Genomic DNA, 69900 nt, shown 5'->3' with positions numbered 1-69900 from the left:
CAGTTGCTTTTGGTCTTCAATAATCTCCCAGGTGTTGGCAATCTTGGCTGGTGGATTTCAAGAACTGAACTTCAGAACAGGCTTAACTATTCACAGTTAAAGTTCATGATTTATGCCTTAGCAGGTTTATAGTTTCTATGTCATTCTTGAAAGTTGGACATTGAGAGTGATTAAGTCTGGAGTGCAGATATATTGAAGTAGTGACTGGTTTAATCTTAAATGTGCTAGATCAGGTGTCAGCAACCCGCGTGCTGAGTGCGGAGCCGCATGTAGCTCTTTTGTCCCCCTGCTGTGGCTCGCTGTCAGCTGAACCCACCACTAGTTGGCCCCGCCCCTCGCCTTCCCCTTCCAGTCATTGTTCGCCTGGCCTGAGAGAGAGAGAGAGATAGATGGAGAAAGAGATAGAGAGAAAGAGACAGAGAGAGACACACAGAGAGATACTTAGTTCTCACAGAAAAGAAAAAACACTGGGAGTCACAAAACCTGGGTAGGCATAGCTGAGGGGGTCATGTGACTGGGTGGGAGTGAGTGACATTGAGTTGGCCACACCCAGGTTTTGTGGCTCCCGGTGTTTTCTTTTCTGTGGGAAATGGGTCCAAATGGCTTTTTGAGTGTTTAGGGTTGGAGACCCCTGTGCTAGATGGAAAACTCAGCTCAAGAATAATTAGGTGGATTAAGATGCTCCATAAAGGGAGGATAAGAGCTTGTTAAAGATTCATTTTGTAGGTATCTAAGACCACAAGATACATTAAATCGGAATACTGTTCTTCTTTATTTAGCAAGAATTCCAGGACCAGCTGTCATTTTTGAAGACAAACAGAGAAAAACTTGTTAAAATTCAGTCAGTGAATACAGCGAGGAACAAAGGAGCCCTGGTAGGTTCTTCAATTTATCTACTGGCAAACTGGAATTTGTCCTCAATCTGTCTTTTAGAGCAGTAACCATATTTCCCTGCTGGAATTTATTGCAGAATACAATCGATGCTGGGATTCAGAAAATATCATTGGCCTTTAAGCAGATTAATCAATCCCTTAAGGAACAGAAGCAGCAGCTGCTGGCCCAGTGGAACTCACTCAAGGCAGCACTTAAGAAACAAGAAATTCATAATGCCACAATTTCAGAGGAAATTTCTTGCCTGGATAGCTTCATCACTGTGGCAGAAGAAAGATGGCCAATACTAGACCTTGAGTTTTTACAGGTTAGAAAGTGGACATTATTTTCTTCTGGGGTAAATAAGGGTTATCCAGTGGTGAAATCCTCCAAAGTCTGCTACCGGTTAGGTGAGTCTGCTACTGAGCGTGTGCTATGCACGCATGCACCCCTGAGGTGCGCCCGCGCAGTGGAAAAAAGGAACATTTTGAAGCCTTCAGAGTCTGCAAAGGTTAGTAGAACAGCGGGAGGGGGGTGGAGGATCTGCTGTGCCATGTGATTTAGATTAGCTAGAAAGCAGGAAATCCAACAATTCTAACTAATATAAATCGCACGTCACAGCTGATCATCGGAAATACCAGTTCGCCCGAACCAATAGCATTTTTTTTACTACCGGTTTGGGCGAACCAGTAGCATTTCACCCCTGGGGTTATTTTACCAAAGATATGGTGGGAGTATAGCTCTAATATAGTTCTTGAAATCTAGGGAACAAGAAACAAATAGTCCTCAGTTTATGGTAGATCTCTCTTTCCCAAACTAGTCCCATTAGACGTATTGGTTTTGCATATTCCTAGTAACATGACCAGGAAGGTGGCTTGGGAGTGGGGGGAGGCAAAATTAGATAAAAGTAGCTTAACAAAATCATTGCTTCCCATATGGGATACCTGTGAGAGAGGCTCATAAAGTGATATATGTCAGGAACAACTCAAAGAAATAGTGCAATATTGAAAGATGTGGAGAGACCAGGCCCATAGAATAGTTAAAAGTCAGATGTGACTAAATAGATAACATCATCATATGGTAGAAAAAATTGGCTTCCTCTCCCATATTTCTGATACAAGGCTGGATTCACACATTGTTTTGACTAATGATTGTGGTTTTTAGATTATGATTGACAGTGTTATGGCTTGTTCTATAAACCACAGTTAAAACCAGGCAGTTTATGTGCTATGTGCTAATGAAAATAGACACTGGTCCTTGAAATGGCATCATCCACATAAAAGAAAGGGTATCAGAAAGGCTTATGGCAGTGTTTCTCAGCCTTGGCAATTTTAAGATGGGTGGACTTCAACTCTTAGAATTCCCAAGCAAGCATTGAAGAGTTGAGGTCCATCCATCTTAAAGCTGCCAAATTTGAAAGCACTGGCTTAGGGGAAGGTGAGAACAAAATCAAAGGAGGCTTTACAGCAGTGGTGTATTCTGCCCGTTCTTACCGGTTCAGGCAAACCAGTAGTGGCGTCTGCTTGGAGGCTCCGCCCATCTGCCCCAACGTAATGTGCAGCCTTCTGCGCATGCGCGCTCACATTTGCGAACCAGTAGCGAAGGTAAGTGAATCCCACCACTGCTTTACAGGTTCAATAGCCACCACATGCTGAAGGTCTGTTAAAAGATAAATGAGAAGGCAACATCCTGGGGAAAAATGAAATATCTTGGAAGACAGCTAGAGGCTCCAAATCACATGGCAATATTTTGTTGTAGACTTTGTATAACGTAATGCTAAAATACTTCTTATCTTTCCTTACCAGGAGATGCAGAATGCATCAATGAGGTATTTGACTTTTTTGTCTTCTGATTTGTGCTGGATTATCTAAGAAAGGCATAAAATGGAAACTAAAATGAAAGCCGATGAGCAAAACAATGGGGCCATCAGCTCATTATAAGCTCTGTCCCTTCTTAAGTATAATAAGATGTAAGCTGCTCTCCTATTGTTGAAACTAATCAAGGAGAGAACCAACCTAGAACTAAGGAAAAATTTCCTGTCAGAACAATTAACTAGTGGAATGGCTTGCCTCCAGAGGTTTTGGGTGTTACAAAACTGGAGGTTTTTAAGAAGGGATTGAACAACCACTTGTCTGAAATGGTATAAGTTGGCCTGTTTGAGCAAGGGGATGGATTAGAAGACCTTCATGGTCCCTTCCAGCTCGATTGATTGATTGAATTCTTGGCTTTAGGGTACGGTTTATGCTGGATCTGCCAACCAGGAAACTAGATCAGAAATATATAATTTATATACTTGCCTTCTGTTGTGGTTGACACAAGCAGCTGATCCATTGCAGTCTACAACTCTCCTTTCCACAGTTCACAAAGGCCCTGTAATTAGGAGTTCACAACATTGATGGCTACCATTTTGAGATGGGGAAATCAAGTACAAACTAGAGTGTAAATCCATGGGCAAAAACTGTGTAACCCAATAAACTTTCCCTAAAACCCAACTCCTCATCTTTATTTGGCCTGACCTAGTATTCAGCCCTCTCCAAGTACTCCAAATACTCCATAATATCTTTGATCAAGCAGCAAGTTTGATGTTTTATGATTTCCTGATATATTTCAGGGCAAAAATGATACAGTCTGTATAGGCCCCTTTCACCTTAAAATCTTCCACCTAGTCTGCCTATACAAATGTTTCCTTTGTATTTTAGGTTAAAGCAAAAGAAGGTTTTGGGATTCGATGAACTTCTTCCTGAAATGGAAAACCGGCTTGCTTATCAAAATGAGGTTGTCACAAGTACCTTGCGGAAATTGGAAGGTATGAGCTTAGCAGATATTTAAATTTACATTTAGGACCAAGTTTTTAAACAGAGAGGTACATTCCATGCAGTTGAAACAGAAAGGAACCTTACATGCATGTTCCTAAAAGTATTGATTTGTTTGGCTATACTCTAGTTCCCTGATGACCTATGGCATGCAGAACCATCTCTCTGGGCACACCAGCCGTCTCCCGTTGCTCTTCCAGCTGGTCTTTGTGCACACAGGAGTGCCTGAAACCAGAAGAGCAGCTCTCTGGTGGCCATGCGCCTCCTGGGAAGCTTCACACATGCATGCTTGCCAGAAATTGGAAGACTAGGTGACCAGCGCGCATCTGCACTCCTGTAACCGGAAGCTCAGCTTCCCAGTGCGTGCATGTGTGCCGGAGAACTGCTCTTCCGGTTTCTGGCACTCTCGCTCGTCCACGCCAGGGAGCTGCTCGTCTGGTTTCTGGTGCTCCCCCCATGCACGCTCCTGTGTTGACACTCGGTTCTGAAAAAGGTTCACCAACACTGCTCTAATTCCTGTTTCTGAAGATAGCATATATGTTTTGAAAGAGGAGAGTCCTGTCTTCCTATTAAGAGAACCTTTAAAGCAGCCTGAAGCACTAGGGCAAGAGAGAGACTGGGAAACAGAAGGTGAATAACAGCAGTCCGAGCAATACAGCAAGTTTCTATTGAGGCTGTTCTCAATCAGAGGAGAAAATATTGACAAGATGCATGAGTGATTGAGATGAAGCTTGGGTCTATACATTGCTTTGAGCCACAATGTAGTTTAATATGTGAGAACCCAGCCAATTATGATGGTTAAGGTGTAATGGTTAAGGCACCAGGCTAGAAACCAGGAGACAGAGTTCTATTCACACCTTGGCTATGAAAGCCAACTGTATGACTTTGGGCCAGTCTCCCTTCTGCACAGGATTTTTGTGGAGGAGAAAATAGGAGGACAAAAGAGTATTAGGTATGTTTGCCATCTTTAGTTATTTATACAAATGATAAAGGGGGAATATAAACAAATTCAGTAAAAATATGTATTTGTATACGGTCCATTATAGACACCAGCAAGCAAGCCAAATGTACACACCAAAACAATGAATACTATTCTCCTTTATCAGATGCATGAACAGCAGCAATGTGTGAAAAAGATGGAATCAGGATTAAAGGAGAAAAGGAAGTCACATTTATGTAGTTAGATTTGACCTGGATCAATGGAAGGGTTAAGGAATGGCAGCGGACAGAGATGTGAGGTGTAGAAAAAGAGAGAGTTATACATATCTGAGATATGTATGTATGTATGTATGTATGTATGTATGTATGTATGTATGTATGTATGTATGTACGGACAGACAGATGATAGCCATGGTGGTGCAGTGGTTAGAGAGCAGTACTGCAGGCTACTGCTGATCACCAGCTGCCAGCATTTTGGCAGATTGAATCTCACCAGGCTCAAGGTTGACTCAGCCTTCCAACCCTCCGAGGTGGGTAAAATGAGGACCCAGATTGTTGGGGGAAATATGCTGCCTCTGTAAACCGCTTAAAGAGGGCTGTAAAGCACTATGAAGCGGTACATAAGTCTAAGTGCTATTGCTATATATATTACATCAGTGCTAGAAGAGAGTAGGGTTTACTGTCTACTTATATAGCTTGTCTTGTCAATGTTGGTGGGAGTGTTCTTGGTAGTTCCCTGATTAGGCTGTTGTTTGCTGTGTGAAAAAAAAGAAAATATAGCTGATTGATCTATTAGAATAGATAAGGCCTATATAAATGTAATAGGGCTAAAGAAAACAGGATTTTTTTTGTTTCCACCAGATGCTCTAATATCTGCTAAGAAGGAAAAGTCAAACTCTCCTATTGCAAAAAAGAGGAAATCAGAATCCCATAGCCGAGAGAGCAGAATGCATTCCTCATCATCTCATCAGCCTGATAAAAGGGCACCAGTAGGAGATAGTAAGTGCATGACAATGGTTTCTCTCTGTATTTTGTCCAATGTTCTCAATTTCCATTTAAAAACAAATCACACAAATGTACCTTTGATAAAAACAATGGGTACAAAGGCTAAGTTCCCCATTTTTGTTATGCTCCCCTCCAGCTTAATGTAATTGTGTATGGTAATTATATCTGCAGACATTATCAACTGATACTATTATTGAAAACTGGTATAAAGGAAATATTTTTATCTCCTTAAATATTGGAACCAGTGTCTATAGGGAAAAAAGTTATAATAATCAGCTTTCAGCAGGGCTTCAGGTGCTACAAAATAAATCCGTATGTTTCTGCCTTTCTAATGCTCTTTTGTCTCTTTTTTGACTAATTTAACATGAAGAAACGTCAAAAATAATCTGTGTCCACTATCCTGGGTGGAATGATGTACAAATTATTATAGCGATATTTCAGCACAAGCAACACATCCCCTGTACTAGCTCCTATAATCAGAAGGTGTCCAAAAAGCCCAGTGATCAGTTGATATTGCTGATAGTTCTCTTTGATGTATCCTTGCAAAGTGTCTATGGAGATTCTCGGTCATCCTGTTCTTGGTTATTCCAAAGACAACTGGACTTTCTGGTTTTTCTTTGAAGATGTTTTGCTTCTTATCCAAGAAGCTTCTTCAGCTCTGACTGGATGGTGGGGAATGGATGGATTTATACTCCTTGCAGACACTTGGTCATTTGCATTCTTCTAGCCTTTGTTCATTGAGGAGTTGGAGCTCTGCTTTCTGCAGGATGTTTTCCGCTGAGTCCCTTCACTGTTGAGCACAGGTGCAGCCTGTTGGGGATGAGTCTGTCCTGTCTGCATCTCAAACTGAAGTGCAAATGGTTCCTGTAATCTGCAATTTTTCTGGAAATCCATTCATACCCCCTCACCATTGGAAGGGTGTTCATCCCAAAGTGTATCACTAAATGTCTATGGAAATTCTCAGTCATCCAGGTCATGGCAGGTGGGGACCCAAAGAAACATCTTCAAAGGAAAAACAGAAAGTCTAATTGCCACTTGAAAAAGTACTTTTGGGATATCCGTGCAAAGCCAAACAACGTGTTTGGGCTAAATTCAGCAATTGTTAAAACTCACCTGTTGTCCTAAGTCACCTTACCTTAAGAAAAGTGAGTCTGGTCATGTGGTGATCTGCTTTACAACCATCATCGCAACTTACAACGATAATGGGCAAGCTTTAGAGGTGGGTGGCTCCCGGTTCGGGCAAACCGGTAGAGAGCAGCAGGAGGCTCCACCCACCCGCCCGGATGCTTCTGTGCATGTGCAGAAGCATCGTGCATGAGCGCGCGCACAAGCATGAGCAAAATGGTAGTAAACCGGTTAGGAACCCACCACTGGCAGGCTTCATTACAATTGTAAGTCAATTATACTACCTGTACATCAGAAAACAGGCTAGTTTGGCTTTTATGAGCAGCTTAATAAGAACTATGAATTCCAGTAAAAATATTTATTTGTTTACAATACATTATAGACACAGAGATACACTAGCAAGCAAACCAAATGTACACAACAAAACAATAATACTATTCTCCTTTATCAGATTCATAAACAGCAGCAATGTGTGAAAAGGATGGAATCAGAATTAAAGGCAAAAAGGAAGTCATGTTTATATAGTTAGATTTGATGTGGATTAATGGAAGGGGTAAAGAATTGCAGTGGACAGAAATGTGAGGTGTAGAAAAAGGGAGAGTTATACATATATGAGATATGAATGGAAGGATGGATGATGTATGTATGTATGTACAGTATGTATGTATATTATATCAGTACTAGAAGAGAGTAGACTTTACTGTCTACTTATATAGCTTGCTTTGTCTTTGGTAGTGGAAGTGTTCTTGGTAGTTCCTTGATTAGGCTGTTGTTCATTGTTAGTTTGTCTGAGTTCTTCCTTGATTAGGGTATTGTTTATTTCTTGATTTTTGGTAGAGTGTTAATATTGGTGTTAATCTCTGGTCATCTGATGTTGGTTGCTAACAGGGTGGTGTTTTGTTCTTTTTGTTTCCTTTTTGTTTTGTTTTTTATTGTCTCTTTTGAATGGTATGTAAATGTTGTCCATCTCTATGTGCCTATTGATAGCTGATTTGTTTGAGTGCCAGGCTTTGCGGAATTCTCTAGCCTTTTGAGACTTGGCTTGGTGTATTATATATATTATACAGATATATTAACCCACTACCCTGTTTATTCTTGGATTCTTTTTTGTTTCCACCAGATGGTCTAACTTCTGTTAAGAAGAAGGAAGATTCAAACTCTCCTATTGAAAAAAAGAGGAGATTGGAAGACCAAGCTTTTGATTATAGCCCAGAGAGCAGAAAATCAATTCCGTGTCCACTATGCTAGGTGGAATTATGTACAAATTATTGTAGCGATACTTCAGCACTGTACTAACTTCTATAATATATAAAAAATGCTTCACATCTGTGTCAAATTGCCTGCTTTCCCCTTCCAAACAACTTCGCTATTAAGCATCAATAAGAGAGTGAAAGGAAGATCAATATATAAAATCTTTAGGTTTGTCTTGTGCTTTTGGAGTTTTTTTCCCCCAGCAATCTCTTTTTTCAGCCACATGTTTATAATATTCTATTCATCTGATACCCAAGCAGCTTAAAGTTGTCCTGAGCTTCTAATATTAAAATAGCTTTTTGTTCTTTAAGCACAACAGGAGCTGTGGCACTTTTGCTGTGGTTGCAATCTGATCTATTTCATCAGCCCCTCATTTGGTGTTACAGCCAGGATTAGAAGTTGATGTAGCAAAGCAGCACATACAAGTAGGCCTCGACATATGGCCATTTATTTTGTGACTGTTCAAAGTTGCAGTGACACTTAAAAAACAGACATATGAGTTTGCATTTACTACTATTAGTGTCCCCACAGCCACATGACCAAATGCAAGCACTTGTATTTACAATATCTACAATGTCCCAGGATCCTTTAATTGCCATTTGGGACCTTTCCAGCTTACTTCTCAAAAGCAAAGTCAGTCGGAGAACTGGATTCACTTAATGACTGCATGATTCACTTAATGACCACGACAAAAACGGTTTGAAATTGGGTGAGGTTCTCTCCACTGTAATTTAGAATAGAATAACAGAATTGGATGGGACCTTGTAGTCCAAGCCCCTGCTTAGGCAGGATAACCATTTAGGTCTCTTCTTAAAAACTTCCAGTGTTGGAGCATTCACAACTTCTGGAGGCAAGTTATTGCACTGATTAATTGTTCTAACTGTTACAAAATTTCTCCTCAGTTCTAGGTTGATTCTCTCCTTGATTAGTTTCCACCCACTGCTTCTTGTCCTGCCCTCAGGTGCTTTGGAGAATAGCTTGACTCCCTCTTCTTGGTGGCATGGATATTGGAACACTGCTATTATGTTCACTTAATATCTGCCTTACTTTGTAATGAATGTCTCATTTGTGGTTATAAGTCAAGGACTACCTGTATTAGTCACATTAGGCTGATGTAGGCCATGTCCCTTCCTCTCCCCTCCTGATGTGTCTTCCAGGTCACTCTCCTTTGGGCAGTGGGAGAGTCCTATTTTGTCCTCACCTGTTAGATCAGTCAGCCAACCCTCAGTTCAGAAACAAGGATCAATCTAAACAGCATCAAGCAGCACTGGGATGAACATTGCACATTGCAGCTCTCTGAGGCATTACAGGTAGTCCTCGACTTACGACCACAAGTGATCCAGAGGTGGGTTTTGGTTTCTTTTACTGCCGGTTTGCTCAGGGATGCGCTTTGGGCGCCCGCGCATGTGCAGAAGTAAAAAAATTGCTTCTGTGCATGCACAGAAGCAACAAAACAAGATGGAGGTGCCTATGGCGCTGCCGATAGAACCAGTTTGGACGCATGTCTGGGCAAGTTACTACCCATTCGGCCGAACTGGTGGGACCCCACCTCTGAATTTATCCCAAAATTTCTGTTGCTAATGAGATATTATGTGAATTTTGACCCATTTTACAACCTTTCTTGCCACAGTTGTTAAGCGAATCATAGCAGTTGTTAAGTTAGTAACATGGCTGTTAAGAGAATCTGGCTTCCCCATTGACTTTGCATATCAGAAGATCGCAAAAGGTGATCACATGACCTCAGGACACTGCAACCCTCATGAATATGAGTCTCTTGCCAAACATCTTAATTTTGATCATGTGACCATGGGGATGTGGCAAGGGTCATAAATATGAAAAATAATCATGTCACTTTTTTTCAGTGCTGCTGTAACTTTGAACAGTCACTAAATGTACTGTTGTAAGTCAGGGATTACCTGTATTATACAAACTCTTCCCACACCTGCCAGCTCTTACCCAAGCTGCTTTTGAGCATAGGTTTAACGCTACTTTGAAATAGCACCAAAATGCGAGCACATGGGCCACCTGCCATAAAAGTGCCTTTAGTTTGGTGCATAAGTTTTGTGCAGTCACTTGGACTGAGTTTAGTGGCATTTCAGAATACTGCTAATCGGTAGTGCTCAACCTATATCCCAATGAAAATTTATTTTTATGTAGTCAGTGAAAAATCATAACAAATTTGACCATTGCAGAAACAAAGGACTGATAGAAACAAGAACTCGTGTTCAAAATAAGAGTCTATTATATAGAGTAGAATAACAAAGAAGCATAAGAACATTTAAATATTGTTTCTTTATATTTTTTCTTAAAGCACTGCAGTCAATACAATTCTTTAATTATGGCTTGCCATTTTTCTTCAATAAAGATTACCAATGATGAATTTATGAGAATTTGTCTAATTTGTTCATGTCCTATTTATCAGATGATCTCAAAAAAGCCCAGTGATCAGTTGATATTCCTGATAGTTCTCTTTAATGTAGCCATGCAAAGCCAAACAATGTGTTTGGACTAAATTCAGTAATTGTTAAAACTCACTTGCTGTCCTAAGTCAGCTTACATTAAGAAAAGTGATTGACGGGTGTTTTCCTGCTAGCTGCTGAGTTGGGTTGGTGAAGGTGAGAAATGTCATGGGAACCTACCTGCCTTTGATATGCAATGTTCTCCAGGGCAGAGGTCCCTGAGCCCTGAGCTGAGGAATTGTATTGGTCCATAGCCTGTTAGGAACCAAGCTATGCAAGTGAGGAATTTACATCAAGGGCATTACTCTTCAGGAACAGTAAACAAATTCCTGTTTGAGAGTTTCTCTAAAAAAAAAGCATGAACATGGAATTCTTAACTCCTACATACCATAGGAGTAATGGCAATCTATGTTTAAGACTATATATATATATATATATATATATATATATATATATATATATATATATATATATATATATATATATATATATATATATATATATATATATATATATATATATATATATATATATATATATATATATATATATATATGTTATATTTATGCTAATAAATAAATAAAGGGAGACTAGTACAGATCTATTTCAAGCTATTTAGGTTCGATTCCCAAACATGGGTATGGCTAGCTGATGAGAGCTAAATAGCTTGAAATAGATCTATACTAGTCTCCCTTTATTTATCAGCATAAATATAACAAATGTAACAAAAAGGCAACAGTAAAAAATATAGGGTTTCTGTCTGATGGTCTCTTGTGACGAGCCTACTTGGGCATACCAGGGGTTGTGACTTTAAGTGTATATATATACTTAAAGTCACAACCCCTGGTATGCCCAAGTAGGCTCGTCACAAGAGACCATCAGACAGAAACCCAATATTTATATATATAGACACACACACACACAAACTAAAATAACAGTACATGTCCCGCAGGATAATATATCAGGAGGCCTCAGAGATCTAGTTAAAGAGCAAAATACAGAGAGAGAGAGAGAGAGAGAGACATCCAGGGGTAAAATCACATTACCTTCGCTATCGGTTCGCAAATGTGAGCACATGGGCCACCTCCAAGTATTCGCAGGACCTCCCACACATGCAGACCATCAAAAATGGGATGTGATGACGTCCGGGTGGGTGGGTGGAACCTCCCACCACCACCACTACCGGTTCACCCGAACCAGATAGAACCAGTCAAATTTCTCCCCTGCCACTGTCCCCCCAGTCTGTGGAAAGACTGCCTTCCATGAAATCAATCCTTGGTGTCAAAAATGGTTGGGAATGGCTGCTCTAGAAGGAAGGATAGCACCATTCCCAGCATCAGGTCTTGGTAAGACAGGGATCTAAGGGATCACCAGTGAGGGCAGCAGCAATATCTTGGCGGGGTGTGTATGTTGTGTTTGAGAAAAAAGGTATGCTGTGCTACCAGGATGGTCCTCTTAACTTTTTGACAGGCCGTCCCTACCCAACAAGGTTGATGGAGACCCGCATATTTTATGCTGGTGAACATTTTAAAGTCAGCTCTACTTCACAATGACAAATGGGACCAGAATTTCAGTTACAAAGCCCAATTTTGTGACACCCCCCCTCCCCACGGTTGTTAAACAAATCACTGAAGTTGTTAGGTGAATCATGAAGTCATTTAAGCAAATCCAGTTTCTTCCATTGACTTTGTTTTTCAGAAGCTGGCTGGGAGGGTTGCAAATGGTAACCACAGGACCCTGTGACCTTCCAGTCATTGTAAGTATGCTGGCCAAGTGCCAGAATTTTAATTATGTGACTATGGGAATGCTTCAACAGTTGTAAGTCACTTGTTTCAGTGCTGTTGTAATTTTGAACTGTCACTAAGAAAATGGTTGTAAATTGAGGACTAACTGTACTTAGCAAATTTTATTTTATTTTATTATTTATATATATGTATGTGTATGTGTGTATATGTGTGTTTGTATGTATGTATGTATATATACACACATACATACAAATACATACATATATACATATACATACATACACACATACTGTATATATATAATGTTTTCGTAGATTTTCACAGGTGTAGGTAAGATGGGAAAAGACCCGAATACAACATGAGCAGCTCATGCATATTTTTACAACCCCTGGTAAGCCCCAATTATGGGAGGAAGCTAACTGCTTCCATCATCTGTCCTTCGGCTCGTCACAAGAGTCCATCACGACAGAAACCCAATATTTTTACTGTTGCCTTTGTTATATTTGTGTTTTTTTATTTGTGCTGATAAATAAATAAAGGGGTTGATGGAAGCAGTTAGCTTCCTCCCATAATTGGGGCTTACCAGGGGTTGTAAAAAATCTAATAGATACCTTTCACCCTGGCTTCGCTGATAAACGGATAAGAGCCTGTGGCCTAATGGCTAAGATCTCTGCCTAGTATGCCTAGTGTGCAATATAGCCCAGGTTCAAATCCCAGTAAGGGTATGGCTAGCTAATGAGAGCTAAATAGCTTGAAATAGATCTATACTAGTCTCCCTTTATTTATTTATCAGCACAAATAAAAAAACGTGTGTGTGCGTGTGTGCGTGTGTGCGTGTGTGCGTGTGTGCGTGTGTGCGTGTGTGCGTGTGTGCGTGTGTGCGTGCGTGTGTGTGTGTGTGTTATATTTGTGCTTATATTTGTGCTGATAAATAAAAAAAGGGAGACTAGTATAGATCTATTTCAAGCTATTTAGCTCTCATCAGCTAGCCATACCCTTGCTGGGAATCGAACCTGTGCTCTATTGCCTCTTAGGATGTGTTAACCATTGAGCTACAGAGCTTGACTCCTTATCAGCCAGGCCAGGGTGAAAGGTATATATTTAAAGTCACAACCCCTGGTATGCCCAAATATGGGAGGAAGGTCACACTTCCATTCTCTGCCTTCGGCTCGTCACAAGAGACCATCCAGACAGAAACCCAATATTTTTTACTGTTGCCTTTTTGTTACATTTGTTATATTTGTGCTGATAAATTTATTGGGTTTCTGTCTGGATGGTCTCTTGTGACGAGGCACATATTCTATTCTAATATATATATGTGTGTGTGTGTGCGGGCGCGCACGTGTGCACATGCACATGCACGCACACACACACACTCTTCCCAATATGTGTGTGTGTGTGCGGGCGCGCACGTGTGCACATGCACATGCACGCACACACACACACTCTTCCCATGCCAGATGGAGTATAAATAAAGCAGGGAGATTCTGGGTGTACCAAATCAGTTCATCTTATAGCTTTGCATCAAGAACTTTGTTAGGGAAGAAAGCAAGAAATTCCTAGACTGGATAATTCAGAAATTGTGTTAAAAGGCATTGCAGTATTTTTGTAGAGAAAACCAGAAATCAAACCCAATGTTACCTTGTTGCACTGATAATAATACACAAGTTACATCTGCTTTTGCATTTGATTCCTTAAGGCATCTGCTCTGACATTTTTCTTCTCTTAACATCCATATTCACTGAATGCATTTAGACCTCATTTGGCTGCTGTTCAGGATAATTTATCTTAAACTCTTTATGCTTTAGCAAACCTTGCAGTTCTTCCTGGCCTCCTGATATATCATCTTGTGGGATAGGTACTGGTGTGTGTGTGTGTGTGTGTGTGTGTATTCTTAGACATTGATTGCCATTACTATGTAGGAGTTAAAAAATTGCATTTCTACTTCCACGTTCCTGCTTAGAAGCACTTAAGTAGGAATCTGTTTACTGTTCCTGAATAGTAATGCCCTTGACATAAACTTATATCTCAGTTTTAACTATATTAAGCCAATGTTATCTGTCTTGAATTACAAAAGGTTAGCTAAACTGGGATTTTATATATTCCTTCAAATGCCATTAAATGCAAAGTCTTCCTTCAGTTGTGGCAGTCCCAATTCTGAGCAGTTAAAAAGGATCCTCTAAGGGACGTCATAGGTCTATAAGCTATAGCACGGGTGTCAAACTCGCCGCATCACGGTGCTGTCACATGACGTTTTGTGATGTTTTCCCATTTGCGGAGCTGGGGTGGGCGTGGCCTGCGTGTAACGCATCCAACCCGCATCCCACCAGTTTGACACCCCTGGGCTGTAGCATATGATGTGGCACCAATTCAAGTCTACATAAATTTGGGGTTAAGTCTAAATTACAAAGCATTTTGTTCCCTCCTGTTTTTTTCTTCTTCTACCACCACCTTTCCATATTACTTTGTACAATAAAAGTACTGGTGAAAAGGCAAAAATACAAAACATCCTCTATCAAGATCACTGCCCCAAAGCAAAGGACCCACTGATGATTTAAAAATAATAATCAGGAAGTTGGTTTGTCATTCTGCTTTCAGCAAAGTTAGCCCTCCTGCAGCACCACGCCCACAAGGCATCTGGGCTACATTTCTGGGCTTAACTCCGGGATTGGGCGGCCTATAAATCTACTTAATAAATAAATAAAATAAATAACTCAAATTACAAGCTTGACTTCCTTCTTGCCACAAAATGTGTGTGTTTGGAATAAGTTCAACTTCCTTCTCAGAGCCTGCAGGGACTTAATTTTTTCAAGCATGCCCTGAAGACGCCTTTCTAAGGAACACCAGAGCATGGAAGAAAGTGACACATCCAGGCAGAAAAAAGATTTATGGGTTCTCTCACAGAAAGAAACATGAAAACAAGTCTTCTGAGACAGTGGAATGACCAAGTTTTGTCTCCCCTGCCAGGAAAGTTTCAAAAATCCTTTTTATTTATTAAATTCATCTGCTGCCCATCTCACTGTCAGAATGACTCTAATCAATCCACGTAGAGACAGTTTCTGCCAAAGTTGCATTGTTTAGTGCAAGTAGCCCTTGTTTAGTGACTGCCTTATTTAGCAACCTTTGGTGATGGTGATGAAAAAAATAACTTTACAACTAATCCTCTACATTTAAGACCTCTGCAAATATATATGGGTATGTGCATAATTTTTCTATGTATGTAGGTAGATAGGTATCTATCTATCTATCTATCTATCTATCTATCTATCTATCTATCTATCTATCTATCTATCTATCTATCTATCCTGAGTTGGCTTGAAACTCAACATTAAAAAAAACTAAGATCATGGCATCTGGCAAATAGATGCGGAAGAAATGGAGGTAGTGACAGATTTTATTTTCCTGGCTTCCAAGATGCAGATGGGGGACTGCAGCCAAGAAATTAAAAGACGTTTGCTCCTGGGGAGGAAAGCTATGGCAAATCTGGACAGCATACTAATAAGCAGAGACATCACCCTGCCAACAAAAGTGTGTATAGTCAAGGCTATGGTTTTCCCAGTTGCAATGTACGGCTGTGAAATTTGGACTATAAGGAAGGCTGAGTGCCAAAGAATTGAGGCCTTTGAACTATGGTGTTGGAGAAATCTCCTGTGAGTCCTTGGACTGCAAGGCCATCCAACTGGTCAGTCCTAGAGGAGATCAACCTTGACTGCTCTTTAGAAGACCAGATCCTGAAGATGAAATTCAATTACTTCGACCACCTAATGAGAAGGAAGGACTCACTGAAGAAGAGCCTAATACTGGGAATGACTGAGGGCAAAAGAAGGAGGGGAGGACAGAGAATGAGGTGGCTTGATGGAGTCACCGAAGCAGTCAGTATGAGCTTAAATGGACTCCAGGGGATGGTAGAGCACAGGAAGCCTGGAGGAACGTTGTCCATAGGGCCCCGATGGGTTGGACACGACTTCGCAATTAACAACAATCTGTCTGTCGTCTATCTATCTATCTCTACCCATCTTGTCATGTTTACGTAGTTTATACTGAAGGTGATGACCCTTTGAGAGCTGTATGCAACATCATTTCGTTTTAATGTATGCGGATTAGCGTACATTCAAAGTGACAATTATTCTAATTGTTATTCTAAGTCTAAATTGCGACTTCAGTCGGCAGAAAATCCCCGCTAGGCTTTTTCAAGTTGCCCACCGCGCACCGCCTCTCTTAACAGCGTTCAAATAGAGACCGGGGCTAACATTTGGCACACGCTTCCCGTGCCGTTCACACACGCCAGAGGGCCCCTTCCACCAATCAGACGCGAGAGACTCGGGAACACGACTCCTCCCATCGGCCACGTTGGTTGGAAGAAAATGAAAGTTATCTAGGAAATTTGGGGCGTTTGAAAGCGAAACGCTCCTCTCCGACCCCCGCCTTGCACCGTTTTCGCCCTCCGGAGTGTTGCAGAGGAGCTGGCTGGAGAGGTGGAGGTCCCTGCCTAGGTTTTGCTCGTCCAGACCATGGGGGATCTGGGGAGACCCGGGTCTCAGAACAGCCCTGAAAAACGAACCTCCGAGTCGAGGGCGTCGGAAGGGCTGCATCTGCAAGCCGTCGAAGGGTTGTGGGGAGAAGCCCTCTGTGAGAAACATCGCGAGCCCCTCACGGTTTTCTGCTGGGAGGACCGCGACCTCATCTGCTTGGTATGCGACAAATCCAAGAAGCACCGAGCCCACCTGGTACTTCCCGCCGAGGAGGCAGCTCAAGATTACAGGGTAACGAATTTACTTTTAGCTGGCGTAGGGGAGGCGGTTGCTGTCACTCTTCCCTGTTTGAGGCGGTGGACTTCTGCCCTGCTTGCCGGCACCTTGAGAGCCCTCCTCCTGAACTTGTGCGTTGATTGAATACCTCTAAAAAAAACTGACATTGCACAATATTCTTAATTCTAAAGCCATTTGAACAACACTATTGCAGTAAATATGTGCTGTGCAACCCAACCACCCCATTAGGATTTAATGTGATGGGGAAGGCAGCAGCTGGATTCCCCAGGACTGACTGTATGCCAGATTATGCCTAGGGTACTGTGCAAACCCAGTTTAATTATTCTAGCTCCCCCCTCCTTGGAAACTTAGACTGATGCCCTTAAGAATTGGTGCTCTAGAATTGGTTCCTTCAGTCCCCCAATAGAATCAGCTTCCCAAGTGATTTAGCATTTCAATAATTGTTGAGGAATAATCTTGACAGATTTTGTTTGTTCAGAAAGAGATCCAGATCAAGCTACAGAATCTGAAGCTGGGGAGAAAGGCCATTGAAGGATCAAAGCAGACTCAGGAGAAGCAAACGGCTGCATATTTGGTAGGTAACTTGTTCATATACAGTACTAAGGAAAACTATAGCAGTTTCTCTTCACTGAAATACATCCCCCCACTTTGTTGCATATTTCATAAAATAAAGTAGATTTGAGTGTCTGAAAAATAGTCATGAGCAATTTTTGTCCACTAAATACAGAATGCAGGTTTATAGCCTATAGTTGCCTTTATTTTATTTTATTTTATTTTATTTTATTTATATATATATATATATATATATATATATATATATATATATATATATATATATATATATATATATATATATATATATATATATATATATATAATTTTGTTTATTTTATTTATTTATTTATTTATTTATTTTGTTTTATTTGTTTTCCTTTGTTTTATTTGTTTTATTTTATTTTGCATTTGGGGCATCATGGATTAGCAGTTAAAGACACTGAGTTTGACAGCTGGACAGCTGACAGCCCAGGTTCAAGACCCAAGTGCTGCAACTAGGTGAGCTCCCATTCCTTTCCCCAGCTCCTGCCCACCTAGCAGTTTGAAAACATGTGAATGTGAGTAGATAAAGAGTTACCATTTTGGTGGGAAGATAACAGCATTCGGTGAACCTTTGGTGTATCACACAACCACAGAAAATATCTTCAGACAATGCTGGCTCCCTCAGCCAAGAAACAGAGATCAGCAGTGCAGAGTTGGATAGCACTGGACAGGGAAACTTTGTCTCCCCCCCCCACTTTATATCTTGTCTTTCCATTAGGAAAGGTGGTTTGCTTGAGTTTTCATCCTGTGAAGGAGGTGAGGCTCTAGTGACTGATTCACCCAAATGAGTTTTGTAAATCTGTAGGAACTTGACCCTGAGTCCTGTAGTCCTGGTATCACAGTCTACCCAAGGGGTGATTTGTCTTTCCAATTCAATATAATTGCTTTGTGTATGTGTCTCTCCAGGGGGAGGAGAACAGAAATCTGCTTAATCATCCCCCCCCCCCAAATGTGCATTCAGGCACATAAAGGTACTCCTTGTTTAACAACCAGTCATTTTACAACCACTTGACTTTTTAACAGCCATGGGACAGGTGCTTTATGGCTTGTAAAGCACTCCATGGTAGTGGATCTGGATATTTGAGAGACCGCCTTCTGCCGATCACCTCCCTCTGACCGATTTGATCCCACAGGCTGGGCCTCCTCCGAATCCCATCCGCCAGTCAATGTCGACTGGCGACTACACGGAGGAGAGCCTTTTCTGTTGCAGCCCCGACCCTGTGGAACGAGCTCCCCGTTGAAATTCGTACCCTCACCACCATCCAGACCTTCCGCACAGCCCTCAAGACCTGGCTCTCCCAGCAGGCCTGGGGATAGGTTTCCAATTTACCCGCCCAAGTGTTGACTGTTGAATGCATGTTGTGGTTTAACCATTTTATTTTGTTCACTATTGTTTGTCTCCTGGTACTGCACCCCCTCCCCTTGTGATTGTAAGCCGCCCTGAGTCCCCTCAGGGAGAAGGGCGGCCTATAAATCTCAATAAAATGAGTAAATGAGTAAAGTACCCTGGCCATTGTAAATGCCCTTCCACCCTGTGTTCATCATTCATCGACTGCTTGTTTGGCAGGTCAGCATTACGACCAGTCAGAGAAATTCTGCAGTAACACAACGGTGATTTGTAATGCCTTTTGCTGATCTCTGGCAAAAAACACTAATTCAAATGAATGAATTCGCTCAAGAGCCATGGCTTCACTTAACAACTATCGTGAAAAAGGCTGGAAAATTACTTTTGGTCACAAGGGTGCCTCAATGACCAAAAAGTTTTGCAACCTAATTCTGGGCTCACTTAAGGTTGTAAGCCGAGGGGTATCTGTAATGATAGGCACTAGCAATATATTGACCAATGTAGTATTAATTAATAACAGCAATATTGTGATATGGTGGCAATGTTCCTTTACATAAAATGCTGGTGCTGAAGTATATGGTTAATTATATAGAAACAACCTTAGTCTTATTGACTTTTTATTTTCTTTCTCTGTCGACTGCAGGAAGACATCAAAGCACAGAGAAGAAAGATTGTGCAGGCCTTCCAGGAACTCCACTCGTTTCTAGAAGAGCAGGAATGTGGCCTCTTGACTCGGTTGAGTGACCTGGAGAAGCAAGAGGATGAAAGTAGCACCAGACTTTCAAACAACATTTCGCTTCTCAGTGACCTGATCTGTGACCTGGAGAAGCACTGTCAGAGGCCTGCGGGTGAATTTTTGCAGGTGGATGTAGGGTTGTTGCTTTTTTAAACATAAATTGCTGGGGCTGTTTCTCCCTGAAGCTAAGCATCTTTGCAAATTCACAACACAGATTATCATCTTTGCAAAGATGCTTAGGTGGCAAAACAAAGATGATAATCTGCGTTGTGAATTCAGTTGTAAATTCAGTAAGAATCTTGTGACACTGGATTTTCTCAGAATCCCACTGACAGATGTTCTTTCTTTACAAAATAAATGCAGGGATATAGAACTTTGAACCAAACCTCTTTCTACTCAGTGGAATATTTCTAAGCATTTCCGGAGGAATTAACAAACACTGGGTGTTTGTTAATATGGTTTATTGGGCTAGGGATATTTCTTTTTCTTTTTGTCTTCACTGTGAGTTGTATTGTGTTGGTGAGCTGGACTGAGGGAGCGCAACCAATCTCATTGTACATATGATGTGCACTGACAATTATTATTATTATACAGTTGTATCACAGCGGCCAGTTGTTTCATCGGATTTGGCATTGGTTACTAGTCGGGCCCCACCCAGGGGCCTAGGACGTCGTAACGTATTTTCGTAATATGCGTGCAGATCCAAGCAGTGCGGCTTTTTGCATTTGACTGATGGTGATTTTGTCAATTTTTAACTGTTTTAAATGTAATTCCAGTGCTTTTGGAATAGCACCCAGTGTGCCAATTACCACTGGAATTACCACTGCTGGTTTGTGCCATAGTCATTGAATTTCGATTTTTAAGCCCTGGTATTTTGCGATTTTTTCATGTTCCTTCTCGGCGACCCTGCTATCACCTGGTATTGCAATATCTATGATTGTAACCTTGTTTTTCTCAACCAGTGTGATGTCTGGTGTATTATGCGCCAGTATTTTGTCCGTTTGTATACGGAAATCCCACAAGATCTTGACCATCTGATTTTCGGTGACTTTTTCAGGCTGATGTTCCCACCAGTTTGTTGCTGTTTTAATATTAAAATTTTTGCACAAATTCCAATGGATCATTTGCGCTACTGAATTGTGCCGCAATTTATAATCAGTCTGTGCGATTTTTTTACAGCAGCTGATTATGTGATCAACAGTTTCATCAGCTTCTTTGCAAAGTCTGCATTTGGCATCATCAGAGGATTTTTCGATTTTGGCCTTAATGGCATTTGTGCGGATAGCTTGTTCTTGCACAGCCAGGATTAGTGACTCTGTTTCTTTCTTTAATGTACCTGTTGTTAACCATAACCAAGTTTGTTCACTGTCCACTTTATCTTTTATTTTTTCCAGAAATTGGCCATGCAGTGCTTTGTTCTGCCAACTCTTCATTCTTGATTTTATCACATCTTTTCTGTATTCTTGTTTCGTCTGTTGGGCCTTCAGTAGATTTTTGTTCTTTACTTCGATTAATAGATGTTCTTGACTTTCTTTTAAATAATCAGCCAGTGCATGTTTTTCTTCTTCAACTGTTTGCTTCACTTGTAATAATCCTCTGCCACCTGATTTTCGGGGCAGATATAGTCTATCAATAGCCTCTTTTTTCTGGCTCTGAGTTGTAATAACAGGCCATTATGGCACGATTTTCATCTGCACTATATTTTTGTTGTTTTGTTGGCTGGTCCACTTGTAACCCACTTGTCAACGGATGTCCAGGGACCCCAACATCCGTCGCGGCCCTTGTTAACCTGCGCGACGACCAATGCGGTATGGAATTCTTATTTGTTTTTTTCACCATATTGTATGGGTTGGCGTTTTTTTTTTACGGGACCAGATGCCAACCTGACCCCAACCCTCCTCCTTTCTCATCCGGGCTTGGGACCGGCAACGGCGGAGTTATCGTTGTTGTTGTTGTTGTTGTTGTTGTTGTTGTTGTTGTTGTTGTGGTTATTATTATTATTATTATTATTATTGTTGTTGTTGTTATTATTTGCTTTTAGTAACCACTTCTTGTTTTAGTTTATCTCCTTTAGGTCCCTTAGTTATATGCTATTTTTCTTTTTTCTTAAATTGTAAAATCCTCCTGAACAAAGTTGTTCTCTGATAATTGTTTTCCTCTTCACAAAGTAACTCAAATGTCTCTGGTTTCTCTAGAATCTCAAGGAAACTTTAAGCAGGTATGTGATTTATAATCTTTTGGGGCTAATAATGAATTTAAGTGGTTACAGAAAAATATACCATATTTTTCGGAGTATAAGATGCACAAAGGTTTTGAAAAGGCAAATTTTTAAAAAAGTTTTTGCACTCTGCAAGCCCCCCAAAAACAGGCCTGTTTTTTTTTCCAAAAAAAGGGCACAAATAGCCTTTAGGAGTCTTATAGAGTGCTCCTGGGGGCTGGAGGGGGATGTCTGCCTTCCCCAGCCCCCAGGAGCCCTCTGAAAGCCTCCTAAAAGCTATGCAGGACTATTTTGGTGAAGGGAGCAGGGTTTCAGGAGTAAAAAATGCTGTATTCAGTGTATAAGATGCACCCAGATTTTCAGCCTCTTTTGAGGGAAAAAGGTGCGTCTTATACTCCGAAAAATACAGTGTGTATGTATTGGAAATTAATCTGGAGACAGTCTGGCTGTGCTTCTGATTTTTCTCTTACCAGATGCTTGGAAGCAGTCAAACAACAGGGGAAGCCACAGAACTAAAATAGTTTGGTACTTCTCTGATCTCCTAGGTGTAAAAAGGGTGAGCTCCTTTGCTTCCATGAGAAACCTGTTAACCTGGAAAAAGATCTCAGAGCCATCTCTCAGCAAAGTGATCTATTAATGGAAAACTTCAAGAAATTTAGAGGTACAGAAGCTACATAAGAAATACACGTTTCTGTAATTGTAGGGTAAACCTTGTTCCTGTGAAATGATCTCTTCCAAATGGGGAAAAAGTAGAGAGGGTAGAAAGAAGGAATAGATTAATTCTGAGGACTTACTCTAGATTTGATGAGAATTTCTATTTTCATGAATACCGAAAGAAGTTATGGAGGAATGGCAGAAGTATTTACATTGAAATGTCCATCTCACATTGTCCGGAAGTATTATGGTAATGTTGAGGGCAGTGTTTCTCAACCTTGGCAACTTTAAGGTGTGTGGACTTCAGCTCCCAGCCAACATGATGGTTGGGAAATTCTGAGAGTTGAAGGCTACAGTTCTTAAAGTTTGCATGGCTGAGAAACATTGGTTGAGGGTATTATGGGAAATTTAAATGGCAACTCCTGATATTGACTTGCCATTACCCAAGACGTTTTCCAAAAGGTCCATTTTAATGAATGGATCTGCTGTTTTGACTGTGAAAATGCCATTTTAAGCATTTCAGTATCATTCTTAGCTGAAGAAAAAACGTTTTGCTACTTTTTTGAACATATCCAAGAAAAATATTTTGCTCAACCTGAGAAACAACCACTTGAAAAAGATGATTGGAACAGCACTTACAAGAAAAATTGAAATTCTAAAAGAGGAGTGGGTCCAAGGCAGACATCTCCTTGAGGATGATCTATGGGTCCTGTTACACCTCAGGAAACAAGAGATTATACACTTCTTACTAATGATCTTGTGGCAAGCATGTGGCAAGACATTGTGCAAACAAATTTCAATTTTCAATTTTCCTTTTCTGGAGCAGAGAGAGAAAAAAATTAAAGCCATCCAGATGTTGCTGAATTAAACTTCCTAGCAGCATTACCCAGTGTGGCCAGTGATAGGGAATGCTGGGAATCATAGGTATCCTCAGATCTGGAGCATGGGATTATGTGTGGGATTATGTTACCTTTAAACAAGGCAGTTTTAAAGACATGCTCAGAGCCCCTGATGTCACATTTGATTCTTAATTCTATTGCTGAAGCAGCTAGCAATATCTTCTGAATGTGGCAATTTTTTGAGCAGAAATTCTCTGAATCTTTCTAATTTTTAGATTCTTTCTTTTATAGATCCTAGGCCTCTATTTAAATTTTTAAACTCTTCCCACTGGGAAGTAAGTAAGTAAGTAAGTAAGTAAGTAAGTAAGTAAGTAAGTAAAGAAGGAAGGAAGGAAGGAAGGAAGGAAGGAAGGAAGGAAGGAAGGAAGGATAAAAGGATAAACAGGTGTTTGTGTGTGTGTGTGTGTGTGCACGCACACACACAAATTCTCCAGTGTGTTCTTGATAGAAGGACCAAATCTTCATTCTTCTTTCTTGCCTAGAATCACTGATGGACGAATTGTTGAAAAGCAAGACCAGAGGGCTTAATGCTGTCCTCCTGAGTCAGACTGCTCAGCCTGATCAGCCCCAAATCTTCTGGCCACGATTGTATAATGATGTCGTGAGAGCAGACAAGAAAGGTGAGGCTGCCTTTTCTTAATTTGTTTTTTTTTTTCACTCTTGCATACAATACCTTTGGAACTTGCAACTTGGGTAGGATTAAAAGTTTGCTGCTTCTAAGTTTTGGAGAATCTTCATATTGTAGAGGTATAGATGGCTAATCTATAGATCAGTGACGGAGAACTTTTTCAGCACCGAGAGACCAAACCAGAATGTGTGTGCATGCACGTGCATGCACATGCGCGTGCATGCATGTGCATGCGCGTGCATGTGTGCATGCGCGTGCATGTGTGCATGCCAGAGCACCGAAAACCCAAAGACCAGCTGGCCAGTGTGCATCTACCTATTTTTTGGCCATTTTTAAGCTGTTTTGAGGCCATTTTTGAGTCATTTGTTGGACCCATTTTGGCTCGAAAAACAGTCCCAAAACAGCCTAGAAAGGGCCTGACAAAAGGTGTGGTTTTGGGCCATTTTTCAGGACATTTTCAGGCTGTTTTTGAGCCATTTTTCAGGACATTTGGGGCCATATTTCAGGGCCACAAATGGCTCAAAAAACTGCCCAAAAACCAGCTGAAAAACAGCCCAGAAGACAGCCTGTTGGCTGTTTTCCAGGCCATTTTCTAGTGCTCCAGCACCCACGAAGACCAGTTGGCAATGGTGCTCATGCCCACAGAGAGGGCTCTGTGTGCCACCTCTGGCACGCGGGCCGTAGGTTCGTCATCACTACTATAGATGGTTAGTCAAGGGGTTAAGGCACCAGGCTAAAAACAGGGAGACTGTGAGTTCTAGTCCTGCCTTAGACACAAAGCCACCTGGTTAACCTTGGGTCTCTCACTCTCTCAGCTCAACTCACCTCACACAGTGGTGGTGAGGTAAGAGGAAGAAGAAGTATTAGGTATATTTACCGCCCTGAATTACAGATAGTCCTCGACTTGCAACGGGTCGGTTAGTGACCATTTGAAGTTAAACCGGTCCTGAAAAGAGGAGTTGCAACCCTGATTCAAAGTTCTGACATCTGTCCTTACAAATCACATCACCATATTTTGGACACTCAGCAACTGGCTCTGATCTATGGCCATTTGCAGTCCTGCGATTGTTATTTATGATGTTTTAACCGGCATTTGCTTCCAGTATCCAACTAAAATGGCCCATAGCGAAAAATCGGCTCATTTAATGACTATGGCATTTGCTTAACAACTGCGGTGTTTGTTCAATAACCATGCAAAAATTGTAAAATTGAGTGCGGTCACATGATATGACCCACTTTACAGCTGAAATTGCAGGCTCAATTACAGTTATAAGTCAAGGACTATGTTTATAAAAATAATAAAGGCGGGATAAACAAAATCTTTAAAAATCACATGGTTTATTTTTCACATAATAGAAATAATGGAATGGAATAGAATAACTTTATTGTCACTTTAAATGTACACTAATCAGTATACCTTTAAAATGAAATTTCATTGCACACAGCTCTCAAAAGGGTCTCCACCTCCAATATACACTACATAAACATGACAAAATAAGCAAATAAATAAATAAATAAATAATTATGCATAGACCCGCCACGTATGTTATGCAACTTGCATAAGTGTTCGCAGGAGTCTCACCCTGCTTAAGAGATGATGGAGAGAAAGATTCAAAGGTGCAGAGGTCAATAGGTGATCTCCAAAATAACCAACGCATGTCGAGATTGTGCGGTTGACGCTGAAGCTAAGCTGTTGGGCAAATGAACACTCGCTGTTGCGTGTGAGCATTTGTATCGCTTTCCTGGCAGGAAACAGCGGTTTGGATTTAATTGGATAATTGAGAAGGCAGGTTGGGGGCCGAGAAGACAGCATGAACCATTAGTCTTTTTCTGTTTCTCTCAGTCTCCCCAGTCAGCGTGACCCTAGATCCACGTACGGCCAATCCCCATCTCCTCCTCGGATCGGATCAGAAGACAGTCACGCGCCTGGATCACAGGCAGACCTTGCCGGACAATCCTGAGAGGTTTGATGCCGAGTTCTTTGTGCTGGGCTGTGAAAGCTTCTGCTCTGGGAAGCACTCCTGGGTGGTGAACGTCGAGCAGGGGCAGAACTGGGCCATTGGCATCGCCCGGGAGTCTGTGAGGAGGAAGGGGAGCCTCAGCCTCAGCCCACAGCAAGGCATTTGGGCAGTACAGCAGTGCTGGGGCCAGCTGCAAGCGCTGACCTCCCGCTGGACTACCCTGTTTCTGCTCAGGAAGCCCAAGAGGATCAGAGTACATCTGGATTATGAGGGAGGGTGGGTGGCCTTTTTCGATGCAGAGCTGGATGCTCCCATTTTTACTTTTCCGCCTACCTCGTTCAAGCGAGAGAGGATTCACCCTTGGTTCTGGGTGGCGTCTGGATCCCAGCTCACCTTGTGCCCCTGAGATTATTCCAGGCATTTGGGATTTCAGCAATTTGAGCAGCCTTGTGTAATATTGGACGTAAAGCAGCGATGTGACAATTGCTTCGGAACTACATAGGTTAACTATGTCAGCAGAGAAATGATTGTTTTTTCGAATTTTTAGTGAGGCATTAAAGGTCACTGAAAGCACCACTCAGGGATATATTTTAATGGAAGGAATTGCGATGGTATAAAATGGCTTTTAACCAGCTCTGATGGAAGGGGGGGGCGGGGAATGGCGATTTTAAAATGCTTACATAGTTGGACACTTATCTCCCAGGAGAGTTGTTCTCCCATGCCACTTCTGTAGCAGAGTTCAAAATAAAATAAATGTACTGGAGTGGATACCTAGTCAAAATATAAAACATGTTTCTAGTCCTCATGGCTGAGGACCGAGGAGCCGAGGTGGCGCAGTGGTTAGGGTGCAGTACTGCAGGCCACTTCAGCTGACTGTCATCTGCAGTTCGGCGGTTCTAATCTAACCGGCTCAAGGTTGACTCAGCCTTCCATCCTTCCGAGGTGGGTGAAATGAGGACCCGGATTGTTGTTGGGGGCGATATGCTGACTCTGTAAACCGCTTAGGGCTGAAAGCCCTATGAAGCGGTATATAAGTCTAACTGCTATTGCTATGGAAAAATTGTGAGGTGGCACTTTTAATTAAGAATTTAGAATCAGACCTGGGGCTACTTGTCTTTTTGGCAAATCTGAAGTCAAAGCCTTCAACAGAGAAATTTCTGGGGCATTGTAGATCATTTATATTCCCATCTCCCTCTCCTCCTGCATTGGGGGCAGAAGAGCTTTGTATCTTGAAACTCCTACACCCTTCCCCCTCCACTCATTTTCTTCTGCTGTAAAGGCTTCCTATATCTATTCCAGTGCCAAGATTTCTGTGTGAAGTAAGTTGCATCTCAATTTACAACATAATTTGCTGTGTTTTTTTCCACCGTTTCTTAGTGAAGTTATCTCCACACTGAGTTGGAAATAACATGTAAAGTTTAAAAATGAATCATGCAAGCAAATACAATCATATATCTATTTATGTAAGGCTATTATTCCATTGCACAATGCATATATTTGGGTTGTACTGTCATACATCTGATTGGAGTTTTCTGGTTGCAAAGTTTAACATTTTTTGTGACTCATCTGGCACAAAGACACACTTACTTTAAAACAAAAATCCATGTCACTACTGTGAATAACACCAAATTGCTTCAAAGCAACTACTTGTGTTTAATTTTGCAGTGTTGATTCACTATTATTTGAATGACCATTTTTGTATCACTTTCTAAAGGAAGTCTCCTATAAGACCAATAAAAATTCAGAGGCATTGTCACTGGTTTCATATATCAAGTAATGAGTAAGAAAGGCTGACCTAGCTTAAGTGCAAAATACAGTGCAATAGAGTAAGGTTTGGATTTTGCAACAGATAATTTGATCCATGAGGTAAAATCATAAACGTATTTATTCAAAATAGCATTTCTCATTGTATGTATGGTTATTTTATTGCATTGTAAAGGCTTTCCAGACTGACTATTGTCAAGAAAAACACCATTTAACTGAAACTATGATCAATTGATATTTAATTGGGCCTAAACATCTGTTGCAGTTTAAAGACTAATATATTTATTGCAGCATATACTCGTTATTTCAGAGATCTGTTTTATCAAGAACAGGAAGCAGTCATGGAAGTGGCCCATATAGTGTATATAGTGAAATCTTCTGCTGGCAAAATGAATTCAACATTAAGAAACCAAACAGCTCTCAGTCGTCATAGAGCAAATATAATTATGGAACTCTAATAAAAAGATTGAAGTCAACCAGTACTCAAGATTAAATGGCAAGAACTTTTGAGTAAAATAGGACCCTGCAATAAAACTACAATTTTAAACCCATTTGGCTTGTATTTCCACAGTTTACAAGTTTCAAGAGGCAAAATGGATGACTTAAGCCATGGAGGTCTTTGAGATATGTAGATTTCATACATGAAAATTCAGATGCCACAATTTTTAAATAAGCCATCCAGAGTGTAGTGCAGCTATCTGGATGATGGGAATTATTCATAATTGATCAATGTCTGTAATAATTACCGATACTACATCTCATAGAAGTAAGTAGTTATTAATCAGCCACTATGTTTAATAAAGGAGTAACAAAAACCAGGGCATTCATACATTTGGTTAAAAATACAATAACTTTCCTTTAAGACTATTCTTCAGCTTTAAAGTTTTATTAAAACAAGGGGAATGTGGTTAATGGAATGTTGTCATTAAAAGCCAGCTGGAGTTCTATTTCTTCTGAAAGTAGATAGCTGATAGTACATTACTATGTGACCTATAGAAAATAGATGAGTGTCAGTTCAAATTATTTCTCTGTACCTTTGGCAGCGAAAAAAACGATTAAAGCTCTTCTTTCCCACTTCAAGGAAAGTGTGTTGTCTTTAAACTTTAACCAGTGGATCTTCTTCAGATCTAAAAACACTGGGGGGGGGGGGGAGAATCCAACTTGAGGGAGAGAAAAAAAAAGAAACACTATTCTGCCCCAGTTGTCCTAAACAGTATCAGCACTCTGCATTCTCATAAGGAGATAAATGCCTCTAGTCATACATGGTAGCAGCTCAAGAATATAGCCTGATTAAACAGCAACAATATCGCAAGTTTATAAACCCTCATTGTCGCAATGATAAGCTTAAAAACATGCTTCATGAGACAACAGAAGTCAGAGAAGGGCTAAACAATAGCCAGATAATAGTATCTTGGTCTTGCAGATGTTTTTGCTCTTTTCTACAGAAACAGCTCCAATTACAACAACTAATGTATATCTCACAAGATATCCTGGCCATGTAACCTATTGTCATTTAATGAATCATTTGAAGTCACTTGGAGCAGAATTTTCTTTGTTAGTGTGTGGCGTAAAAACCTACAACAGTCTTACAGGTTTATTACCTATAATCAATGACGTCCCACTGGATGGGATGAGAGTTTACTCTCCTGTAAGGAGCACAATACTGCAGCCTTCCTAATGTAGACCAGGGGTCTCCAAACTTGGCAACTTTTAAGACTTGTGGACTTCAACTCCCAGAATTCTCCATACTGTCTGGGGAACTGGGAGTTGAAGTCCACAAATCTTAAAGTTGCCAAGTTTGGAGACCTCTGGAGTAGACTTTCAACAAAGAAATGATGCAAAAGAGCTCATCGGGAAGACACTATTTGTCGTCCCCTTGGAGCGGGGACATCCGTGCCAGGATTTTTCGCAACGCTTTTCATGTGAACTCTCCGGTGGCTAACCAGGTGGGAGCTTTGGTTAAATCGTTTCCCACACTCCGGACACTCATAGGGCTTCTCCCCTGTGTGGATCCTCTGGTGTTTGTTCAAGTCTGAATTCCGGACAAAACTCCTTCCACACTCCAGGCAGTTGAATGGCCGGTCTCCCGTGTGCATCCTCTGGTGTGCCAAGAGGGCTGAGCTGTAGCTGAAAGTCTTTCCACACAGGAGGCATTTGTATCGCCTCTCTTCCTGGTGTGACTTGCGATGGACCAGGAGCTGGTGGAGCATGCGGAAGGTTGCTGGGCAGTCGGAGCAAGCGTGCAGCTTCTCGGTGTGTGTCTTCTGGTGGGAGATGAGATGCGACTTGTGACCAAATCGTCGATCGCACTCAGGACAGATGTATGGTTTTTCCCCCGTGTGGGTCCGCTGGTGGGCCGAGAGATTAGAGCTGGTGCTGAAGCATTTCCCACAGTCCTGGCACTCGTAAGGTTTTTCCCCTGTGTGGGTCCGCTCGTGGGCCCGCAGCTGGGAGCTCTGCCGGAAGCCCCTTCCGCAAATGGCGCATTTGTACGGCTTCTCCCCGGTGTGGATCCGCCAGTGCTTGATGAGCACCGAGCCTTCGCTGAAACACCTCCCACAGTCTGAGCAGACGTAGGACTTCTCTCCGGTGTGGGTCCGGCGGTGCACGATCAGCGCTGAGCTGGTGTTGAAGCTCTTCCCGCACTCGGTGCACTTATATGGTTTCTCCCCAGTATGCAGCCTTCGGTGGGTTAAGAGGCTGGAACTGTGGCGGAAGCTTTTCTCGCACACGTCACACTTAAACGGACGGTCGTTTAGGTGCATCTTCCGAGGGCTGTTCTCATAGTCAAAACAAATCTCCTCTGTGAAAGGATTCTGATGCATGCCCAGATCCCTCTTCAGCGTTTTCAATGGTTTAGATTCCAGGAGATCTTCACTTTGCTCAGATAGTTTTTTTGGTGGCTGTTCCACATCAACCAGCAGGGCATCCCTCAGGGGCTGGAGAGATCCTTTGTTACCTTCTCTCTTGATCCAGGCTTCACCTGCTAAAAGGAAGAGAAGCTGCCCATCGGTCATTTATTCTCCACCAAAAGGAGGCCAAAATGAATCTGGGATTTTGATCCTAGAGGAGCAGATAGGGAGGCAGTGTGAAAAAAGAGGGGAATTTAAATCTCTCCCTGCACTCAAGGCTTTGTACGTCTTATTCCTGATGGAGATAGTGTTATGTTTGTTAAAATCATAAATGTTAAAAGAAACATCACCGTCCTGAAGGCAGTTACAAAGTCTAGCTCCAGCATATGTATTCTATTCCTTTTCTAGTTCCTTTAGCACCCAACTGCAAGGTTGAGACAATGGTTGAACTGCTGGTTCTGTGCATTCAAAGGGGAAATTAAAGCCATTTACTGTACATGTACTAAATTCCATTCTGAAGATAGGCAGTGATTCATGTAAACTCTTAGACAGGATGGAAGGGAAATGCAGTGAATCACAGACTAAGACATATAACTATGGTAAAAAGAGTACGTGTATACATTGTTCTTCTATTTAGCATTTGTCTTACTTGATTTCAGGGTCTGCTTGCCTAATTCACATGGCAAAGCCATCAATGCATGATGATACAAGGGTTTGTGTTGCAGAGCCTGATGCTGTTTAGACCTGAGAGTGACTGGCCTATATTCACCCAAATGGTTTCTATGCTTGAGGGAGGTTTAGAATCTGGATTTCCCTATTCTTGAATGGGGGATTGCCTAGCAGTTAAGAAGTCAGGCTTGTCATCTGGAAGTTTGAGACCTGAGCACCGTGCGATGGGGTGAGCTCCCATTACTTGCCCCAGCTCCTGCCCACCTAGCAGTTTGAAAGTATGCAAATGCGAGTAGATAAATAGGTACAACTTCAATGGGAAGGTAACAGAGTTCCATGCACCTCGGCATATAATCATGCCAGCCACATAACCATGGAAGTGTCTTTCGACAATTTAGGCTCCATTGAAACAGAAACAGAGGACTACTGCTCCATAGAGTCAGGCATGACTGGGCAAGAAAAACCTTTACCTTTCCCCCTATTTTTAGTCTAGCATCTTACCTACACCTTGTGTATGTGATTGGCTCTGCCCATGCATGTATTATTGATTTATTTAGTTATTACCAAGCCTATTTGTTCTTATTGTGTTAGATAACAGAAAGAACATTATACCTTGCTAGGTACTCCCAATGTGTTAAGCCAAAACAACCAAATACACAAGCTTAGTGCAATGCAGGAATTTAATGCTTTAAATTTATCTGTGAGAATGTATGACTGTATGGCATTTAAAAAACACCCCTCTCTTGGTTTAGAAGAAATATTTGATTGAGTTTACATATCATGTAATGTATTTGTTTTCAGCATGTATGAATCTCTGTGGGTCTATAATAATGTAGTTTATAGTGGGGGTAGCCAGCCCACTGTTCTCTACACCAATAATTGTTCATGTTGCCAAAATTCAGTGGCAAAATTGCTGACACTCAAGAGGGATGAATTTTGGCATAAAAAGTCCAAGATAACATTGGAAAATCTACAACAAAACATACTTGTTTCTACACTTTAAGTCTCCAAACAACTTTGAAAATGATCTATGATGTTGAAATGTAGTGAGAAAAATGGCACATTGCAACAAGAACTTTATTTCTGGAATGAAAACATTGCAATATTGCTGGAAATGGATTCACGAAATCTCTGGGAAGCAAATCACTCTCATCTCCAAATTCAATCCCCATCTAATTGTATCAAAAATACAGGATTGATTGCCCAACCTGCTTCCTATGCGGATTTCACTGAATCACAGGTCACCTTTGGCAGATCACTGTTGGAATGACATTTAGGAAATATCTTAAATTTAAGATATTTAGGATATCTTAAATATCTTAAATTCAACAGGCTTAGTATCCCAGGGAAGTAGGGAGCTCTCAAGGCAGCTATCTCTGTACAGCTGTAAATCCATAATCCCGCAGTCTTAGTTATTATACCTGTGTTTTAAATGTTTTACATTTTTAATGATTATATTATTTACTTGTGTTATTGTATGACGCTGAGAGTCAGGTATGTGAAATAAACGGCTATCTAAATTTAATAAATAAAGGATGATTTCATCCAAATTAAAGGACCAAAATTCATTGGAAACGCTCATGCAAGGGGAAAGAAACCAACTCCGGTTCTATTTTTCCTAAAATGGAAAAGCGAGCAAACATGTTACAAAGAAAAGGCTCTCCCGGCTAGGTCTCACACTTTTTCCCCAGGTTTTAAATCTTTCCTGTCTTCGTCCGCGCAGCCTAGAAGTAATTCACCCCAATCAATAAGGCAACGGCCAGCGCAATGCTCCATATAACCATCTCTTTCTGGGCACCCCATTCCTCGGGAGGCACCCGGAAAGTTGTCCAGGCACCCTGCCTTCCTCTAGCCCCATCGCAGGAACTTACCGGGCTCCATGCCCAAGCGAGGCGCGCCGCTTTAGCTGACTTTCAATCCCGAGGCGGCTCTAAACCGCAGCGCCGGAGCGCCGATGTCCTTTTCAGAGCCACTTTCCGTCCAAATTCTTGCGGCCTTTTGTGTTGGCCTCGATAAGCATGGTGGGAAATGTAGTCTGGAGAGTGGGGATGCCGCGGGAAGGCCTTCTGGGTAGTGTAGTTCTGCGTTCGCCGCTGACTAAGGGAGGGTAGCCACACAATATTGCACTTTGCAGAGATGGGGTGTTAGGGATCCTGTTGTGGGAAGATGGTGGTGATAGTGAAGCGAAGGACTTGGGGACAAAGACCCATCTCAGCAAGTCGCTGCAAAACTGGCTCATCAGATCTCCCATGTACCCCCCAAAAAACCTCCTTATAGGGAACCACCCTTGCAATCAATTAGAAAATCCATTTTCTAAACTTTTCAGCAAACAACAATTTGCCTTCTTTTAAAACGAGGAATGCCAGTGATTAAAAAAAGATAGGAATAGAAAACTGTGGGGAAAGAATATTGAAATAAAAGCATATTTATTAATGTTAATCTTTTCCCCCTCTCTCCCTACTTTCCTCGTTCTCTCCCACTCTCCCTCCCTCTCTCTCTTACACACACACACACACACACACACACAAACACACACAGTGTGCCATTCAGTTGTTTTCTGAATCCTAGCAACCGGTAGATAGATTTTCTCCATAACAATCTAAACCTAACATAGTGCAATCATTATCACATAAATATCCTTGTTGCTGGTCATCTCCTCCTCCTCTTTCTTTCCACATTTTCCGGCACCAGAACCTTCTCCGAAAAATTGGGTCTTGGCATAATGTGTCCAACGTGTTTGTGCGCAGATATGTGTCAGTGTGGTGGACTTATACTGTATATACGTATAAATTGCTGTGTGAACTTGCATATGGGTGCACGGTTTTGCAGCGTCTGAAGGGAATCTTGTGAAAGAAAAAAAGTTTCAGCACTGAACTCTAGTATTATGAGGCCTAAAAATTTACTTTAGAAAATAGGACAAAAGCACAAAAAAAAATAAAGACACAATATTTTCTTTTCAAAGTTCATCTGCTGTGAATGATTATGCTAAATGATTATTTTTAGCAGTGATTATTTTCTTCATCTTTTGAATGTGACATCCAAGGGAAAAATATACAAACATAACATACCTTGATAAAGTGATTTATTTGGTTAGGAAAATAGAATAGATCCAAAATCTGTAGGGTCCAGTTTTAAGGAAGATTAACTCTACAGCTCTCTACCTCAACTTGATGTGAGCCGTTTATATAATAAGATTGTTGTGTATCTACCGTTGAAAAGCAGGAAGTAATGTTGCATGATCTGCTCTTGTCCCATGTGCACATATTTCGAGCATTTGGGGGTTATATTCCAGACCTGAGGCTTACACAAGAATATATTTTTTTAACTGTTGAAAAACGTTGAAGCAAAATTAAGTACCCAAGCAGAGTCTAATACTCAGGGAAGAATGGAAAAGTGAAGAAAACCAAAATAGAGAAAAGAATAATGCACTCTTCGTCTCCTTTAATTCCCACCGTTGTTGCTTGAGCTGCAAATGATTGAACTAGGGTGGAAAAATAAAGAACGACAGTATTCATTTATGGTGTTTTGCTTCTAAAAAGTGAAATTAAGAGAGGGGGAGGAAAAACACTGCGCCCAACGTGGGGCTCGAACCCACGACCCTGAGATTAAGAGTCTCATGCTCTACCGACTGAGCTAGCCGGGCTGTTGGAAACCTTGCTTTCCAAAGTTTTACTTAACATAAAATGTATTAATTCTATATTTCTGAGTTCGTTCTATTAGTACACTATACTTTACCATTTGTACTACTACTACGTTACTATTGTCTCGGTAGATGATGTGAATCTTGACCAAGTAAATCTTATCTTGTTTGGAAAAATTGCTCCGAAGTTTAGAATGCAGCATAAAACCAGCAAAAGACTATTGGAGCACTTTCCTCTGAATTACCATTAATCATTATAGACATTATGGAAAAAAAGAGTTCCCACTAAAGTAATAGACATCCGAAGTATTGGTTTTTTTTAATTATAAAAGTGAAAGAAAAGAAAGTAGCTGTTTCTGCCCGGTTTCGAACCGGGGACCTTTCGCGTGTGAGGCGAACGTGATAACCACTACACTACAGAAACCCGCTGCTTCGTGCCTTTCCCCTACAACCTACAACACTTTAGTGCTGGAACTAAGACGTTCCTAATTTTTAGTGGTTTTTTTGTAATTATAGTCAGTTCGCAGAGCGAATCGATAGATATTTTTAAACTATCCTGCAAAACAATTCTGGGAAGCAGCCAGCCAAGATGGAATATGGAGGCTATAATCATCTTTATTAAGTCTCCAATAAAATCCACAGGTATCCACAAATACTATATAAAATAGAGGGGTTCTTAGTTAGCAAAGCTGCTTGCCCCTTTACCTCACCCAGAGGGCTCTCAGAACTGGAATCCACATAGTTTTCAAGCAGCCATAGGGTCAAAAAACAGCAGTCTGTTTTACTCCCTCCTATTTAAACAAGCTGTTGCTTTTCTCTGGCAGCATGCCTATTTCTATAGGATCAGTGTTCAGTTCCATTTTGATTTTATTTTATTACTCTATTTACAGACTTTATTAGACACTGATGTATTTCCAATACAATAAAGGCAGTAGAGTAATTAATATTGTAACATTCCAGTCTAAAATGCATGTGAAAAAATAGGTTAAAATAGGCAGCATTAGTAGAACAGTGATTTACAAAGAGTTTTTCATAAATTGACGGCATCCACTGGGCTTAAGATACATAATGGTGGGGGAATAATTATGGTAATTAATTAATAATAAAGTTCGAATGCCTTTTTTCCTCTTGAAACTGCCAAAAATGTTAAATTTTCAAAGCACCTACAAGTGGTCCTGGACATACAATTTGCTTAGTGATCGTTCAGTTACAACAGAACTGAAAAAAATGACTTGTTTTTCACACTAAGGTACTGTTGCAGCATCACATGAGCAAAATTCAGATGATTGGCGAGTGGTTCATATTAATGATGGTTGCAATATACCAGCGTCATTTGTTCCCCTTTTTCAATCTTCTGACAAATAAATTCAATGTGGAAGCCAGATTCATTTAACAACCATGTTATTAACAACTGCAATGTTTCACTTAACAATGGTGACAAGAAAGATCATAAAATGAGGCAAAATTTGCTTAACAAATGCCTCACTTAGAAACAGAAATTTTGGGCTCAATTGTGGTCATAAGTAGAGAACTACCTGTATATCATGGTTTTGCCATCTATATTTGTCTAGAAGGCCTTGTATGCCATTCAAGCCTAAAACTCCACAACTCCTGTTGCAGTACAAGCTTGCAGTTGATGAAAGAAATGTCCTTCTGGGTTCGGCTCCAAGTGGGGAAAAAGACACTGGAGACATGGAGGCTGCTTGGAAAGATGGTTTATTGTTGGACAGGACCCCATGGCTTGAGTCCTGAACAGAAAAGGTGATCACATGCTTCAATGTTGGTGGAGAAGAAGAGAAGGGTGAGGAAGGGGCTTGCTAAGGCTTTTTATAACCTGTTCAGTCCCACCTCTCTGTTTTCTGTTCCTGTGTAAGAAATGTATTCTGATTGGTTGTCAGACTCCCATGGGGCCATGCAGGGGCAACTCTCTAGGCTGTGTTTTGAATCCAGGTTTGTTTGAGTTCTCAGATGCCATGTGGTCAGTTGAGTAAAGAGCCAATATTATCATGCTTTCCTATGGCTGAAGTGGAGAAGTCTTTATTATGTAAAGTGGACTAGCTTGGCCTTCTTAATGACCCATTAACAAAGTGGGGATGGGCAGGAAGCTACAGGCAGCTATTCTGTCTTTTAAAACATGTCTCTTTCTTTTCACATCCAGAGAAATATTCTGCCTTTTCAATATTTCCTAGGATATGTCATTTTTCTGGGAGAGGGCTGGGTGATAACTTCCTACACAGTAAAACTGGCATGTCATAATAATCACATATCAAGATGAACTACATTACCTCATAGTATATTCTTAATACCCCTTGCAACAATATCCAGAGATATTCATACTATGTAATTTGTATCTGGAGTGTGACAATTTTGTTCCTTTAACCTGAAACAACATTGAAAGGTGGCTTGCCAAGATTGTTGTACATATCACCAACATATGCTTTACTTCCATTTTTATTCATAATAATGATCAGATCTGCCTCCATATGAACACCTATTTATGTGGTTGTTAAGCCAACATTAATTGCGTGGCACATAATCAATCCATCTGCCTTCATATATGTGCTTTGTTCAAAACATGGTGAAGGGACATGAAATTTTAAAGAGAAAGATTTTGCCACCTAGATTTCTCTCTTCCATGTTTGCTTCCTCACAGTCCATTTTTGCTTTGTTGTCACATGCTACACAGCTTTAAGGAGATGTAATTCCCTTTATCCGCTAAATGAGTTGTTCTAAGATTAAGGAAAAACCAAGTATTTAGATAAAATAATGTTTATGAAAGAAGTTGTCTTTAAATCTGTAACCCAAAGATAAACCTTTATTCGGAAATTTACCACTGGGAGGAAGAAGAGGAAGAAGAGGGGGAGGGGAGGCCGAAGAAAAAGGCGGAGACGAAGAGGAGGAGGAGGAAGAAGAAAAAGGAACGGAGCAAATGCCACTGCATTTGGGGGAGGGGGTCGGAAACAACAGGGCTCCCGTTCTTCACGCGATACTTCCTCTCTCTCTCTCGAAAGCTAAACCCTCCGCAACCATAGAGACTAAAAATAATAACAATACAGAGCGCATCCAGACTTCCAGTGCCATTTGTCGGAAACCTGTAAAGCCGGATTTTCCGGCGAATGACCATAGCGACGTCTGACATGGAAACATCGGGATTGTGAAGATCGTTACGGGCTTCAATTGGGCTCGTTTAAAACGGGCCGCGAAAACCCAACGAGGGCGGCAGGCAGACCTCGCAACGCGAAACTCAGCCCAGCGCATTCGTTAGGGACACCCGCGAGAGGAGGCGCCGTATCATAGAGTGGAGCCAACAGACGGTCTAGAACGCCTCGGGTTTTCTCTTTCAGTTCCGGTGTGAGAAGTGGTGGGGGAGGTCATAGTTTGATATAGTTCGGTCGGTGGCGAGGGTTACGGACTGTCAGCCTGGTTCCGGCGGTTGGGACCCTTGAGGGGGAGCGAGGATAAGGAAGGCGCGAGCTCTTGGGGAGCAGGGAGGGAGCCTCGCAGGACTGGCAGATCCCGGGATTGGCCGAGCGGGCTGCGTGGGCCGAAGTGGAGTGCCGCGGCCTCCTCCCGAGTATCTTTGGGGAGGGAGCTTTTCGGCGGCGAGCAAGCAGGGAAGGGGCTGGAAGCCCTGGTAGGGCCGAGAGGAAACACTAGGCCGTTCGGCGTTTCTGGTATTTCGGGGCGTGGAGACATTGGAGGTCTCCATGGCAGCCGCAGTAGCTGCGGGGACCTCCGGCGCCCCTCTGAACGCCGTTGCTACCCTCCACGAGGAAGCCGTCTGTGCCATCTGCCTGGATTACTTCATAGACCCGGTGTCCATTGGATGCGGCCATAACTTTTGCCGCGTGTGCATCACTCAGCTTTGGGGTGCGGGTGGCGAGGAAGAAGGCGACGACGTGGGAGCCTCTGGCTCGGAGAGGGCTGATGAGGATGATGATGATGATAGGGGGATCGATGACCTGGGCCCTGAGGAAGACGGGGATTACGACGACGATGAGAACGACCTGGAGGACAATGATTATTTAGATGATGGAGATATGGGCGACGAGGAAGATGATGATGATGATGTATCCAGGGACGGGTACGATGATGAAGATGAAGATGCCTGGGAGGATGATGACAGAGACTACTGGGAGCAGGACATATGGGATTCTACTATGGGGGATGATTTATTTTTTGATAATTATGATGAGGATGAGGAAGTAATGGATGAAGAGCCAGATGAAATGGCAGAATATGCAGTGCCGGCAACTCCGCCTACTCCACAACGACAATCTTTCACTTGCCCTCAGTGCCGCAAAACTTTTCCTCATCGCAATTTCCGACCCAATCTTCAGCTGGCCAATATGGTGCAGATCATCCGACAGATGCATCCACAACCACCGAAGCCTGCCAATACTTCAGCTGATGTGGTGGAGATGGAGGCAGCAGGGGATTCCTCAGGGGTGCCATCTATTTTAGCTGCAAGTCATGCTCCAAGAGCCCTGTGTGAAAAACACCAGGAGCCACTTAAGCTCTTTTGTGAGGCAGATGAAGAGCCCATCTGTGTAGTGTGCAGAGAGTCACGAACCCATAAACACCACAGTGTTATGCCACTAGAGGAAGTTGTGCAAGAATATAAGGTATGGAAAACAACCAGATGGTGTAAATACTACTATGTAATCTTGTTAAGTTGGAGCCTTCTGTGTTATAAAAGCATTTATAGTACTATAAATTTTTCCAGGCTTTGAGAAACATTAGTGACATACTAGTATATATATGGAGTCCCTGCTTTGCCTACAGAAAAAAACTCTGGGTGATGTGCTTATTTAAATATGTAAATATAAATCGATCACTAAAAGATATTTAGTAAGCATTCTCTTATTTAGCTGCTCTGTAATTTTTTGTCAAAACAGAATATAGTTCATTTCCCCGTTTAACCATAGAAGCTACAATTTTAAGTGATATAAGAGAAATATGGAATTGTGTAAAAGCTGTATTCTAAAGATAGGGAATCTGTTTGCATCAGAAATATCCAAATACAGTGTGGTAACTGTTGTGGCCCAGCAGGATCTGGTTGAGCTGCTGATGGACTCGGATAGCGAGGAACCATATGAGTCTGCCCTGGACGATATGGAGGACTCTGTGCAGGGTTCAGACTCAGAGCAGGGACCAGAGAGGCTGGTTGGCCACCAGGAGGTGCCTGAGGCATGGAGCAGTGGGCAGGATCAAAGGCAGTTTGTCCCTGATGCTAGATTGAGAAGGGCTGAGAAAGGGAAGCAGCAACTCCTAGGCAGACTCACAGATGATTAAGCACAGGTGGTGGTTGATTGGCCCCTCCCAAGAGAGATTATAGGTGAGGCTTTGGGAGGGGACATTTGCAGGACACAACCGTTCAAATTAGTAGTTAAGAAAATCTATCTCTGTATTCTAGTCGTGTCTGTTCGTTTGGGACTATCTGCGTTGCTTCGTTTGAACTATCTGGGTTGCTGCAGAGCTACTCTCTTGAACGTGAGTTGCCTGGGCTCCCATCCAAAGGATTCGTTATCTCAGTAATTGAACAGTGGCAAACCGCCACGCTTGTGTTCTATTTTGTTCACAGGTGGGGGGTCAGAACAGGTAACTATGTTACCAGGACGTCAGGATTTAATACTTATTTCTCTGGACGTTGGATTTGAACTTCAAAAAAAGTTTCTGCCAGCTGCTTTTTTATGAATGTAAAACATAAATACAATTAAGTTGTGGCATTCTTGTTATTCGGGTTGTTTTAGGCTAAAATCCAGGGTCACTTGGATCCGTTGAAAAAGAAACTTGAGTCAGTTCTGAAGCAGAAGTCAAGTGAAGAGGAGAAGATAACAGATATCAAGGTAACTTCAATATTTCCTTAATTCTCTTACATTTCCAATCAATCTCTTGTTTTGAAGGATCACCTTATTCTTAGTGTATATTTTTATTAATAAAGATTGGTGAAGAAATGTCTTGGTCTTAAGAGTGTGTGGTCGTCTTTGCATTAAGCAAATGATTCCTTTGAAATTATCCTGAAGTAAAGGATTTAGAGAAGTAGAAATCCCAGATTCTTAACTGACGTGCCTAGGATTCAGTCTGAATTTTAGAGGCCTGATTTTAACTATAAAGTATATAGATGGCTTTATCTGCCAGTCAGGAGAATTGTGCAATCCCATTCTTCTAAATATATCTCAGAGGATCTGCTCATATTTCCTCTCAGTCTGAGGGTATATGGGTCCATCAGTATTAGAATTGGTCTCGTCTTCTAATTTCTAGTATTCTTCATGGTCTAAACAGAGGTGACGTTAAGTAGAATTTCAGGTTCTGCCTAGAAAATGCTTAAAATAGTTGAAATCAGCAGAGTTCTCTTCCTTTGTAGAAAGTCATTTTTTATTTCTTTCCTTGTAAACTGTATAACGATTGGAATTGTTTTTATTGATTTAAAACATTCATACAGCATTTATGAAGAAAGAATTTTAATAAAGTCAGTGGGGGTTGATTTATTCCTTGTGATTTTGCCTCAAGCATGAGTTTGGAAGTGGGAATAGATTTTTTTGTCTTTCCATCATAGACAAGCACAGATATGGCATCTGCCAGTTGTACAGATTGCTATGATTGCTGTTATTTATAAAATCAGGCAGGATTATCTGGTCCTGCTGCCCGTTAAGGAAGCTGAAATAGATTTAATGTTCTGTGCCATAAAGTGGTATAATCCCAAATCTTGGCTGTGTACCTTCTTAGTGTTGCCTTCTTGTTCCTTTCTTCATCTGCCCCAGAACAAGATGAAACTTGATATGAAAGAGTTTGAGTCAGACTTTGAGCGGCTGCATCAGTTCCTGGTTGGAGAACAAGCTACACTGCTTCACCAGTTGGAAGATCGCTATGAGATACTACTAGGCAGCCAGAGTAGCAACATCTCTCACCTGGAGGAGCAAGGTGCTGCACTAAGCCGTCTTATTGCAGAAGCAGAAGACAAGAGCAAGCAAGATGGTTTGCAGCTGCTCAAGGTAAAATCTCTTTTCCCAGTTGCCTGGATTCCTTTTTGTGACTGGTTCCAAGCATACTTGCCTGTTATATATATATTTATATTGATTAAGAACAAACACAAAGATATAAGCCCTGGAATTGCTTAATCTGTTAAAAATAAGAATGTACCCTGTGGAATATGCATTGCTTTAAAAGCTATCCTGCTTGTTTTCTAAATCAAGCATGATTTTAACAATCCTGATTGTAGAATAAGAGCATAACAATTAACTAAAAGACATGCCTAAAGAAAGCAATGTTGAAATTGAGCCTTGAGAAACAGAGATTTCAAACTTAGAACCCTCAGATTGTATTATTGACATTTGGCAGTTGAATTTTGGCAGCTGAATTTTGGCAGCCTGATTTCGGGCTGCTTTTTAGGGATAGTTAAGGATACTAGCGAAAGTAGTTTCTTTTCTAAGGATGTTCCACTTCCATTATTGCTAGCCTAACGAAAGGGCCCAAAATATGGCATAATTAGATAACCTCTACAGAAAATCCGACCTCTCAGTATTTCCCATTTTTATTTCAGGAGTATGTCTGGGTATCTGATACAACACCTCTTACTGTATTTGAACACTCAATTGTTTAATAGGAAATGGTCTATAATATGAATGCTAAAATGCCTGTGGATTTTAAGGATTTTTTTTTCAGCTGTTTAGGACAATTTCCTACAATGATTGTTTCTCAAGTTGCAATGTGTTAAATTTAGTACATGTGATACATTATATGTTTGAAAACTGGAGTCTCAGATGAATAATATATTGGGGATTGTAGATATTCAGACATTCACTTTGGAAAGGGTTTTGATTAATATTCTGTTCAACTGGACAGAACCAGAACTTAGTAACCTGTCCAGATTATTGCATTAAATTAGATGTCCCACACTTTAGTTTGTATGATTTAGATGGTATTACACATATGTGGAAATGGCTTTTTTATATCTGTATTTGAATTAAAACAGGTTAGGAGGTGAGAGCTATTAAATGTAGGAGATAACAAAAATCATTTTCATGCTAATTTAGATAGCAGATAATATTTTTCCAAAGCTGGAGTGGTTCTGGTAGCAAAAGTGGGCTAGAGCCACAAAGATATTTTCAGGGATCCTCTCAGCCTTCCATAAGGCCTTAAAGAAATGGGGGTCTGGAGGAGTGACTGAGCCTCTGCATTTGTTATACTGATTTATGATTTGAATTCCTTTTTATCCCCTCTGCTGCTTCTGTGTGTTTTTCTGATCTTTTTTTTATTCTTTGTTTTCATATTGTCAGCTGCCAAATTTGAGATGAGCAGCCATAGAGAGAAAGAAAGACTGGCTGGATCAGAGGTCCCCATGATTTATTAATACCTATATATCATATAAGAAGTTCATGAAACTTTTAAATGATGCTCAAAGTGTGGAGGCTAGTTTCCTAGGGGAGGGCAGGAATGCTGATTGTGTCAACAGTCCTTACTGCCTCTGAGCACTATGAGAAGCACTAAGTTAGGTTTCCTTTAAGCTTAGGAAAGGTTGAAAGAGAAATTTTAGATTTCAACAGCAAGAGATATTTATTTAAATAATTTATATATTTGCCCCACTCACCAAAGGATGATGACATATAAAGATTTTTTTAAAATCCCCAAATCTAAAGTTTATAAAATCAGTATATAGCATAAGGAGAGCACTTAAGGCATGGCTTTTTCCCAAGTTTTGGGATAGTGTGATGTTAAAGTGGAAGATAACGTGTGGATTGCATCAGGGAAGTATGGCAGTAGAATGTTTTTCTGTTTTTTGATGGTTGATTTTATTCTTTTTTGTTTCCATTATGTACATGTTTGATTATAAGACATCCAGAATTTGATTTAGGATGAACAGCTATCTATACAAATATTTTAAATAAACAAAACCTATAGTGTAGAATATACCTGGAGTTAAAAAAACCACCATTCCACTTCAGATCACTGGAACAACAATATGCTATCAAGCAATGTAGCTTGATGTCAGGGTTAATGCTGGGAGTAATATCAAAAATTTTAATGCCTTCAGAAAGGGCAACTGGATTTTAACCATCCAGATCTTGGGGAGGGGGTGTGTGCTCTTATCCCAGGTGCAATAACAAAGTTCTATGAGCAGTTTCATACTAAGGTGGCAATTACCTGTTTAAAGTGAATCCTCCTGATATGCAATATATCTAGCCCAGGGGTCAGCAACCTGCGGCTCTTTCATCCCTCTGCTGTGGCTCCCTGTTGCTGGTCAACTCCACAATTGATAGGACTCTCAGGACCGGTAGAGGAAAAGGGATGTCGCGCTAGGAGGAGACTCTCTGGTGGGGGAACCGGAATTCTGGTCGGCTCCAGAATTGAATGGGGGGCTTCCGGGTAGGACCTTTGTGGCTCTTTTAGTGTTTAAGATTGCCGACCCCTGATCTAGCCATACAGTGTCAAGCATCTGTGTAGCATCTGTCACATTCAAGTCAGGAAGCCTGACAAGTAGTATTTCTTCAAAGAAAGCTTTTTGACAACAAACACAAGATTTGGAATCCCACAAAATTACCCCCTCCCCAAAAAAGCAAGAAGCCCCTTTCCAGAAAACATCTACAGGAAATTGTACAGAAAATCGGTTGTCTTCTTTCAATCTATTTGTTGTGTTTTATAACATCTAGGTGTATGAGCATCCTAACCTCTTTTCTTCTTTTTCCCCCCCTAGGACTTCAAAGGCACTTTAGTCAGGTTGGTTGAATTTCTTTTGGTTATTTCTGGTTTACATTCCTGAAATTTGTGCTTCACTGTTAGCCAGGTTGTATCTGAAAGTCTCTTTAGAATGTAATGGCTTTTCACAAATACTTTTGAGCCAATTCTGCAAATGACCAGGCTGAGTACTTCAGAATATCTGGAAAATCTCATCATATTTTCACTTGGTTTGAGTTTAGTATTAGTTGAGGGTTTTTTACTATTTGCCCATCAACAGGAAGACACACACCTCAAAAAATGGTATGAAAACTTGGGATAGATCAATGTTCGAAGTTAAATAGCATTGAGGTTGGTTAATGCATGTATGGCAGTTTGCCTGGGAAACCTAGATCCATTTGTTTATGCTTGGCCATGGGGGGGGGGGGAGCAATATATGTGGAAGTATCTTAATAGTTTCATCTCAAAAGATTGTGTAACTGGTAACATGCAGCTATAATTATTTTGCTGTGTCTAGCTGCTGCGGCTATCAGACTACATTAAAACATCATTAGCAAAGTTAATTTAAGAAGCTAAAATTGTGGCTTTTCAAAGATTTTATTAGAATATTTACTGGAAACCTGTTCACTTAATATCTTTTCTGTGTGCATGGACTATCCAGAGAATGCCTACCCCTAGCTAATCTAGGATCCAGAGGAATTGCAGTATTTCAGTACTTCTCTCTATTGTGGTCAAGGATGGTATTTGTGGCAAAGTAGTTGGTTTGTTAATGTGGTAGACCTGACCTGGCCGCTAATCAACTGTTCCCTTATTGGGAACAGAATAAGTAGATCCAGTAAAAAATCTTCATATGCATGTGTTCAGAATGGTTTGATTCTGTAGAGAGAACAATAGCAAAGGCATTGCTACTACCCCATAATTCTTTACAGCACTCTCTGGGAGGTTTACAATGCCCCCTAACAATCTGTGTCTTCATTTTACTGACCTCAGAAGGATGGAAGGCTGAAGGCCTAAGCCCTGTCAGAACTGAACTTCAAGCATTGGGCAGAGTTTGAGTGCAATACTGCAAATAGATTTGATGAGGGCCAACAAATCTTTCCCCTGTTTTTTTTTTTTAATCATTCTCCTACAGTTTTAATGAATTAATCTCCTGGCTTCTTGTCCATTTCTGTGTGAAAATAATATGGAGAACTTATACAATTAGAAAAGTACTACTGTAGCAGCAGAGTTACCCTAGGAATAGACTTATCAGGTCCCAGTATGTTGTATTTTCTGTTCTACTTACTAAATGCTTTTCTTGCTGGTTGCCATGTCAAGATTCCGATGAAACAACAAAAAAACAAGACAGCAATCTTAGTTTGAATGCTTCTTTATCGCACTGGTACTAACTGACCACCAAATTCTTGAAATAATTGTTGGAACTGCCGCTCCGTGCTTCGCACCACCTTATAAGTCAATCCCCTGGGCCCCACCCAGCAGCCTTGTGACCAATCCCAGGGTTCTGCCTTCCCTCCCCCTGAGTCCATCACCAGTGTCCTATAAGAATACATGCAACCAAAGACTCCCTACTCAACTCCCTCCCCACTCGTCTGTTCCTCCGTCCATTAATGAATAGTGTCATTTCGGTATTCGGACACGCCCTCAGGGAACATCAACAATGGATGCTTCTTCTGTAAGCCTTGATCACACTTGCGTCATGCTTCCTGGCGGTCCTGGCTTGCAGATAATGGCGGCCGCTATCTCAGCTGTTTCGTGGAAGCAGACTTGCGGCACGCCGAAGCCGCTCCAGAACTCCCCCATGCCGAGCCGAGCGGAGAGAAAGGCAGCAAGGCTCCAGCAGTCCTCGGCAGCCGGAACAGGGCAACGAAAAGCAGCTGGACGACAGTAGGAACCCAGCATACCCGAGTGGCAGTCTCGGCAACGCAGACGACAAGGCTGACATGCAGCCCTCTCTACCATGGAGCTGGTGTCTGGAACACAAAGACAACGGTGAGTAGGGGTAGATGGCCCCGGCTTCACTGGATACCTGCGGTGGAATCTTGTAGCCAATCGTGGGGCATTGACATCATAGCTAGGCACCCATGTTGCCTCAGCAAGAGGCTAACCCTTTCATAGTATCAGATATTACAGGTATCCCCCACGCATCCGGGCATTCAAGATCTCCTCTACCTCGTAATGTTTACCCCCCCATCAACAACAGGACTGGGCTGTTCAGCTGGAGGGCCCCTTATTCGGCTTGTTTTAAGCAGTCGTAGGAGGCTACAATGAAAGACCGGATGGGTCTTACATAACAACTTTGGCAACTTTAACCGTACAGTTACGGGATTGATTATCTGTTTTATAGGGAAAGGCCAATATATTTAGGGCCTAACTTTTTGCAGGACACATCGAGCTTCAGATATTTTGCTGATAGATACCAGCTGTCCTACATAGAAAAGATTTTGCATCCTACGTTTTTTGTCTGCTTGTTTCTTATACTCCACAGCTGATTGCCGTAAGGCATTTTGCACTTTTGCCAACACCTGCTGTGTTTGCTCAGCCCACTTTTGGACTCCTATATCCTCTAGTGGTGTTCTAGGACACTCAGGTATTGGAACAAATTCTTTACCTGTAATTACCTGAAATGGGGTGAATCCTGTATTGCCATGGACGGTATTATTATAAGCTACTTCAGCATATGGGAGGAGATCTGCCCAATCATCCTTCTGATAATGTATGTAGCACCATAAGTATTGCTCTACCATAGCATTTGCTCTCTCTGCAGCCCCATTGGTTGCTGGGTAAAATGCGGAACGAACCTTGGCTTGACCCTACTCTGGTCAGAAATTCCCTCCAAAACCGGGCAATAAATTGGACTCCATGATCCAATATAACCCTCTGTGGGATGCCATGCAAGTGGTATATGTGTTTTATAAAGAGTGTAGCTAACCTCTTAGCGGAAGGGAGACCTGAGCAGGCTATGAAGTGAGCCTGTTTTGAAAACAGATCTATAATGGTCCCAATGACGTTATGACACTTACTTTCCAGTAAACCTACGATGAACCATCGCAATCTGGTCTCATGGTCTTACAGGATTGGCCACTGCTTGTAACAGAGTGGTTTATCAAGATGAACCTTCGTTGTGGCACACACCATACAGCTTTGTACATAATCCTTTACATCTTTTTTTATCTGTGACCACCAAAACTGGCGGTTGACAAGATGAAGGGTTTTTACAAATCCAAAGTGACCAAAGGACCGGATAGCATGACATTGTTTTAGAACATTTATCCGAACAGTTAAGGGCACATACAACCTCTGACCCTTCCATACGAATCCATCTCTGTAAATAAATAAGGACTGATTCTCCGTATAAAACTGCTGTCTGAATAGCCTGGGTAATGTCCTCTCATGAGGTAAGTCATGTTACATTTGGGACTTTGGAGCCTCAAGGTCTCCCTAGGAATCACCTGGGAGTATGATGGCTTGTACTATTTCCTCACTGGCACTGTCATATTGTGGTTTTCTGGACAGTGCATCCACCAGAGAATTATTTCCTGCTGGTATTTTACCGAAGCATGAAATTAAATCTACAAAAATATAACACCCACTTCACCTAATTTGGCGACAACTGTCGAGTCTGTAAGGCCTCTAGGTTCTTATGATCCGTCCAGACTTCGAATGGTAAAAAAAAAAACCTTTTTGGAGATGTCGCCAAGTGGTCAACGCCCACTTTACTGCAAAGGCCTCCTTCTCCCAAATCAGCCAATTTCTCTCAGTCTTGGACAATTGCCTTGAGGTGTAGGCCCAAGGCTGGAGAATTCCCTCCCTGTTCTTTTGTAAGAGGACTGCAGCCACTGCTACATCACTAGCATCTGCCTGAATTACAAAAGACTCATCTGGCTGGGGATATTGCAACACCAGCTCCTTTGCAAACAGTGTTTTTAATTGCTCAAAGGCATGTTGACACTTAAGTGCCCATTGTAGTGGAAAACTAGGATGAGATTTTTTAGTCAAATGTTTTGGTCAGTAAGTGGCAGTGCCACTTGGGCAAACGACAGGATGAACTGGCAGTAGAAATTGGTGAATCCTAAAAAACTTTGGAATTGTTTTCGTGTTCTGGGTGCCTGCCAGTCGATCATTGCCTGGACTTTTGGGGGGTCCATTTTGATCCCTCTCTGGGATATATGAAACCCAAGATAGTCTTATTGGGTCCGGTGAAGTTCACATTTGAACCATATGGAGTTTCACATATAACCGGGTGTCCAATAATTTTTTGAGGATTTGAAGCACTAAAATCACATGTTCTTGCATTGTTTTGGGGTAGATAAGTATATCATCTAAATACACCAAAACTCTGTTGTCGAGGTGTTCATGCAATACCTTATTAATAAGCTGCATGAACACCGCAGGAGCGCCTTGTAGCCCGAAGAGCATTACCTGAAACTGGTAACTACCAAGGGGATAATTGAATGTGATATTCCTTTCTGCCCCAGCTTTTCACTCTTACCCTGTAATACGCTTCTTTCAAATCTAGTTTGGTAAAAACTCACCCTTCTGCCAATTGGGTCATATCCGTCATCAAAGGAAGCAGATAGAAATGTTCCATGCACACTGCATTAAGTCCTCTAAAGTCTACACATAAGCAAAGACACCCATTGTTCATCTACTGAAATAGGACTGACTGGTGCTGCTATCCTTGACCTGGCAGGTTGGATAAACCCCCGTTTTAAATTTTTGTCAATGTAAGCCCTCATCTCCTTGAGCTGCTGCGGAGTCATGGAATACATTCTGGGTTTTGGTAGAACAGGTCCAGGGAGAATTTCTACTCTGCAATCTGTCAATGTTCCAAATAGCATCCAAACGTAAATCAGAGCCCAAGGCAAAGTATTGTTCAAAGTTCCAATTTATTAAAAGAGCCATGTTGGCACATCTGGGAAAACCCGAATCTGAAAGCTTCCCATTTTTTCCCACCTAGTTGAAAGTTCAAGATCTTGTCTCCATGCCCACAAGTCCATCACATGGTCCAATCTCCCACTGCCATGCTGGCAGTTCCACCCATCCAATTCCAGACAGGTGCAGAAGGGCAAAGACAAAGGATGACCTTGGCTTTCTAGACAGAATTTTGTTATGGCTACATAGCATCTAACGCCATACAATCCCCCCTCCCATTTTTCAACAATACAAAGTGCATAGTAGAATAATAGAAAGTGTAGCAGGCCAAAGATCCCAAAGAAAAGATTCTGCAGGCCTGACAAGCGGCCTCTCCTCAGAAGAAAAGTGTATCCTGAAAAGAGAATAATGTGGGGGTTAACATAAGCATAACTAATCACCCCCCTCCCCCCAGAGGGGCCCGTTTGCTTATCGGGAAATTTATCATGGAATTGTTTTACTAACTTCTCAGCTTTTACATTCCACCTTTTCACCTGTGTAAGGCTTCCAACAAAGGGTACTCCTTCCAATGCACTAAATATCGCAAACGACCTCTATACAATCTAGAATCTAAATTTCTTTTCACTTCATAGTCAGCTTTTCCCTGTATCACCACTGGAGGAAGGGTTGGTTGGGTCAGAGGTCTTAGATTAGACCCAATCACAGGTTTCAGTAAGCTACAATGAAAGACTGGGTGAATTTTCCCTAAAATTCTGGGTAGCTGACCTGTAACTGGGTTAATTATTTTCACTATTGGGAAGGGACATAAAATTTTGACCCTAATTTCTTGCTAGGCATCCTTAACCTTATGTATTTGGTAGACAAGAAAAGTTTATCCCCCACACGGGTGCTTGTCAGCTTGTTTCTTGTACTTTTCTGCTTCCTCTGCCAGAGCTTTTTTCGTATTCTCCCACCCTTTTTTGAGAGTGTCCATCCATTCAGTCAGAGACATGGAGGAGGGAGTCCTCTGGGCAGTTTAGGCATGCAAACAAATTCCATGCCGCTGATAACTTGAAAAGGAGTTAAATCAGTACTGCTGTGGACAGTGTTGTTATATGCGCCTTCGGCGAACAGTAGCAGATCCGACCAATAGTCCTGCTGGTAATGTAACATAACAGATTTATTGTTCAACTATTGCATTTTGCTGCTCTGTTTGTGCTCAGATGGAAGGCTGAGCTGAGTCCTTGTGTGGACCCAATGGCCCTCAGGAACTTCCTCTAGAACTTGGCGCTGAATTGAACCCTGAAGTGAGAGATGATTCTCCTGGGTACTCCATGTAGGCGGTAAATGTGTTTGACAAACATCTTTGCTAGCTTCTTTGCAGATGGTAATCCTGAGCAAGCATGAAATGAGCTTGCTTGGAAAATAAGTCGATGACTATCCAGATTATTTTATTTCCGCCACTTTCTGGGAGCTCTACAATGAAATCCATTGCAATCTCTTCCCATGGTCAGTTGGGGCTGGCCACCTGTTGCAGTAATCCAGGGGGCTTGCTTGGCCGTATATTCATGGTTGTGCAAGTGGCAGAACTTTTCGCGTAGTCTTCCACTTCTACTTTCATTTTAGGCCACCAAAACTGACATCTGGCAAGGTGGAGAGTTTTTAGGAATCCAAAGTGACCTCCCAACTTTGCGTCATGGCTTCGCTGTAGTACTTCCAGCCTCATGTTCGCAGGGATGTACAGTTTGGATCCTTTCCAGGCAAAGCTATCTCTCATTGTCAGGATGTCTTCGTTGTCGTTGAGCCAGGGGTCAGTTGGCAGTGCTGATTTCATTGCTGCGGTCAGCTTGTCTTGGCTGAGAGTAGGCTGCCTTCTGGTCTGGCCTCAGGTGGTGGCTTGAGCTGCCATTTGGTTGGGAGGAATTATGGCATGAATCACCTCCTCCCTCCGACTGTCATACTGCAGTTTCCTAGATAAGGCATCCTCCAGTAAGTTCTTCCCAGCAGGGATGTGCTTCAGTTCGAAGTTAAATCTCCTGAAGTATTGTGCCCAGCAGACTTGCTTTGGAGACAGCTTATGGGGGCTTTTTAGGGCTTCGATGTTTTTATGGTCAGTACAGACCTCAAATGGCACTCCCTCTCCCTCTAGGAAATGTCTCCAGGTGAGTAGTGCCCAACGGACCGCATAGGTTTCTTTCTCCCAAATGGCCCACCTTCTTTCCGTGGCAGCGAGTTTTTGGGAGATATAAGCGCATGGCAAGAGTTGTCCCTCTTTATTCTTCTGCAACAGCACTGCTGTTACATCCACTTCACTAGGATCTGCCTGGATTATAAATTGCTTTTCTGGGTCGGGATGTTGCAGAAAAGCAAAGAGCCGGTTTAATTTCTCAAATACTTTTTTACAGTCCATTGTCCACCTAATAGGTTGGTTTGGCTTTGGCTTTGTTGGGGATGGCTCTGGTTTTAACAGTTCAGTCAGGGCAAAAGCCGGGATGAATTGCCAATAGAAGTTAGCAAATCCCAGGAAACTTTGTAGCTGTTTGCGGGTGGGTGGAGGTTCCCAGTCTAGCATAGCTTTCACTTTCCCTGGGTCCATTTCTATCCCTTCACTGGAAATACGATTCTCAAGATAATCCAGGGAGGTTTTGTGGAATTCACACTTTGATAGTTTTGCGTAGCACTTGGCAGCCAGAATTTTTTCCAGGACTTGCTGCACCAGTTATACGTGCTCTTCTAAGGTCTCCGTAAAGACAGGAATATCATCAAACTAAAGAAGCACCCCCTTGTAAAGGTGCTCATTTTGGAATTTGCTGGATGCCTGGAAGTTTAGCGTCTATTGCAGGGGCTGCAGGCTCTGGATTGTCTGCTTTAAGGGGCATGATGGTCCCCGGATGGCCTTCTGGCTTCATGGGGTGTAGTGGCCCAATGCCTAGGGTCAACTTTCAATAGCCGTCCTCCCACTTTATGGTAGGTGCCCATTTGTCCAGCCATGCAAGCCCCAAGATGATTGATTCATTCATTTTTGGTGCTATGATGAATCTGAGGAGTTCATGGTGGCGCCCTATCTGTAACTTCACCAACTCGGTGATTAGCTTGGCCAGGGTCCCTCCGATCAGCGTCCCGTCGATTTGCTCAAACCATATGGGATGGGCTAAGGATCTTGAGAGTATTCCCAGGTGCTCTACAATGGACATGCTAATTAAGCACTGGGTGCAATTTGTGTCAACAACTGCCTCAATTTCCCCTTCTACCCCCATCTCGGGCACTATAAGTTTGGCTTTGATGGCAAAGGGACGGATAGCTGCACTTACCATCGGGTCCTCTTCGCTGTTTTCCTCCTCTGAGCTTGGATGGGTTTCACCGTCTGGTGGAGTCACCGTCTGGTGGGAACAGCTCCTTCAATTTGTTCAGGTGGTTTTTGTGGAGCCCTCTTTGTTCCACTGGCAGCTTGGGTTCTTGCTTGTGGGATTGGGGTTGGGTCCTAGCATTCCAACACTGTGCCCGTGTTGACCACACTGGTAGCACTTCATTGCTCCCTCTGATTTTGGGGAAGGTGTTTCAGCTTGCTTTGTTTGGGTTTGGCGGCCCAAAGGTCTTCTAGCAGGCTTTTCAGTGGTAGGTTTTCAATGGGGGTGAAGTTCATGATCCAAAATAACTGCCGTAGTATACCAATTCTGGATACATTCCAGCACCCCTCTAATGCTGCATGCCTTTCTCAGTTCGGGATCTAGGGCATCCTTGAACATGTGTACAAGGAGTCATTCTGGCCAGTCCAGTAGCTTTCCAGCCGCCCTTCTAAACTCCCAAACTAATTCCGGGACAGATGGCCTGGCACAACCCTTGGATTTGCTCTTCTGCGTCCACATGTTGAGCCACATTGTTAAATCGGATCCGCATCAGTTGAACAAATCTGTCGGCGTCTTCTAATTCAGGAGCTGTCTCGTCGTGAAGCTCCTCTACTCATTCGGACGCTTCTCACTCGTGCATCCCCTCTGCTATGGCTGAAACCAGCTTTTGGTTGGAAGGGTATTGATCTCCAAATTGATCAATGTGTGCCTGACTCGATTTAGGAAGTAGGCTAGCTTCCCAAGGGTCCCATCAAACATTGCCCAAAATCGGGGAGGCGTGGGAGTCACCGGGGCTGGCGCCTGGATTTCCACGGGCGGTTGGGCAGGCACTTGGGGCTGGGAGGGCTCTTGCGGCGCTGCTCCTGGTGGCTGTTGTTGGGCAGGAACCTGTTGGAGCATTGCAGCTTGGGATTACCCCTGCAGTGGCGGTTGGGCCCGAACCACTTGAGGAGTCACTACTTAAGGTTGAACCACCCCAATCGTCTGCATCGGTACCATCTGTTGAAGGGGGGGTAGGCATCCACTGGTATTGCACCCATCCATGGCCCAGGAAGAAAGCCCACCCCAGTGGAACTTGACTCGCTGGCTGCAACCCAAACATGGGTGGCTGGCTAGGGGAAAAAATCCCCCAAACGCTTTGCTGCTGGCTAGGTTGACCTCCCTATCCTGGTTGATGGGCCATCTGTGCTTCGGGGTGAAGGGGTGCTACCATTGGTCTCATTCCAGTGGCAAGGTTTTGGGCTGACCCGCTTTTTGCTGTATGGAAGGAGCATAAATTCCCACTACAATGCGTTGTGTAGTCTTGACCCGAGAAGGCGAATGTTGGTTGAGCCATAGTTCACCTGGGTGGTTCAGAGCTAGGGCAAGGGTTGATTCCACTCACGTTAAACTGTCCAAAGTGGTCTGGAAGGCCAGTCAGTGACTGACTGCATGACAGTGGCTGGGATCCCCAATCTTAGGAGTGCTTGGTTGGCGTTTGCTTTGCTCCCCTCCATTCATGGGTTGGGGCTGATCCTGTATCCATCTGTGAGTCCAACAGCCACTCCTTAGGGGAGGTGAATCTCGAGGCTCCGTCTTTCGGAACCAGGTCCGCTTGCAAGGTGTGCCTTGGAGCTGGCTCTTTGTGCCTGGCTCCCAGCTGGCGTTCCCTTTCCGAGGCCTCCTCAGCTTCCACCACGGCTTGGGAAGGCACGTAGATGGTCTCAAGATAGATAGGCAATTTGTCATCTGCTGCTTCCCCTGTGGGTTTCTTCTCTTCCTCCATCTTCCTTTAGTCTTTATGCCACCCAAGTTTGAGTCGGCGCTGTGGCAGGGGTTTTGCCAATGAAGTCTGAATCCCATGACTCGATGGTGGTTTTGTAATGGACCCATAGGTCAAGGATTAGGCTTCTGTCCTCTGGAGCCCTAGAGACGGTCATCTCAAAACTACAATTCAGTTGCAACCTGAAGTGATAGGGTAACCCCTGACACAAGAAGGCTTGTCACAATGTCCGATCAAGCCCCCCCCCCCCCCTTAAATTGATGTATAACTAACCATTCAGGCCATCCTCGTACCTTGCCGGCTAAATGTCGGAAATCTCGAATGTACTCCTTAACTAGCCTACCTCTTTGCTTGATAACCAGCAGGTCCCCCTCCACCTGTAACAACCTACTCCCGTCCTCAAACCTTTCCTGCAGCACAGTTAAGGAGAGACCTAGGTCCTCCAGTTCTGCCACGTGGTCGCCATAAAGATCGGCCACTCACTCCGCAACCTCATACTATACTACTGTTACAGTCATCACTCGGTCCCATTGGGAGGTGAACTGGTGCCCATACCTGTCCATGTGGTTTAATACTTGTTTGATAAACAAAGCCACATTCCCCAAACTCCAGTTAAATGTTGCTCTTAATGCAGGAGGATCCTGGCATCGGGCCTATACCCGCTGCTGGTTGGCCAAGTGAGGGATGGGTCTTATAATTCCTGGTCTCACTCCAGCGGACCCCAACCCATGAGTATCCTGACCAGCCCGTACAGATTCTGTGGATGGACACTGGACAGCTGCTCTTAGAGGCTCTGCGCCTCATGCCTTCTCCCAGGGACCGGAATTCTCTTGCGGGACGCCCTCTCAACTGGCAAGACTTAGGCGGAGGACGAAATGCTGGGGGTGTATCATGCCAAAGACTACTCTGCACTGGACCTCCAAACCCTGCAGCCTCAAACATTTCTTATAAAGCCTCGATGGTTTGGCTGCCCACTGCTGTGGAGTAGTTCCATTTGTCGTCAATTGAAATGTGCCTTTCTCTCCATTGGAAAAATGTGTTCCCAAAGGGGTCAGCACAGGTCCTGAGACAGGTAACCCCCGAGAGTTCCCAGTATCCAAAGGTCCCAGCCACCATGTTGCTTTACCATCCCGACCCTCAGCCAATCGCCCAGGATCTTCACATGGAACCTGGCATTCAGGGCATTCCTTTGGACATATGTCCTTCACCACCACCTCTGCTGTTCCAGCCTCCACCACAGTTGTCTTCGTGGTAGTATCAGACGCCTCCAAATCTATTGCCTCCAGTCCCAAGACAGTACTTTCAGCCATCATAAGTAGAAGTAAAGTGAGCTGAAGGTTCCAATGAAACAACAAAAAAACCAAGACACCATTCCTGGTTTGAATGCTTCTTTATCGCACCAGTACTAACTGACCACTAAATTCTTGAAAAATGGAATAATTGTTGGAGCTGCTGCTCCATGCTCCTACCACCTTATAAGCCAATCCCCTTGGCCCCACCCAACACCCTTGTGACAAATCCTTCCCATGTTTTCTGTCTTCCCTCCCCCTGAGTCCATCACCAGTGTCCTACATGCATGCAATCAAAGACTCCCTATTCAACCTTCTCCCCTCTGGTCTGTTCCTCCGTCCATTAATGAATAGTGTAATTTTGGCATTCGGACATGCCTCCAGGAACGTCAGCAATGCCCACCTCCTTCTTAAGCCTTGATCACATTTGAGTCATGCTTCCTAGTGGTCCTGTCTTGCAGTTAATGGTGGCTGCTATCCCAGCTGTCCGGCGGCTCGCAGAAGCAGATTTGCGGCACGCCAAAGCTACTCCAGAACTCCCCCATGCTGAACCAGAGAGGAAGGCAGCTGTTAGGGTTTCAAATAGCATCCAAAAGTAAATCAGAGTCCGAGCCAAAGCATTCCTCAAAGTTCCAATTTATTAAGAGAGCCATGTTGGCACATCTGGGAAAACCCGAATCTGAAAGCTTCCAGGTTTTTCCACTCAGTTGAAAGTTTAAAATTCAGCCCCTACACCCACAAATCCATCACATTGTCCAATCTTCCCCTGCCACACGGCAGCTTCCACCAATCCAGTTCCTGCCAGGTGTAGAAACAAAGGATGATGTTGGCTTTCTAGAAAATTTTTTGTTATGGCTACATATCACCCAATTCTTTATAATCCCCCTTCCATTTTCCCACAATAGAAAATGCATAATAGAATAATATAAAGTGTGGCAGGCCTAAAGTCCAAAAAGAGAAAAATGGCTTTCAAGCCTGACAAGCAGCCTCCCCTCAGAAGAAAAGCATATTCATCAGGTCGTCTTTGTTGCTGTTTTCCTTCTCTGAGCCTGGAGGGGTTTCACCCTCTGTTGGACTCTCTGTCTCCTCAGGCTGGGGAGAGGCTTCATCCGTTTGGTGAGCAAGATGACTCTTTTCAGGTAGTTTTCGTGGGGCCCTCTTCATCCCACTAGTGGCTGAAGTACGTGCTTGTGGGGCTGGGGCCAGGGTCAAACATTCTGACGCTCTCTGCCCATGTTAGCGACACCTGTAGCACTTTATTGCTCCAGACGATTTTTGGATAGGCGGCTCGGCTTGCTTCATTTGGGTTTGGCGTCCCAAGGGTATTTTAGCTGGCTTTTCAGTGGTCGGCTTTCGGTGAGGGTGAAGGTCGTGGTTCAGCATAACTGTGGTGGTGTACCAATTCTGGATGTGTTCCAGCACCCCTCAGATACGGCACACCCTTCTCAGTTCGGGATCTAAGACATTCTTGAACATATGGATTAGGAATCGCTCTGGCCAGTCTTGTACTTTTTCAGCCAGTTTCCTAAATTGCCGCACTAGTTCTTTCACTAGTTCTTTCAGCCATCTTGCCTTTCACCCTTGGATTTCCGCTTCTGCTTCCACATGTTCGGCCACACTGCTAAATCTGATTTGCATCAGTTGAACAAATCCATCAGCATCTTCCAATTTAGGAGCTGCTTCATCGTGGAGCTCCACTACCTACTTGGACACATCCCTCTCATTCATTCCTTCCATTATGGCCAAAACTAGTTCCTGGTCGGAAGGGTATTGACTTCCATATTGGTTGATGTGTACCCAAACTTGATTTAGGAAATAGGCTAGCTTTCCAGAAGTCCCATGAAACGTCGCCCAAAATCAGGGAGGCGAAGGAGCCAGTGGGGCTGGAGCCTGGATTTGTGCAGGCGATTGGGCAGGCACTTGGGGATGGACCCCTCTCCCCTTGCGGCGCTAATCCTGGCAGCTGCTGCTGGGCAGGGACCTGCTGGGGAATAGCAGCTTGGGGTTGGAATGCCCCAGACGCCTGCATTGGTGCCACTTGCAGAAGGGGCTGGTGTCCACTGGTACTGCACCATCCTTGGCCGGGGTAGAAAGCCCATCCCGCCGGAATTTTATTCACTGGCGGCAACCCACTTGCTGGCAATTGGTTTGGGTTTGGAATCCGCCCAAAACTCTGCTGTGGGCTGGTCACCAGCTGGCTAGGTTGACCCCTCCAGCCCTGGTGTTGGGTCCTCTGTACCCTGGGGTTAAGGGGGGCTGCTATTGGTCCTGTTCCAGTGGCGAGGTTGTGGGCTGACCCGCTTTTTACTGTGTGGAATGAGCAAGTATCTCAATTCCGGAGCACTACGGAGTCTCGACCCGAGAAGGTGAACATTGGCTGGGCCAGAGTCCACCTGAGGGGCTCGGTGCTAAAGCAAGCAGTCGCCCCATTCATGTTAAGTTGTCTGAATTGATCTGGAAGGCCGGCCAGCGACTGACTGTGTGACGGTGGTGGGAATCCCCAATCTTCAGAGTGCCGGATTGGTGTCTGCTTTGGCAGCCTCCATTCATGGGCTGAGGCTGATATCGCACCCGTCTGTGGCTCCAACAGCATCTCCATAGGGGAGGTGACTCCCACGGCTTCGCTCTGCAGGGTATGGTCCGGCTACGAGGTTTGCTCAGGAACCAGCTCTTTGCGCTGGGATCCCAGCTGGTTTTCCCTCTCTGCGGGCTCCACAGCTTCCCCCACAGCTTGGGAAGGCGAGTAGATGGTCTCGACATAGATCACCGAGCCGTCATATATGGCTCCCTCGGTGGATTTTTTCTCTTCCTCCATCTTCCCTGTGTCGCCCGGGTTCGGGTCGATGATGGGGCTCAGGACCCCGAACAGCACCCCAAGGTTCAGGGTAGCTGGTGAAGTATTTTAAAGGAGATTCGGGTTAATGTCAGGGTTCCAAATAGCATCCAAAAGTAAATCAGTGTCCAAACCAAAACATTCCTCAAAGTTCCAATTTATTAAGAGAGTCATGTTGTTCCACCTGGGAAAACCCGAATCTGAAAGCTTCCAATTTTTCCCACCCAGTTGAAAGTTCAAGATCCAGCCCCTAAACCCACAAATCCATCACATGGTCCAATCTTCCCCTGCCACGCTTGCAGCTTCCACCCATCCAGTTTCAGCCAGGTGTAGAGACAAAGGATGTCCTTGGCTTTCTAGAAAGAATTTTGTTATGGCTACATATCACCCAACTCCCCCCTCCCACTTTCCCACAATAGAAAATGCATAATAGAATAATAGAAAGTGTGGCAGGCCTAAAGTCCAAAAAGGAAAATATGGCTTTCAAGCCTGACAGCAGCGAGACTCCAGCAGTCCCATGCAGCCAGAACGGAGGAGCAGCTGGATAACGGTAGGAACCCAGCACACCTGAATGGCAGCCTTGGATGATGCGGATGACTTGGCTGACATGCCATTTATCTTGTCTTATATGTTTACTCTCTATATGGTCCCTTTGTCAGGTGTGAGAATATCACATTCCAAGATCCAGAGATGCTGCCAGTGGACACAGGAAAGAAATACCGAAACTACTTCCTTATAGATGTTTTAATGAAGAAAATGGAGAAAGTCTTTAGCAAAGCCCCTCAAGGTAAGGAAGTAACAGATGCTTTTCTCCTGCAGTTAGACATGCAGAGAAAAATACATTTGATCCTAGACATGTTGTACGTACTTACCTCTCCTCTCTCTTCAAGAAAGCAGAACTCTTGAATCAGGCATTATTTCAAAAGAAAATGTTTATTGAGAGAAAGTGATAGCAAGTAAAGCAAGGCAGGATCTGAAGTTCCTTCCCAATAGGGAGGGGTTTTCTGCAACGTTTAACCTATGTCCAGTCCAAGGTGAGCTAATCCACAGGTGCAAAGTTGTGAGAACAACTCGAGCTGAGAAGGTGGATAAGAAGCTGTTCTCATGGTGCCGCTTTGCCCATTCTTTTGGAGCTGAGATAAAACAAATGGCCCCAGGCCAATCCCTCCCCTTGCTTTTCCCAAGTGACAGGAAGACCAGAAACAGGAAAGAGGTTTGTAAAGGAGCATCCAGGACCCACCTCCCTGCCAGAATGGCAGTGTCCTGATAGGGATCTAAGGGACCTGACAGATGTATACATCCACTGTGCAATGGAAGCTAAGAATTTATTTATTGTAAAAATGTCATTAGAAGAGGAATAGAAACTGCAGAAATAGCAATTCATATAATCCATGCTGTGAAAACCTTTTCTTTTTAGACCTACCCTAGTGTTTTGCAGGAGTTCAAATAGATGAGTGTTTCTCAAACTTCACAAATACTGGCTGGGGAATTTGGGGAGTTGAAATCCACACATCTTCAAATTTTGAATAACACTGTTACAGAGACCAAAGTTCTGCTCCCTATTTAAACCGTTTTGCTCTTTTTTTCTCTCTTACAGTGGATTTGACTCTGGACCCTGAAACAGCTCATCCACGGCTCACAATTTCCTCAGACTGTCGCAGCGTCCGACTTGGGGAACGTTGGCGGGATCTGCCGGATAACCCAAAACGCTTTGATTCCGACTACTGTGTGTTGGCCTTGCAGGGCTTTACGTACGGTCGCCACTACTGGGAAGTGGAGGTGGGTGGCCGGCGAGGGTGGGCTGTAGGGGCAGCCCGCGAATCGGCCAGACGAAAAGAGAAGTCCAGCAGTGGTTCCCACCAGAAACGGGAGATCTGGTGTGTAGGAACCAACGGTAAGAAGTACCAGGCTTTGACTAGCACTGAGCAGACATCCCTCTCTCCAGCTGAGAAATTACGGCGCTTTTGTGTCTACCTTGACTATGAACGAGGCCAGCTAGGATTCTACAATGCTGAAAACATGGCTCATATTCACACCTTCAATGCTTCATTTCATGAGCGCATCTTCCCCTTTTTCCGCATTCTTTCTAAGGGGACCCGCATAAAAATCTGCAATTGATGCCATTGGGGCTATTGCATATGGCTGAATTTATCCCTTGAGGCCTCTGCTTCATCCCACCCCCACTCCCCACCAAATTATGCTGATAAGAGTTTCCCATCATCCTTGGACTTTGGTAGATTCCTTATCTAGCTCTTATATTGGATTCCTTTTGACAGGGATTCTTCCCTTCAGTGAGCTCAGTTTTGCACAGTTCTACTTCTCTGGTACTTGACCAGGTCATGGGTCTGATTTTATCTTGCTTATGGTTCAGATCCATTTTGGCAAGAGAGAGGGAGGGAGAGGGAGACCTGCTTCTTTCTCTTTCCTTATACTTTTGGGGTATGATCACACGTCACCTGATTATACTATTCTCATCTTTAGATAGCTGAGACCCCGACCTTCCAAGTCTCAAAAGAGAACTTAGACTTTATTGAGCATGCAATTATAATGATTGGTGGGACCTCCCATGGCTTTTTGACTTGGGTTAAGCAAGCCAAGGCTTGTTCTTGACTGTCTTGAGATTACTCAAAACTTTATAGTCAGGCTTTGACAACTTAAACAATAGACCTACGTGTGATAACTTTTCTGTTTTGAATTCCCCTGATCAGACAAGAGGACTGTTCCAATATGTTCTTGGGGTTCGATCAAAGTCCATGCTTCAGCTGGGATAAAGAACATGTGGCCCTCCATATCTTACTGAAGGAAAGTTTCTAAGAGCCCCAGCAATCATAGCCTATGTTGAAGGATATAGGAGTTGTGATTCAATAACATCTGGAAAATCAATAACCCTAGTGTTACGTCCGTGTTGTTGTCACCACAGCCCAGATTCCTGTAGCCCTCACAATAGCTTTGCATTTTAAAGTAAGGATCTGTAAATTATTACGTTTTTGAGAGATTCCTAATGCTACTATTCCTCTTCAATTGCTCCAATGCAATATTCTGATTTCCTGTTTTTGCAATTTACTAATAGCCTTTTGGAAAAAAAAAACAATTGCAAGTTCTGTCCCATGTTCTTCTTTACGCTTGTTTCATGTAATGTTCCATTTGAACTGTCTCTTAATCTTTGATGCTCTTTTCTATCTTTCCTGCCATTTATCTATTCTAAAATGTCATGCTGGCCATTTGGAGCAATGACAGTACCTAGTGCTGTTGAGCTGTTGAATGTCAGTCATGATTGTAGATGTATGTGTGCTATCCCATCAGATGCTAAGATCCCATTATTGCTATCTTACTCATCCTGTCTTCTCACTATCTGCTTTAAATAACCTATTTTAGTCATTCACTAGTTTTAGCCTTCACTGTGGAGCCTTGAACCTCTGAAGGCTTTAGCTATGCCAGCCATATGTCGGGTATTTTTAAATTCTTTTTGGCTTGACAGAGCTGCTTCTAAACTATTTTTTGCTAACAATATTAAAAGGAAATCTACTTTTTTGTGAAAAGCTTGCGAGATAAAGTAATAAACAATTAAATGTTAAAAGCTTTGCTGTTGTGGCTTATTTGAACATTGAAAATGAGAAGATTCTTTGAAATTATTTAATAAAGCAGTTCAGGGTTGTTGCTTTTTAATGATATGAAGAATTCTTAGAACATTCTTCTGGAAGGACTACACAATCCAATAGTTTCAGTTAAAACCAAGCCTGAAGTCTAGAGTAGAATACTGTAAATCTTGTTAGCAATTCTGCTGTTAGGGCTGAGTCTCTGCAGCATGTTTGATTGTTCACCTGCCGGGCAGATCCCAGACAAGGGCAAATATTTTTTCAAATGCAATGAGCAAAACATCTTTTAAGAATTATAGGTCTAGAATGGACCTTGGAGGCCTTCTAGTCCAATCTCCTGCCCAAGTCCTTACTCCATCCTGGACAAATGATTGTCCAATCTTTTCTTGAAAATTTCTCTGGGAGGCAAGCTGCTCCATTAATTGATTGTCCTGTTCAGGAAATTCCTCCTTATTCGTAGTCTACATGTAAATCCGATCCACTCATTGAATGTATGAATCTCAAAATACACACAATTGTTTATGGTGTTAAATATAATCAGTGTTAGGTTGCCTCGCAGTAAATCTGTATCTTTTTAATGAAGCCATCAAATGTTTTGATATGTTGGACTGTGTTAAGTTCAAAACTCATATCCTAAAGCTAGTCAGAAATTATATCACCATTATATGCTTTATAAAAAAGGATTGGGACATACATTTACTATGAAGGTTTTCTATAATGGAAAAGCCTCCCATTTCCCCTATGTGGAAAGAGGACTCACTTCCAGTGTTATGTAAGTGCAGAGAACTCCATAGGTGAAAAGAAAAAAAAGAACAAAGCCAAACCGATATGTCCTTTGTCACTGCATTGTAGTTAATGTCAGCGTTCCAAATATCATGCAGAATTAAATCAGAGTCCAAGGCAAAGCTATCCTTAAAGTTCCAATTTAATAAGACAGACATGTTGGCAAATCTGTGGGAATCCCGAATCTGAAAGCTTCCAGGGATTCCCACCCAGTTGAAAGTTCATGATCTTGTCCCCACGACCATAAATCCATCACATGGTCCAATGTTCTTCTGCCACACTGGCATTTCCACCCATCTGGTTCCAGTCAGATGCAGAGGTGCAGAGACAAAAGATGACCTTGGGCTTCTTTTTTCAGCAGTTGCTCCAAAGGCTTTCTGCATTTTTTGCTCACTTCTAATTTCAGTGCAAGTGTTCTCTTCCCGTGTATTCATGACAACTCCAGGGAGCCCCTTTAAGTAGTCTTTTGGGAAGATGCGCTATCTTAGCAAACTTGAGAGGGAATGTTTTGTTCAAGTTTACAGAACACCCCTTGGAATTCCTTAATTTCATGCCAGTATGTGTCCTCTTGAAGAATCAGGACCTGGCTCTCATAATGGAAGTGAGCTACTAGTTTCATTACTCTTGCCCATACTTTCTAGGATTGGTAGATTTGCACACACAAGTGCACTCATTGGGGTGGGCATCATACGGCACCAGAGCAAACAGCCAATGTTCTGGTTCTGGCCTTTTCCTTGGAGAAACCCCCTGCATGGGAGGAACTGGAGGTGTTCTTGGGCATTTGAAGGGACTCTACAAGCCTGATTCCAGGCCAGTGAGGGTTGCTTGGTTCAATTAGGTTCCATCCCATGATTGTAGCCAGGATCGGATTGCAGCTATAGAAAATGATGGGAAAAGGAAATCCCATACCAAATTATCTATGAATCCCCTCCAGCCACCAGTAGACTCCTTCAAGTTACGCCCGATTCCTTTACAGTCAGTCACAATTTTCTTGTTTAATAGACAAAATTTGCTACTGCTGCCTTCTGCATTTTTTTCAACTTCATTATTCCAGCTCACATTGTATCATCCTGGTAGCCAGTACCAACCCCCTTCCCATTAATTGTAAGGCGCCCTGAGTCCCCTCAGGGAAAAGGGCGGCCTATAAATTTAAATAAAATGAAAAAAAAATGAAAAAATGAAACCCTAATTTTATGATTACCCAAGGTTAACTAGATTTTATCTACCCAGCAGGGCTGCCAGCAGTCGGACAGTGAGGAGGTTGGGGAGGAACATGGGCCAATCCTGGAGGCTGGGGAAGGCTCTGATGAGGGCTCTGTGTCACAGGCAGAAATGGGGCCAAGGCTGTCTGGTAGTTCTCAGCTGCCTTTGGAGTTAGACAGCAGTGAGGCAGAGGAACAGCTAGAGCCTGTTCCCAGTGTGCACATGTGCAGAGTTGCCAGAAGAAAAGAACAACTAAGAAATCAGGGTCGACTTGGGAATAAAGCCACGGGTGGACAGTGAATGGCCCCTCCCGTAGGAAGTAAAAAAGGAGCAAAAGGGGAGTGGCCTTTTGCAGAAAACAATTCATTTTTTCACTCATTTCAGGAGTGTAAAGATCTGTGCGTGAATCTCAGAGACTCTGTGCCAAGTCTTTCCTTGCACAGCACTGTTTGGAAAATATTTACACAGCAGCTTTCCAAGCTAGATAAGATCGGTGGTTATAAATTCACCTTTGAAAGACTGTTTACCAGGCTTTTGCTGAATGTGAATGAGAGGAATTCACATTTGTTTAATAAAAAAAGGGATATTGTGAGGACCAACTGAAGGGATAACAGTGGTGAATAAAGGTGTGTATAGAATCTCAACACTTTCATAAAATGGCCAAATGATTATCTTGAAATAAGAGTCACTTTTTTGTATGCGTGTGAGAAACCAAACACACATAAAAAGTGGGCAGATCTTTGTGTTGCAGATCTAGTGTTACCATTCACGCCTTTCAGGACAACTGCAATAGTAAATACAAAGCCTTATTCAAGCAGACGTTAATACAGTGATTATGTGCCATCAAGTCAGTATTAACTTTTGGGGAAGACATAAATTTTCTCCTTGATGATCTGTCCCTACTGATCCTTCAGATCTTCCAAAATACAGTAAGGATTAGCCAAAAAACTACCTCTGCAGGGAAAAAGAAAATAAATGTTGGCTGTCAAGTTCCCTATTAAAAGCACGTCACTTCCAACACACAAATCCTTGTTTGTTTTTAATTGAATGATTTGTACATAGTTTATGCCTTGTGGGTCAACAACTGCATGCTCTCATCTGGTCCCAATAGTGACCTGCCAGACACGAACCAGGTTATCTGTGTAGCCAGCAAATAGAGTCTGAAAGGAGAGGGAAAGAGGGGAAAAAAATGTTAACACAGGATAAGGGAGAAGGCTAAAGGATGAAATGAAAGGCTGATTTAGCATTCCTGTGGTACACAGCAAAGTGAGAATAAAAACAAACACAACCTGTAATCTGCATCCTGTGTGCTAAACTCTCCTGTGGGGTTGGCAACCTACAATAAATATCCTGGCTGTTTCTTGAGATCTAGCTCCACCACTCAGCTCTTAAAACACATCCAAAACTAAGGGAAGAAACACTAAAACTGCCCATTGTCTACCTCAGGGGTGGGGACTAATGGCCCTTTTATAACTTGTGGACTTCAACTCTCAGAATTCCTGAGCCAGCAATGCTTGTGGACTTGCTGGCTCAGGAATTCTGGGAGTTGAAGTCCACAAATCATAAAGGAACCATCTATCCCCACCGTCTACATCAACATCTGCAAGCTGTTAGTGCTCCGAGTTACTCCCAACATTCGCAACTCCCCCAGTTAAGACAAGACATTCTAACTAAAGCACTTTGAATGGCTGCTAGCTCAAATGCTCTCTCATCTTCCTGGGTTTTGCATACAATGTAAGCATGCTCATGATTTCAATCCTTGCTTAATAACTTAGTGATTTTATTTACTTAATGTAGTATACAAAAACGAATCATAGAAAACATACCAATGATTTAGGAACGCAGAGACCAAGCATATGGGTTTTTTTACCCCCAACATACGTCCCTTAAATGATTCCCTTTCAAAAAGAACCCATGCTGCAAAATTCTTACAAGTTCCCAACTCAAAAGTCCAACTGTTGGTGAAGCCTCACCTAGTGGAGAAGGCAATTACATGATTCTCCCAGAGGCCGCTGGGAATCTTATCTCTTACCTGCCCATCAGCGGACCAGGCCAATGAGGTGCACTGAGGGGGTTCTGCCTTGCTGCTGGTGGTGATCACTTCCTGTTTGAGCTCATCCACAATGATTTTACCTTCCAGATCCTGTGAGAAAATAAGAATGGAGATAGAGATCAAAGAGCGGTAACCTTGGGTTTCCTCAATTCCCAACTCTACTGAGAGCAATGGGCTCAGAAACAGCCTCTGGTTTTCCACATGGGAAGTAATGTCAGATGGCATTAGGTGTTTCATCACAGCAAAAATTTAACTCCTTGCCCGTAAGCTACTGAACAGACAACATAGTTACAACAATAGCTCAAAAGCATACAATGATAACTCAAGAGATGGTTTTCCCTATCAGCAAAACAAAAATTAATATCTATTCTGATATGCCCATGTCCTCCGATGATCCTTCCCATTCTTCTCTCATTGTTTACACCAGGGGTCTCCAACCTTGGCAACTTTAAGTTGGGGACTTCAACTCCCAGAATTCAAAGCAAAGCTGGCTGAGGAATTCTGGGAGTTGGAAGTCTACAAGTCTTAAAAGTTGCCAAGATTGGGTTTACACTATGTGTCCAATCTCTATGCCCGGGACAAAATTTACACCACTCTTGGCACTGGTATAACAAACAAAAGTCTACAGACATCAGAGACAGACATAAATACCTCTCTGAATATGACACTAAGTGTTCCAGAAGGAAAAATCTTCTATTAATGTAGAATTAAAACTCCAAAGGGAGTGGATTTTTTTTTTGGCCTTCTGAGTCATATTTATTACTTGCACAGATTATTGGCTGTTTCAACATACCCATATCTTGATGCTGGGACCAGTGGCAGCACACAGCCAGTAGCGGTTTGGGCTGAAGCATAAGGCATTGATGATGTCCCCACCATCCAATGTGTAAAGGTGCTTGCCTTCATTCAAGTCCCACAGCATTGCCTGCCCATCCTAGAATGGAGAAAGAAGTCAATAGATAGAGCCCACTTCAACCAATCGTCGTTCTTCCTTCTTTATAAAGTTACAAACTTTCTCTAAAATTTAACAATCACATCATCCATTCAAAGATTCAAAACGCAACTTCAGAAATAAAGCTGTTCTCCATACATCATATAATCCCCCTTCATAATACAACACCCCTTGAGAAATTCCCTCTGACGCTAAGAGGGAATTTGGGCAGCTCAGAAACAGAGTGTGGGTTATCTGCATGGGAGTCAGATGGCGCTCGTGTGTTTCATCACAGCTGAGCCAGATTTCCTTTAACCCTCAGCCGCCAAGAAAACAGGATGAAAAATGTCACAGAGACTTTGCAAGCCACTAATGTCCAGCCTTCCCCCTTAAGGGAGCTTATATCCCAAATATCCTTTTCTAGGAAAATCATCAAGGAAGAACCTAAGACACTGGTTTTAATCCCTCCCTATTCTTAGCTAGGAGGTGGTTCTCACCTCCTCATTTAGTATGATCTAAAACATGATCATACTAAAAATTATTCACAAAAATTAAAATGTGGTGGCAGACTGAGCTACATGAGTGAGGATTCCTCTTTCTTTGTTTAGGGAAGGGAAACAAATTGGCCCAAGTGAAGACCTAAATCTCTCTCTTTAGGAATTCAGCTTCTGAGCCAATAACTGCAGACATCTATTCCAAGGATGCAATTAAAAATACTGGGAGTACTTTATCCTTACATTTCCTGAGTCAAACAGGGATAGGCTGTAAGTTTTAGCTAGATTCTTCATCTCTGTAGAAAGTTATCTGTCTAACCAATTTTCACTAGAATTCCCATTTTTAAAAATCGGAAGAAAAAGGAGAAAACAAGGTGGTCTTTTAAATCACCAGACTGACTTACCTTGCCACCGGAAGCACACAATGACCCATCAGGAGAGACAGTCACTGTGTTCAGGTAGCCAGTGTGCCCAATGTGGTTAGTCTTCAGCTTGCAATTGGCCAAGTTCCAGACCTACAAGTCGGAGGAAACATAAGGAAGGTTTATTCCTAATTTCAGGGCATGAAGAAAAGCAGACACGCAGTATATTTTTTAACTTTTATTAATTTTAATCATTCTGCATTGTCTTTTAATATTTTGTAAGCCACCCAGAGTTGCTGCAACAATGCAATGGGTAGCATATGCATTTTAGAAATTTATGCATTTAAGAAATAAAATAATATAAATGACTGTCAGTAGGCAAAGTATTTTGGAGATGCCTTAGTTTTGCCTTCATGCAAAAAAAAAAAAAAAAAAAAAAAAAAAAAAAATCCAGCACCTTCCAAGATAACTTTTCAAGTGAAGAAAATTGCACCCCAAAAAGAGTTTCAAATCTATTTAAGATTAACAAAAAAGGAATCTGTAAACATTTATTCCTGGAGGATAATGGAACATGCTATTATTTTTAAATTTTTACTTTTTTTCAACGGATCTGTTGTACCTCTTCAACAGATCTGATAGATTTAGAAGATCATTGTACTTCCCCACCTGTTTGTTTCCAGCCTCCCTCCTCTGATATATAACAGATGAATTCAAGAGATTCTACATTGTTTATAAATCTGCAAGGAGTCTCTCTTTCACAATTTCATGGATTGGGGGGGGGGGGGATGGCCAAATAAAAGGAGCACTGGCTGAAGATCCCCAAGCATAAATTCCCCTCACCTTAACCAACTTGTCCCAGCCACAGGAAACAATGATGGGGTTGCTGCTGTTGGGGGAGAAGCGTACACAAGACACCCACTCAGAGTGGCTTTCGTCCTATGGGAGAGAAAAAGAGCAGGATGGAAAAGCAATCCTTTGGGGCTAGTTCACTAGCAAATAAGAGCCAAGGTGGCGCAGTGGTTAAATGCAGCACTGCAGGCTACTGCTAGATCAGCAGTTCAGCGGTTCAAATCCCACCGGCTCAGGGTTGACTCAGCCTTCCATCCTTCCGAGGTGGGTAAAATGGGGACCCAGATTGTTGGGGGCAATATGCTGACTCTCTGTAAACCGCTTAGAGAGGGCTGAAAGCCCTATGAAGCGGTATATAAGTCTACTGCTATTGCTATAAATTAACAAAGCTATCATTTTTAACTCCACCTGTTTCATTATTTTAAACTGTATGTCTTATCAAGTAATTAATTGTATTTCAACATTCTCTTCCCATTACACTTGCTCCTGCAATTCCTGCCTTCTGTGTGGTAGAAATTTATAATGAATACATTCCTCAAGTGGTAGCACATCCTTACCTATGAAATTCTAGTAAACATAGCACTACACAAATATTAACTAAAAGATGACTGAAAATTAACTGAAAGCATCACACTTCCTTCTCAAAAAACACCCCACTTAAATGCCAACGAAATTTCTCCCCCCTAGGATATATCCCAGAGAAGCCTTTGAGGAAATGTTATATGACTTCACTTGGTTGATTCTGCATTGAATAGACCTGTTTCTATTAACAGCTATTTTTTTTTTGATGCTTTACAGGTCAGATGTGGTCGTGAACCAATAGTAAATGTATCTAGAGACCAACTTTAGTGTCACCTAATTTAAAGACTCACATTAATTGAACGTTAAGAGCATCCAATCCAAGAACTGGAAGAAGGGGCTTACTTGCACAGT

General features: G+C 42.5%; 5 protein-coding genes and 2 non-coding genes across 8 annotated transcripts in view; 3 read left to right on the top strand and 4 right to left on the bottom strand.

Moving 5' to 3' along the window:
* The first annotated feature begins 758 nt into the window (after positions 1-758).
* LOC106547981 (uncharacterized) lies at positions 759-10383 on the top strand. The gene is made up of 6 exons (XM_014065266.2): positions 759-875; positions 971-1198; positions 2676-2698; positions 3570-3676; positions 5484-5621; positions 7873-10383. Exons 3-6 carry the CDS (start codon positions 2679-2681, stop codon positions 7998-8000), a joined length of 393 nt encoding a protein of 130 aa, XP_013920741.2. The 5' UTR covers positions 759-875; positions 971-1198; positions 2676-2678; the 3' UTR covers positions 8001-10383.
* A 5955-nt stretch (positions 10384-16338) lies between these two features.
* On the top strand, positions 16339-27013 carry LOC106554235 (zinc finger protein RFP). 2 transcript variants are annotated; one of them, XM_087708628.1, is made up of 7 exons: positions 16339-16970; positions 17455-17550; positions 19562-19780; positions 21850-21872; positions 22418-22533; positions 23908-24045; positions 25897-27013. In XM_087708628.1, the coding sequence occupies exons 1-7, from the start codon at positions 16719-16721 to the stop codon at positions 26418-26420; spliced, it is 1368 nt and encodes a 455-aa protein (XP_087564754.1). In that variant the 5' UTR covers positions 16339-16718; the 3' UTR covers positions 26421-27013. The 2 variants fall into 2 exon arrangements, with proteins under 2 accessions (XP_087564754.1, XP_087564755.1); XM_087708629.1 differs by having other exon boundaries at positions 16751-16970; positions 17459-17550.
* A 1888-nt stretch (positions 27014-28901) lies between these two features.
* On the bottom strand, positions 28902-33299 carry LOC106554237 (uncharacterized). Its single transcript, XM_014072863.2, has 2 exons — positions 33171-33299; positions 28902-30764 (listed from the first exon to the last, which is right to left on the bottom strand). Exons 1-2 carry the CDS (start codon positions 33178-33180, stop codon positions 29626-29628), a joined length of 1149 nt encoding a protein of 382 aa, XP_013928338.2. The 5' UTR covers positions 33181-33299; the 3' UTR covers positions 28902-29625.
* A 1570-nt stretch (positions 33300-34869) lies between these two features.
* TRNAK-CUU (transfer RNA lysine (anticodon CUU)) lies at positions 34870-34942 on the bottom strand. Its single transcript has one exon. It is a non-coding gene; the product is annotated as a tRNA-Lys (tRNA).
* A 348-nt stretch (positions 34943-35290) lies between these two features.
* On the bottom strand, positions 35291-35363 carry TRNAV-CAC (transfer RNA valine (anticodon CAC)). Its single transcript has one exon. It is a non-coding gene; the product is annotated as a tRNA-Val (tRNA).
* A 2685-nt stretch (positions 35364-38048) lies between these two features.
* TRIM41 (tripartite motif containing 41) lies at positions 38049-62278 on the top strand. The gene is made up of 6 exons (XM_087708610.1): positions 38049-39564; positions 40693-40788; positions 41704-41934; positions 44634-44656; positions 59356-59483; positions 60294-62278. The coding sequence occupies exons 1-6, from the start codon at positions 38647-38649 to the stop codon at positions 60812-60814; spliced, it is 1917 nt and encodes a 638-aa protein (XP_087564736.1). The 5' UTR covers positions 38049-38646; the 3' UTR covers positions 60815-62278.
* A 3026-nt stretch (positions 62279-65304) lies between these two features.
* Positions 65305-69900, bottom strand: part of RACK1 (receptor for activated C kinase 1) — a 7454-nt gene continuing 2858 nt past the window's right edge. Inside the window, exons 3-8 of the mRNA XM_014072864.2 lie at positions 69892-69900; positions 68959-69054; positions 68161-68271; positions 67125-67265; positions 66311-66421; positions 65305-65438 (exon numbers count right to left, since the gene is read on the bottom strand). The exon at positions 69892-69900 is cut by the window's right edge and continues 139 nt beyond it. Of these exons, the coding sequence (XP_013928339.1) occupies positions 65373-65438; positions 66311-66421; positions 67125-67265; positions 68161-68271; positions 68959-69054; positions 69892-69900 (534 nt within the window). The 3' untranslated portion in view covers positions 65305-65372. The remainder of the gene's footprint in view (positions 65439-66310; positions 66422-67124; positions 67266-68160; positions 68272-68958; positions 69055-69891) is intronic.

The sequence above is a fragment of the Thamnophis sirtalis genome, unplaced genomic scaffold (assembly GCF_051295495.1).
Source record: "Thamnophis sirtalis isolate CommonGarterSnake01/CBP01778 unplaced genomic scaffold, rThaSir2_p1.2 scaffold_3, whole genome shotgun sequence".
In the NCBI taxonomy this organism is placed as follows: domain Eukaryota; kingdom Metazoa; phylum Chordata; class Lepidosauria; order Squamata; family Natricidae; genus Thamnophis; species Thamnophis sirtalis.
This window is presented reverse-complemented; position numbering and strand designations above follow the sequence as displayed.

Excerpts from the sequence above, each read along its gene's own strand:
- LOC106547981 (XM_014065266.2), top strand. The coding sequence starts at position 2,679 with ATGCAGAATGCATCAATGAG. Across the intron at positions 2,699-3,569 it reads ATGCAGAATGCATCAATGAG|GTTAAAGCAAAAGAAGGTTT; the intron begins GTATTTGACTTT and ends TTTGTATTTTAG. Across the intron at positions 3,677-5,483 it reads TACCTTGCGGAAATTGGAAG|ATGCTCTAATATCTGCTAAG; the intron begins GTATGAGCTTAG and ends TGTTTCCACCAG.
- LOC106554235 (XM_087708628.1), top strand. The coding sequence starts at position 16,719 with ATGGGGGATCTGGGGAGACCCGGGTCTCAGAACAGCCCTGAAAAACGA. Across the intron at positions 16,971-17,454 it reads AGGCAGCTCAAGATTACAGG|AAAGAGATCCAGATCAAGCT; the intron begins GTAACGAATTTA and ends TTGTTTGTTCAG. Across the intron at positions 17,551-19,561 it reads AGCAAACGGCTGCATATTTG|GAAGACATCAAAGCACAGAG; the intron begins GTAGGTAACTTG and ends TGTCGACTGCAG.
- TRIM41 (XM_087708610.1), top strand. The coding sequence starts at position 38,647 with ATGGCAGCCGCAGTAGCTGCGGGGACCTCCGGCGCCCCTCTGAACGCC. Across the intron at positions 39,565-40,692 it reads AAGTTGTGCAAGAATATAAG|GCTAAAATCCAGGGTCACTT; the intron begins GTATGGAAAACA and ends GGGTTGTTTTAG. Across the intron at positions 59,484-60,293 it reads CTTTAGCAAAGCCCCTCAAG|TGGATTTGACTCTGGACCCT; the intron begins GTAAGGAAGTAA and ends TCTCTCTTACAG.